This window comes from Schistocerca piceifrons, chromosome 7 (genome assembly GCF_021461385.2).
Source record: "Schistocerca piceifrons isolate TAMUIC-IGC-003096 chromosome 7, iqSchPice1.1, whole genome shotgun sequence".
NCBI lineage: Eukaryota > Metazoa > Arthropoda > Insecta > Orthoptera > Acrididae > Schistocerca > Schistocerca piceifrons.
Genome location: NC_060144.1, coordinates 68,740,986 through 68,813,074, shown reverse-complemented (window position 1 = coordinate 68,813,074; position 72,089 = coordinate 68,740,986).

The following is a 72,089-nucleotide window of genomic DNA, read 5'->3' as shown; positions in this document are numbered from 1 at the left end:
GTAGCACATCAAATAAAAGTTACTGGACTCCCAGGGTAGTATCGATTCATTGACCATAGACCCGTTACCCTCTAGGAAAGAATTCGGCATGCCGAATACACTTTTTAATCGCTATGCACTTTCGGTGTCGTATCGCCAATGTGAGGTTGCGATGGTTACAGTATGTTGGTTGTCTTGCGTCGGATACAAGGTCCTGAACGTATAGGAGATGTTCGATGCGGTGACCGTGGCCACAGTAGCCACTTGCAGAGAAATCGCCATGGAGGCAACAGTTTTTAATCGCGATGCAATTTCTGCGTAGCACTGAGGTATGAGAGTGGGAAGGTTACTACAAACGGGATGTGGTGCAACAGAATCAAACTACTGGACTCCAATTGAAGTTCCATGAGATGACGGGAACCACATTCGTCTTTTGTTGATAAGTCGGCCAGGAGCTTATAGCTTTCAACGGTGATACAATTTTTTGTCGCTTCGTCAGTTTTAAGCTCCTAGTGGTTCATCAAACGGTCAGTCGTGCATAGCATAAAAGCTGCTGACTCCTAGGGGGGGATCGACTCTCTGACTGTAGACAAGTTACTCTGTAGGAGAGAAGTCGGCGTCCAGCTAGTAGGCTCTCAGAGACCAGTGTGACCTGAGCTCCCAGTTGGTGCACATCGATAGCCCAGAAAGATACGTATATAGCTTCTTTTCTGTGTTTACGTCGTAGATTCTTACTTAAATTGCGTGTGGGTTTCGTATAGGAGGTGTAATTTCGAGTTTTAGTTACTGTAATCGTAAATTCAGGCAGATTGTAGCACAGTCGTTAGGTATTTGTACAGGTTAGTTAATACATTCTTTGCGTGTTTCCCTTGCGTTATCTAGGCATGGACTCGTGTTTCAGTAACTGTTGTTCAACATCGATTAGAATGGATGTTCGGATGAGGGCTGGGTTGGCATCCCTTCGCTCACAGCTGCAGGCGGCGCTGACTTCAGTCACGCAGCTTGAGGCTCTTGCCAATGGGCACCACTGTGGGGAGCCGGACTTGGGTATCATGGGGATGTCAACCTCGTCCCGTCTGTCCCCAGATCGGTCTTCTGCTGTGGTTGACCGGGTTGCTGCCCGCAGTGGGGCTGAGCCCTCGACTGTGGTTGATTGGGAGGTCGTTCCACGGCTTGGCAGGCAGCGAAAGACGTCCCCAGAGGCTGATCAGAAGGCCTCCCTGGTGTGTCTTACAAACAGGTTTCAGGTACTGTCTCTGGCTGAGCCAGATGCAGCTGTCTGCCCTGTTTCAGAGGATGATTCTCAGCCTTCAAGGTCCGGGCAATCGCATAGGGTGGGCTTATTGCTAGTTGGGAGCTCCAATGTTAGGCGCGTAATGGGGCCCCTTAGGGATATGGCGGCTAAGGAGGGGAAGAAATCCAGTGCACTCCGTGTGCACTCCGGGTGGAGTCATTCCTCATATGGAAAGGGTCCTTCCGGATGCCATGAAGAGCCAGCTGCAGGTGGTGGCACATGTCGGCGCTAATGACGTGTGTCGCTTTGGATCTGAGGAAATTCTCTCTGGATTCCAGCGGCTATATGATTTGGTGAAGGCTGCCGGTCTTGTTTACGAGATGAAGGCAGAGCTCACCATCTGCAGCATCGTTGACAGAACCGACTGCGGACCTTTGGTGCAGAGCCGTTGATTCCGTATTTCTAGATTTCCGGAATGCTTTTGACACCGTTCCTCACAATCGACTTCTAATCAAGCTGCGGGCCTATGGGGTATCGTCTCAGTTGTGCGACTGGATTCGTGATTTCCTGTCAGGAAGGTCGCAGTTCGTAGTAATAGACGGCAAATCATCGAGTAAAATTGAAGTGATATCAGGTGTTCCCCAGGGAAGCGTGCTGGGACCTCTGCTGTTCCTGATCTATATAAATGACCGGGGTGACAATCTGAGCAGTTCTCTTGGGTTGTTCGCAGATGATGCTGTAATTTACCGTCTAGTAAGGTCATCCGAAGACCAGTATCAGGTGCAAAGCGATTTAGAAAAGATTGCTGTATGGTGTGGTAGGTGGCAGTTGACGCTAAATAACGAAAAGTGTGAGGTGGTCCACATGAGTTCCAAAAGAAATCCGTTGGAATTCGATTACTCGATAAATAGTACAATTCTCAAGGCTGTCAATTCAATTAAGTACCTGGGTGTTAAAACTACGAACAGCTTCAGTTGGAAAGACCACATAGATAATATTGTGGGGAAGGCGAGCCAAAGGTTGCGTTTCATTGGCAGGACACTTAGAAGATGCAACAAGTCCACTACAGAGACAGCTTACACTACACTCGTTCGTCCTGTGTTAGAATATTGCTGCGCGGTGTGGGATCCTTACCAGGTGGGATTGGCGGAGGACATCGAAAGGGTGCAAAAAAAAAGGGCAGCTCGTTTTGTATTATCACGTAATAGGGGAGAGAGTGTGGCAGATATGATACGCGAGTTGGGATGGAAGTCATTAAAACAAAGAAGTTTTTCGTCGCGGCGAGATCTATTTACGAAATTTCAGTCACCAACTTTCTCTTCCGAATGCAAATATATTTTGTTGAGCCCAACCTACATAGGTAGGAATGATCATCAAAATAAAATGCGATGCGATGCGATGCGATGCAATTTCGGTTTCGTATCGACAGTGGGGGGGGGGGGGGGGGGGCGTGCTTTGGTTACAGTAATTTGGTTGTCTTGCATCCGATACAAGTTCCTTGGCATCCAGTAGTCGTTCGATTTGTTGACCGTTGCCGCAGTAGCCACTTGGAGAGAAGTCGACATGGAGAGCATAGTTTTCAGTCGCGATGCAATTTATGTGTAGAATCGAGAATATGAGAGTGTGAGGGCTGCCGTAAATAGGATGTGGTGCATCAGAATCAAAGTATTGGACTCCAAGAGCGGTTCCATACGATGACGGGAAGCACATTTATCTCTTGGAGATAAGTCGTCAAGGAGGCTATAGCATTCGACGGTGCTACAATTTTGTGTCGCATCGTCAATTTGAAGCTCCTAGTGATTCAGTAACCGGTCGGTCGTGCATCGCTTAAAGCTACTGGACTCCCAGGGGAGGATTGACTCTCTGACTGTAGACACATTACTCCCTAGGAAAGAAGTCGGCGTGCATAACACAGTTTATTATCGCGATGCAATTTCGGTGTCGTATCTGCATTGTGAGGGTGCGATGGTTGCAGTAAATTGGTTGTCTTGCATCGGATACAATTTCCTAGACATCCAGGAGCCGTTCGATGTGGTGGCCGTTGCCGCAGTAGCCACCTGCAGCTAAGTCGGCATGGAGGGGTATAGTTTTTAATCGCGATGCAATTTCTGTGTATAATCGAGAATATAAGAGGGCGAGGGTTACGGTAAATGGGATGTAGTGCATCGGAATCAAACTACTGGATTCCAGGAGAGGTTCCATGCGATGACGGGAACCACTTTTATCTCTTGGAGATAAGTCGGCAAGGCGCCTATAGCTTTCAACGGCGATACAATTTTGTGCCGCATCGTCAATTTAAGCTTCTAGTGTTTCGGCAAACGGGCAGTCGTTGATCGGATAAAAGCTACTGGACTCCCCGGTAAGGATCGACCAACTGACTGTAGACACATTACTCTCTAGAAAAGAGATCGGCGTGCAGATTACAGTTTTTTAATGTGGATGAAATTGCGGTGTCATATCGACAATGAGAGGCTACGATGCTTACAGTAAATTGATTGTCTTGCATCGGATATAAGTTCCTGGACTTTCAGGCGACGTTCGATGTGGTGACCGTTGCCGCAGTAGCGACTTGGATAGAAGTTGGAATGGGGACTATAGTTTTTAATCGCGATGCAATTTCTGTGTAGCATTGAGAATATGAGGGTGTGAGGATTACAGTAAATGTTCAGTGGTGCATCGGAATCAAACTATTTGAATCCAGGAGAAGTTTCATGCGGTGACTGTAATCACAATTGTGTCTTGGAGCTAAGTCGACAATGAGGCTTTAAATGTTAACCGCGATGCATTTTCGTTTTGCATCGTCAATGTAAGGCTCCTAGAGTTTCAGTAAACGGATAGTCTTGCATCGGATAAAAGCTCCTGGACGCCCATGGGTGGATCAATACTGTGACCATAGCCACATTACTCGCTAAGAAAGAAGTCGACATGCAGAATAAATTTTCTAATCACGATGTAATTTCGGTGTTATATCGACAATGTGAGAGTGCAATAGTTACAGTAAAAGAGTTGTCTTGCATGGGATACAAGTTCCTGAACTCCCACGAGGGGTTCCATCAAGTGGCTGTAGCCACATTTTTCTCTTGGAGAGAAGTACGCATGGAGGCTATAGTTATGAATCACGATGAAATTTCTTGGTCGCATCGAGAATATGAGAGTGTGCGGGATACAGAAAATGGGCAGTTTTGCATCGGAGTCAAACTATTTGAATCGAGGAGAGGTTTCATGCGGGACTGTAGCCACACTTGCCTCATGGGGATAAGTCGCAAGGAGCCTATACCCCTCAACCGCGATGCAGTTTTGTGTCGCATCCCCAATGTAACGCTCCTAGTGTTTCAGTAAACGGGTAGTCGCGCATCGGATAATAGCTGCTGGACTCCCAGGGGTGGATCGATACTGTTACCATAGACACATTACTCTCTAGCAAAGAAGTCGGAAAGCAGACGACCGTTTTTTAACGTGATGCAATTTCGGTGTCGTAACGAGAATGTGAGGGTGCGATGGTTACAGTAAATCGTTCGTCTTCCATTGGATACAGTTTCCTGGACTCCCATGAGGGATTCCAAGAGGGGACTGTAGCAGCATTAGTCTCTTTAAGAGAAGTCGGAGTGGAGGCTATAGTTATCAATCGCGATGCAATTTCTTTGTTGCATCGAGAATGTGAGAGAGCGAGGGTTACAGTAAATAGGCAGTTGTGCACCGGAATATAACTATTGGATTCCAGGATAGGTTCCATGCAGTGACCGTAACCACATTTGTCCCTTGGAGGTAAGTTTGCATAGGGCCTATAGCTTTCAACCGCGGTGCAATTTTGTGTTGCATCGTCAATGTTAGGATAGTAGTATTTCAGTAAACTGGTAGTCGTGCATCGGATAAAAGCAACAGGACTCCCAAGGGATAGTCATTACTGTGACCATAGACACATTACACTATATGAAAGAAGTCGGCATGCAGACTACAGTTTTTAATCACGATGCAATTTCGGTTTCGTCTCGACTATGTGAGGGTGTGATATTTACATCAAACCGGTTGTCTTGTATGGGATACAAGTTCTTGGACTCCAACGTAGTGTTCCATGACATGACCGCAGCTGCTTTACTCTCTTTGGGTGAAGTCGGCGTTGAAGTTACAGTTGTCAATCACGATGCAGTTTCTCTTTCGCATCGAGAATATGAAATGAGTTACAGTAAATGGGCAATGGTGCATCAGAATCAATCAATTTGACTCCAGGAGAGGTTCAATGCTGTGACCGTAACCACTTTTGACTCTTGGAGATAAGTCGGCAAGGATCCTATAGCCTTCAACCGCAATGAAATTTTATGTCGCATCGTCAATGTGAGGCTTCTAGTGGTTCAGTAAACTGGCAGTCTTGCATTGGATAATAGTTACTGGACTCCCAGGGGATAATCGACACTGTGACCATAGACACATTACTCTGTAGTTAAGAAGTCAGCATGCAAACTATAGTTTTTAATCGCGATGGGAATTTGCTGTTGTATCAACAATGTGAGCGTGCGATGGCTACAGTAAATCGGTTGTCTTGCATCAGATTCAAGTCCCTGGATTCCCAGAAATGGTTCCAGCAGGTGACCGTAGCGCATTAGTCTCTTGGAGAAAAGTCATCATGGAGGCTATAGTTTTCAGTCGCGATGCCATTTCTGTGTAGCATCGACAATATGACAGTGCGAGGGTTAGAGTAAATTGTCAGTGGTGCATCGGAATCAAACTACAGGACTCCATGAGAGGTTCCATGCGGTGACCGTAACTACATTTGTCTCTTCGATATAAGTCAGCAATGGGACTATAGCTATGAACCGCGATGCAATTTTGTGTCGCATCGTCAGTGTGAGGCTCCTTGTGGTACAGTAAACGGGCAGTCGTGCATAAAAAAAAAGCTTCCCTACCAGGGGATAACCGATACTGTGTCCATAGACAAATTACTCTCTAGGTAGGAAGTCGGCATGCAGAATACAGTTTTTAATCGCGATGAAATTTAGGTTTCGTATCGACATTTTGAGGGTGCAATGGTTACATAAATGGGTGGCCGTGCAACGGATACGTGTTCCTGGACTCCCAGGAGGGGTTTCATGCTGTGACCGTAGCCGCGTTAGTCTCCTGGAGAGGAGTCGGCAAGGAGACTAGGATTGTTCAATAACGATATAATTTCTGTGTCTCATCGAGTATATAAATGTGCGAGGGTTACAGTAAACGGTGAGTGGTGCATCGAAATCAAAGAACTGGACTCCAGGAGAGATTAAATGCGGTGACGTGAACCCCATTTGACTCTTGGAGATAAGTCGTCAAGGTTCCTATAGTTTTCAATCGCGATGTAATTTCGTGTCGCATCGTCGATGTGAGGTTGCTAGTGGTACAGTAAACGGGCCGTCGTGCATCAGATAAAAGTGTCTTTACTCGATGCACTGACCGTAGTTACATTACAAGTTGGCATGCAGATTACAGTGTTTAATCGCGATACGATTTCGGTGTCGTATCGACAGTGTGACTGTGCTCTATTTACAGTTAATGGGTAGTCTAGCATTGGATTCAAGTTCCTGGACTCCCAGGAGGGGTTTCATGCAGTGACCGTAGCCGCATTAGTCTCTTGGAGCGAAGTCTGCAAGGAGCATATTGCTTTCAATAGCGATGCAATTTTAGTGTCTCATCGATAATATGAGAGTGCGTGGGTTACAGTTAACGGGTATCTGTTTTGTCAATCTATTTCTAATTATTATTGGTTTGTATACTTCATTATACATATTTAGTTTTTTTGCTGTAACTTTTCCAGACGCATAACAGCAGCTGTGGTCCACAGAAAGTCTACCGTTGTTAGACTGTCCTATAGCTTGGAATATATAGACAGGAAGATGGAGGTCGGGTCTGATGCATCTCACACCCCTAATGACATTCACATGTTTCATTCACAGTACCTATAGTAGATATGTATGTTGAAGCAATACTAGAACTACTCTCAAAGTCGTTGGCATCAATATTTGTTGAGCATTTTCGCAATAAAAGTGTCACAACTGATCAAGTGGAACAATGCATCGATGCCTGTATTCCTCCTGTACCAAAAGCTGTACGAATCGAGCCTGTAACCACAAAATCAGTGGAAGCTGAATTTGCTGAAGGTGTATATCATTGCACCTATAGACTTCACGACAATTCGGGTTGAATTCAAAGCACATACAAAAAATTATTTGAATTCTGTAAAGATACATGATTGTGTGGAAAGAAAGTGTTCTATAAACTTGTTTTGATTTACTTCCAAATTACAGTAACTTTAATCGTCAAGGATCAGACAATAATAATAGTAACAGATGTAGCAAATTCATGTAATAATAATAATAACAGGTATAGTAAATGAGCTCGTGGTTTATTACAATGGGCACAACATTTTTTCAATAAAGTGATAGTGTAAATGTATAATGATTTTATGTTTATCTAACAGCTGCTGATTAGCTATACAATATTTACAGCAGCAGAGATAAATAATAACAGTAACAATTTTAAAAAAATTGAGAGATTGGGTAAATGCAGAATAATTTAATTTCCATAGCAGCAACTGATCGACCGTACAATATTTACAGCAAGGGAAACACACTATACCAAGATAATTTTAATTATTTAAAATATTTGCAGTGTGTAGAGATTAGTAGCAGCAGGCGAAGAACCACAGACACACACACACACACATACACACACACACACACACACACACACGCACGCAGTGTGGAGTTATATACAGGATACACATAATAATATATACAGTTCACATGCAAACAGACATATACACAAATGTTTCACTCTCACGAATGCAGAGCGATTGGGCTTGGGGCTTTGGTTACGGGTATCAGTCATTTACACAAAATTTACAGAATTTAAGGGGACGTGGGGTCCCCCTCCCGTCCTTCACATTGGCATGTGGCAGGAAGTCATGGTTCCTGGAATTTTTTTTTAGACGGAGAAGTGCTGATGTTGCTATCTGAAAAATATGACATGGGAAATTATATGAGATTTCCCAGAGTTATCTCTTGGCTGGGGTCAAGGTTATCTCAGATATACACCGCCATACTATTATTAGGTGTGCTTGTACCGTGCGCGTGGGGCACACAATACTCGTCAAAGCCTGTGCTATGGTAATTGAGCGGGTTTCACCTTATGAGAAAGGATTTTCGTATAGATATCGACCGCGTGTACCTGAATGGTGGCAAATCAGACTTACACCCACTCTGTAATATCAATGACCCGTCAAGTAAGTTCGAAATGCAATTACACGTCAGTATGGACCAAAAGCAACACTGAAGATGCTACCAATTTAATAATAATACGGTCGCCAGACTAATTAGGCATTAACTGAGTTTCTTCCCTGTACAGGTTGGTGTATATTCATGCAAAACTACACGTAGTAACACTGCATAATATAGTAGAATTTTAGAACCAGAAAATCTATTGAACTTATAGTTTCACGTTCTGTACTGATACGGAAAACCCATGAATACATAACACTACACTACAATGTATACTACAAAACTTTATATTGTCTATTAATCTGATTAAAATTGGGCATAGGTTACCCTAGAAATAGCACTTTCGAGCCACACACAAAATGTCAATTTTGATAAAGATAAAACATTGATAAATTTTGACTTTTATATTGACTTTAACTTTTGCTGGTCAAACCAATTAGAACACTTCAGAATTCAAATGAATAAAAAGGGAGGGGGGGGGGCCCTGAGACTGTTATGATCACTATATTAAAAAAATTGATTACTGAAATTATTATGCGTTCAAGATTTCCAGTATATGAGTTACTACTCTTTTTATCTCATTTACTGCTCATTTAAATACCTTTATATCTGTCTCAAATTAATTAAACTTCATTACTATGTCAGTATTAAAGTTATCTTTCAACTTCGTTAGACCTTCGTTATTCATTTACTGGTTCATTAACAAAACAGTTCTTTAAACACCATTCTAACATAGCTAGGTCTGCAAGTAATTATTATTAACACAAAATTTAATTTTTCATTTCGGGACACTCGGATTGCACAACATTTGGAAAGGACCCTGTCTGGGTTAGTTGTGAGGATAATTAAATGATGGGAATGTTCTGGTAAAATTTAGGTTATCATTGAACAGTTCACTCTACGGTCCATACGAATACAGTACTAAAAGTTTCAACCTGCTTGTATCGATGCGGCGGTTGGCGGGCGGCGAGATGGCGAGGTACAGAGCACACATTCAACCACAGCTATGGCTCTTGACGTATCGGCACTTTAGTTCTTCTTAGCGCCGCAATACTTTTCCATTTAGTGCCTATGGAATTTTGCCATGCTGTGTGGGCGTTGGAACGGCATACCCGAGGCTCAGTGAATCTACGTCTTCCAAGAGAGCCTCCTCGCTCCAGAAGGTGTTGCTCAAATCAGTGCCAAACTCCAACTATTACTACTGAGCCCGTTGTGCCGTGCAGTGCCCGCGTGCATTTTCCTGCGCTCACCTGCCATCCACCTTTTACCGCTCCCTTACAGACAGGGTATTCACCCGAGGTTTTGCATTCTACATATCCTAACACATTGCCTACGTATGGACCAGACGCACAGTTACAATTTTAAACATCTTACAACAGTTTCAACATTTGTTACATTTCAATTCTATTACAATATTGCTTGACATTTGACATAAACATTAATATTCACATTGAAACGTGTGTACAGTTTTCTTAACACAATGACATGAAACAAAAAAAGAAATGAAATCAGAACATTAATTACACAAGTTTAACGAAAAATCAGATGGAAAAAATATTATTTATATGTACAATAGTACAACGTCGTTGTTGTTACATGCTACATTCTAATATTTTTTAAATCTAGTTGTGTTTTCACTTCCCTTGCAATATCAGCATCAAGTGCATCCAGAAAAAAAGAAAATGAAACACTATATGCAAACATAAGAATTATTATTGTTGATACAAGAAGCAGTAATACTACTACTCTCAACGGCTGCTGTCATCCCCCACGAGCTCCGGCTAGAAACAAATGATGTCGTTGCTTGCGATAGCGCTTCCACAACTTGATCGAAACCCCACGAGCTCACAGTAGAAAATGGCTTTACTTCACTGTCGATGGCATGTATCTGACCATCAACAGTCAGATCAAACCACACGAGCTGTGGGTCGAGAGTTGTGTCATAGGAGCTTGCTGTATCACATGCAAACGTGGTTAGACTTACAAAGCTTATCGCTATTGTGCTCCAGCGCTTATTCCCTCGAGAAACCTTGTTGCGATCCTACTGAACATTTGCAACTATCGTCCTCTGTTTCAAACGTATTAACATTTGCGTGTCACTCAAATCCTTTTACGAATCATTTTACATACGAATTTAAACCGTCAATATCATAGGAGCCAGGAGGTACAACCACAACTTTCCCCATTCCCTAGTTGCAGTTTGTTATCTACCTCAGTGACATTAGCTATACTCTTGTGTATCTACAGACAGATCTCCTATTCCCCATGTTCAAATCTGTTGGAGAGTAGTAGTTGGTTTTCAATTTAGAGGGATGTTCTTTTAGAGTTAATGACATCGCATGCCAACGTCAAATGACGCATTGAAATGCATAATGTTTGTTTTTATGCAATTGTAAAGAGAAACAGTAGGCAGGAGCGTCCACAGAGGTATCAATTGAAGTCTTGGTTGCATCGAAAATTGTACAACGGTTGGTTGCTGTCGGTGAAGCAACGACGCAATTCTTCGGGCGGCCTTAAATCGCCGAAAGAGTCAAAGTAGTATATGGTATTCCTTTTTTTTAACGTACGCAACCCATTGAGTTCCACATCCCCCACAACATCTAAATTGACAATCTCACTTCATTTGTATTGCAGCATTGCCTTGGGCAATGTATCCCGCATAAACATCTCGCAATTTTCGGTTGTCTGGCGAGTTTAGGAAGATATAAGTTTGTTATTAGCCTTTCCAGTAGTGTCGGTACAGTATTTCTGTTCTTGTTTTGTTTTTGATTAAGTACAACCCAAGCCCTTTCGTGCATGGTTTTAAATACAGACCTTTGCTGATAGCGATCTCCTCCATGGTCATATTATGCCTCTGGGGTTCTTGTAATTCTTCTCATCGTTTCGAGCACTCTCCACTGCTTGATTTATGGCAGCGGCTATCCAGCTAATACACAAATGGATGAGACAGACCAGCAAATGCAGAAATCAGTAACGGATCATTCCGCCAAATATCTTTGGTATTGACAAGACCCTAGACGTTTTAACATGCCTTTCCTTTCCTCCTTTCTCCATCACTGCACCTGTCACCACTGATTCGAGGAAATTTAATAAATATTTCATAAATTTTTTTCCTCTTCTTTAGTGTGCGATGAGCTGCGTTCATTATTTTCTTGACGGTTATTTCATCGTCTCGCATTGCCTTATCGACCACAAATTCAGCAATACGTTGTCCTATACTAATGTACTTTCTTCAACATATTTGACTAGCCTTACCTTCTAATATTTGGTCTGCAATGCGACTATCACTTAACGTAAGCCAATGTGGTGTTCCTTGCAAGCATTGTCTAGGATATTAATTCCCTGGACAATTTTTCAATTTCGTTCCAGGTTCACAAAAAATTTATCTAGGGATATCAAGTTCGAATGGTAGATTCTCGAGAATAACGCCTCCATCTCTGTTGATACAGGACGGCGATTATTGAACAACACGAAAAAAAGTAAGTTAGGTACAACCTATGGCGTACACGTGCTTTATTCGACATGTTAAGCGTCACTACAGATATTCGGATTTAGGTTATGACATTTTCGATTTGTGTGCCATCATTGGCGATTACGTGACGCAGACTAATAGCGAAATTCTTAATGACCGTCTGAAGTGTCGGGATATCAATGCCGTGGATTACCTCCTGAACGGCTAACTTCAACTCAGCAATCGTTTTGGGGCTCTTGCTGCACACCTTGCCTTCAACATAGCCCCACAAAAAACAGTTGCATTTGTTCTGATACGGAGGATATGGCGGCCAATCGAGGTCAATGCCAAGGGCCTCTGGGTACCCCAGGGCCAGAATACGATCCCCAAAGTGCTCCTCCAGGACATCAAACACTCTCCTGCTTCGATAGGGCCGAGCTTCGTCTTACATGAACTACATCTTGTCGAAATCAGGGTCTCTTCGGATAATGGGGATGAAATCATCTTCCAAAAATTTCACGTACCGTTCGGTAGTCGCCGTGTCATCAAGGAATATCGCACCAATTATTCCGTGACTGGACATTGCTCACCATGCAGTCACCCGTTGAGGGTCAAGAGACTTTTCGATGGCGAAATGTGGATTCTCAGTCCCCCAAATGCGCCAATTTTGATTAATGGCGAACCGATCCAAATGAAAGTGGCCTTCGTCCATTATCCAAACCATGCATGCACTTTGAACGTCCTAAAGCAAATCGTTCAGAAGTGATGACAATTTTATTTCATATAGCTCAATGAATGTCACCCTACATGTGCCCTAACACTCATTCACATTACTGTATCGTTTGAGACTTGCCTTTTCATTTATACAGCCAATTGCAAGCGTTCATCCAACTGTTGTGCTCTGATGATAAGCCGAGCTAATCCACCAGTCCTGTTCGCTCAATGTCTTATGGTCCGCTCTACGTGGAACACTTTCGGTTCACAGCTATTCTGTAATTCCTCTGTTTTAAAAATCCGTACAATTTCTTCGCCATCTTTGTCTTTTAAGATGCATGTTCTCGGGTTGTGTGCTGCACCATGGAAACCGTAAACCTCACTGCTGAGTGGCTTCGTAGGTATGACTTCTCAAACGCTGTTTTGTATTTTAAAAATATGTATCAAGTCACCTATGTTGAACTTCAACTTGCTTGTATCCATCATCTTAATACGATTATATACCGTGTTTAGAAGCCCATAATCAAAAGCTTCAACATGTCTCTTTTTAATTGCTAGGGAGAAGTCCGATTATACTCGTCAGTGATTTGTGGTAGGATGCTTAGACATTTGTACGTCCCTTGAAGATTAAAGTGCTTCCACATCCGGTTTCTGATTGTCCTGTTTCAGCCGTTCGACAACGCTGGCTTTCAAATGGAAGAATGTACACACAGCAGTGATTTATCTCGTGTAGTTCCATTCTGCTTTGAAATGGCTATTGTAAAATACACATCCATTGTCAGTCTGAAGGTTTTTCGTTCCAAGCTGCAACACCTGTTCAGAAACCACCGAAAATTACTTCCTCGTCTGTATCTTCTCTAGGTGGGTCCAAGTTAATTTGAAATATGTATCTATCAGCACTGGAATGTACTTGAAACTGTTGTTGGATCATGGGTGGGCTCGAATATCTACGAGATTAGCTTTCTATAAATCATCCAGTCCTCGTATTCTCAGATGTCTGTGCAGAAATTTCCTGCATACAGTTCTGTGAAGCTCATGGACAACAGTCTCCATATTTACTATACGATGCGAGTAGTAAGGCAAAGTCAGTTCTCTGCCATATTTTAAGTTGCCTACATCAGGGGCAAGCATACATTCGGGGGCAATAATTATGGCATGTTCTGCTTGTGACCCCCTTGACCTATTTGTCATCTACGCCACTTTATATCAAATTGACACCAAGTTAATTATGCAAATTAATTAATATGATCGATTAATTACCCCTACCCCTGATGACATCAAGGGGTTTCCCCAGACAGCATGTGCCCCCGCTCCCACCTCCACCGCTGGTTGTACACCACTCCTTTAATTTTTCATGCCATCAAAGGCGAGTTCTGAGCCTATTTTCTGTGTCACCATCCCATCTGGGAAATCCACACATCCTCACCTGTCCCTTGATCGCCCCTCCCCTTAACCTATCATTCAGTTTTGCACCACTTTCCTCTCCCAGTATTCTGTCGTTGAAATCGAGCTGCTTCAGATTATGCCTGAGTTATTTGAAACGGTCATCCCACCCTATCAATTTGACTGACTAATTAATTGTATCGATAATCTTTTTTTGTGGGACAGTTTTTCTTGAGTAGATGGTGCCCATTCTGGAAATATTGACTGACAGACTATTTGGCAGGATAACGATCGTAATGTACGGAATATTGCATAAACAATTTCTGGCAGATAAGGCAACATGTTGAATATTGTTTATTTAAACAATTTATGGGATCCAAGACAGTGAAGAGAATATATTTATTTATCTTAAGAATTTGATGGGAAATCGATTGCAGAGTACGGAATATTGTTTAAGCTATTTCTGGTAGACAAGCAATGCGTAGAATATTGTTTATTTAAACAGTTTATGGGATACAAAGCAGTGTGTGGAATACAGTTAACTTATTTGTTTATTTAAAGAAATTGATGCTGAATAATAATTCATACCTCATCATTATTATCACACGTTGCTGAGGGAAACTGTTTGTGGGGATAATATCCCTGGCCAATGATACGCTCGTGATATTGAACTGAAGTCGTTACTTCGAATGACATCATGATGAGGTTTCAATCCTATGGATTTACGTCACTCGAAATTATCGCGTGTTATCGCATTCTGTTCCTGCTGCAAAGTGGTCTTCTGATGGTTAGGTAAGCCATATTTATACATAATACCCATAATTTTGCTTCAGATGAAGATGTATTGTATTTTCCTCATAATGAAAATCGACTAGATTCGGCTTCTGATCTACGATATTCAGATGATCTAATGTCTGGTCAGTCACAGGGAGATATATTGCTGGGAAACTCTGTACTGTAGGAAAGTTTGCTTGTATAGTATGGACTAATCTGTGGTTAACGTACGAATTTGTCGCTATATTATACTCAACACGAATCATGCTGACTGGCAGTCTGTCCACTGGCTGACTGGACTTACAAAGCTTATCGCTGTTGTGCTCCAGCGCTTATCCCCTCGAGAAACCTTGTTGCGATCCTTCTGAACATTTGTTACTATTGTCCACTGTTTGAAACGTATTAAAATTTGCATGTAATTCAAATACTTTCACGAATCATTTTACATACTAATTTAAACCGTCAATGTCATAGGAGCCAGGAGGTACTACCACAACTTTCCCCATTCCCTAGCTGCAGTTTGTTATCTATCTCAGTGACATTAGCTGTGTTGTTGTGTATTTGCAGACGGATCAGTGCTATACTCCTATTCCCCATGTTCAGATCTACTGCAGAGTAGTAGTTGGTTTTCAATTTAGACGGATGTTCTTTTAGAGTTAATGACATCGCATTTCAAAGTCACATGACGCGGTAACATGCATAATGCTTGCTTTTATGCAATTGTAAGGAGAAACATTAGGCCACAGAGGTCCACAGAGGTATGAATTGAAGTCTTGGTTGCATCTAAAATTGTACAACTGCTGGTTGCTGTCGGTGAAGCGACGACACAATTCTTCAGGCGGCCTTAAATAGCCGAATGAGTCAAAGTGGTATATGGTATTCCATTTTTTTAACGTACGCAACCCAGTGAGTTCCACATCCCCCACAACGTCTAAATTGACAGTCTCACTTTATTTGGATTTCAACATTGCCTTGGACAATGTATCCCGAATAAACACTCTGCGAAATCTAGTGATTTTCAGTTATCTGGCGCGTTTAAGAAGTCTAAGTTTGTTATTAGTCTGTCCAGTAGCATCGCTACAACATTTCTTTTCTTGTTTTGTTTTTTATTGAGTACAATCCAAGCCATTTTGTGCATGGTTTTAAATACAGGCCTTTGCTGTAGCGATCTCCTTCATGGTCATATTATGCCTCTGGGGCTCTTGAAATTCTTCTCATCGTTTCAAGCATTCTTCACTGCTTCATTGATGGCAGCAGATACCCAACTAACACACTTCTCTAGTGTGCGATGAGCTACGTTCATTATTTTTCTTGAAGGTTATTCCATTGCTTCCCATTGCCTTATCGACCACAAATTCAGTAATACGTTGTCCTATACTAACATACTTTCTTCAAAATATTTGACTAGCCTAACCACCCAATATTTGGTCTGCAATGCGCCAATCATTTATTTGTAAAATGGGAGAATGTACATATAGCAGTGATTTGTCCCATATTGTTCCATTCTGCTTTGAAATGGCTATTGTAAAATACACTTCCATCGTCAGTCTGAAAGTTGTTCGTTCCAAGCTGCAACAACTGTTCAGAAATCTCCGAAAATTACCTCCTCGTCTGTACCTTCGCTAAGTGGGTCCAAGTCAATGTGGAGTATGGATCTATGGGCACTGGAATGTACTTGAAACCGTTATTATATCATGTGTGTACGAAATTAGCTTGCCATAAATCATCCAGTCCTCGTATTCTCAGATGTCTGTGCAGAAATTTCCTGCATACAGTTCTGTGAAGCTCATGGACAACAGTCTCCATATTTACAATGTGAGTAATAAGGTAAAGCCAGTTCTCTGCCATTTTTAGGTTGCCTACATCAGGGGCAACGATACGTTCAGGGGCAATGATTATTGCATGCCTTAATCTATTGTTCTGACTCTCTTGACCTATTGGTCATCTACGCCACTTTATATCAAATTGACACCAAGTTAATTATGCAAATTAATTAATATGATCGATTAATTACCCCTACCCCCGATGACATCAAGGGGTTTCCCCAGACAGCATGTGCCCCCGCTCCCACCTCCACCGCTGGTTGTACACCACTCCTTTAATTTTTCATGCCATCAAAGGCGAGTTCTGAGCCTATTTTCTGTGTCACCATCCCATCTGGGAAATCCACACACCCTCCCCTGTCGCTTAATCGCCTCTCCCCTTAACCTATCATTCAGTTTTACACCACTTCCCCCCCCCCTGCCCCCCCCCCCCCCCAGTATTCTGTCATTGAGATCGAGCTGCTTCAGATCATGCCCGAGTTATTTGAAACAGTCATCCCACCCTATCAATTTCACTGGCTAATTAATTGTATCCATAATCTTTGTTGTGGGACAGTTTTTCGTGAGTACATGGTGACCATTCTGGAATTATTGACTGACTAGCTATTTGGCAGGAAAACGATAGTAATGTATGGTATATTGCATACACAATTTCTGGCAGATAAGGCAACATGTGGAATATTGTTTATTCAAACAATTTAGGGATCTAAGGCAGTGTACAGAATATAGTTTATTTATTTATTTTAAGAACTTGATGGGAAATCAATTGCAGAGTACGGAATATTGTTGAAGCTATTTCTGGTAGACAAGGCAATGTGTGGAATATTGTTTATTTAAACAATTTATGGGAGACAAGGCAGTGTGTGGAATATAGTTAACTTATTTATTTATTTAAAGAATTTGTCAGGAAATTACTGAAGCGTGTGGGATACTGTTTATTTAAACCTTTTGTGGGTGAGAGGGTTGTATGGAACACATGAACAACTGTGGCACATTTTAATTCCGATCACTCAAGGAATACCACCATGAAACACTCACCACACGCACTTACACTGTCACAGGTTGCAGCATAAACACTGGTGCCCAAAACTAAAGAAACAAACTAAAGTTTTAGACGAAAATGTTCTTCGTTTTTTCCAACTTAACAGTTCTGCGCACACATTCCGACAACTGGTTAAAGTGCTCACTTTGAGTGTGACTACCTCTGGCAGCAATACAGATATGATAACTATGGTGCATACTGTGAATAACGCCATCATTATCACGTTGAGGCAATACTGCCCATTCTTCGTACAGGGCTGCTCACAAGTCTTGGAGAGCGACTGGTGGATGTTGATGCGATGTAACCCACCTCCCTAGTGCATTCCAGACATGCTCTATGGGACTTTAATCAGGAGAACGAGCAGGCTGGGCCATGCGTGCATTATCTTCCATTTCCAAGAAAACGCCAACCACTCGTGCTCTGTGAGGCCGAACATTATCGTTCATCAATACGAAATCTCGGCATACAGCACTCTGCAACAACTGTACGCGAGGTCCCAAGACCTCATCACTATACCTAACAGGAGGTAAACCTTTCTGATCACCTGCGCAATTTCACGAAGAGGTGTTCGAGTGGTTAACATAATCATTGCCCACACCATTAACGCTCCTCCTCGATATCAGTCTCTTTCCACAATGCTGGGGTCTCGATATCACTTTCCACATTCCTTCAGATGCGGGTCCATGGAAAATCACTCTCCATATCAAATCTGGACTCTTCTACTGTCCAGGTGGCAGGTTGTCGACTGCAGCCTAGACGTTCCCTTGTGTATAGAAGGGTCAAAGGCAGACATACATCAGGTCCCCGACAGTGAAGGCTACTCTGTCTAAGCCTTCTCGACACCGTTTGCCTCGATACCACATGTCTACTGGATGCTGCGAGGTCAGTTGCCAGTTGCTTCATTGTACTAAGGTGGTACCGTAGTCCCCTTATAGCCAAATAACGGTCACGTAGTCTGTCCTGCCCTGGGCTTCAGGATACAGTTATGGTCCTTATAAACTGTCGTCACATCCGAGAAACAATAGAACAATTCACATTGAGTCATTGGGCCGCCTGAGTTTTCGACTGGCCTGATTCCATTCTCGCTATGGCCCTTCACTGCACAGAGTCTGGTAGAAGTTTTCTCTGTGCCATATTCCACAGTCCGTGACTGTATACACAGCAGTTGTGAACGTGGAACTACCCAGCAAACATCACTCTATTTTATAGGTACCCTGACATCATCTTCTTTGGCTTGGTTCTCCGTTGATCGAAATGCTATCTACCATGCAGAACAAGATTTTCTTTTACAGTTTGTATGATTATATCGTGCATTAGACACAAGGTGGGGAAATAGGGGTTCGTTCTTTATTTTTGGACACCAGTGTATATCTGGCGATCGCCAGGCTGTATCATGGGTTGGTGTCTGACCCAGCCAAGAGCCTGCATTATGCAGCAGCTGCTGGCAGCCACTGCACACTCTGGCCCATGAAACCGCACTGCACCACAAGGGACACCGGCTATCTACCACTAAGGACACATCTCCTGGTGTTAGTACATTGTCCACACAGAGGCTATTGATAAATATTGAAATTATTCGATGCATACTCAGCACCCAGAGAGCTCCGCAGTCCATGGCATCAGATGCAAGTACTTTTTTTTGTGACCATGCAGCAGCCCGGTCACCCCCACAGCCACAGTCCCCTTCGTTCACATTAGCGTCCTTTGCTGCGGAATTCCCACACAAGTTCCTACTTCCAGTTGCAGCACCTGCACAGTCTGCTTCCAGACATACACCTTCCACACGAGGTCCACAGATGCAGCTGCTCTATGAGCTCGCCCTATTGTGCATATACTGTATACTGATTGAGTTAGTTCGCAATACCCCCAGCAGTGAATGCTGGGAGAAGCTACCTCGCCACCACTCCTCTTTCCAATCCCCTCTTCCCTCTTTCAGCCCCCTCCAGTTACTTCCCGTCGAACAAAGCATTAGGTGGCGGCAACACTTTACCACTGATACCTAGTAAATTCCCATCCAAAGCTCTTTCTTTCTCTCTCTCTCTCTCTCTCTCTCTCTCTATCTCTCTCTCTCTGTCTCTTTACCGAGCGAGGTGGCGCAGTGGTTAGCACACTGGACTCGCATTCGGGAGGACGACGGTTCAGTCCCGTCTCCGGCCATCCTGATTTAGGTTTTCCGTGATTTCCCTAAATCGTTTCAGGCAAATGCCGGGATGGTTCCTTTGAAAGGGCACGGCCGATTTCCTTCCCACTCCTTCCCTAACCCGAGCTTGCGCTCCGTCTCTAATGACCTCGTTGTCGACGGGACGTTAAACACTAGCCACCACCACCACCACCACCATCTCTCTGTCTCTCTCTGAAACCAAATGTGTTACCGCTAATTGTACCTCTAGTTGTCATTTCGCAACAATAGACATTATGCGCAGGACATTCATCATTCTGATACCGCATTATTTGACACGTTATAAGAGGTGGACCGGTTCAAGTAAGGTACAGCTCAAAAAGGGGCTAAACTATCCCCTTTTAAGAGTGCCATCTTTTGTGTCAGCAGAAGAGCCAATACCGTGTTACGAGTGGAGGCCGAAAAGCACGCGTTTTAGCTCAAGCAGGCTAGCGCGAGGAGGGAAGAACTACACTGACGTGAGGTCTGGAACGTGACAAGGAATGAGAATTCAGATATCAGACGTAATTAGTTTGCTACTTAACTTTTATCCATTAATGATGAACGTCGCTTCTGACGGTACATGAGTCACAATATTATCTGTTCAGAATGCATTCTTGAAGATATTACTTATAGTAACTGAATATGGCGCCTTGCTAGTTCGTAGCAAATGACATACCTGAAGGCTATGCTAAACTGTCGTCTCTGCAAATGAGAGCGTATGTAGACAGTGAACCATCGCTAGCAAAGTCGGCTGTACAACTGGGGCGAGTGCTAGGGAGTCTCTCTAGACTAGACCTGCCGTGTGGCAGCGCTCGGTCTGCAATCACTGATAGTGGCGACACGGGGGTCCGACATATACTAACGGACCGCGCCCGATTTAAAGGCTACCACCTAGCAAGTGTGGTGTCTGGCGGTGACACCACACCATCAATGAAATACGAGCCAATGATGCGTTGTCATACAATATCACACCATAAATTAACACTCCATTGACGTAGTACGTCAATCATATCATGTTTACCGGCAGCGTGAGGTGCACGCTTGAGTCTCAGGACGTGCCCTAGCTGTGCGCTTCATTTATTTCAAGCGTCAACTTCGCTTCGTAATTTCTCAGGATGTAGTTGACGTATTGCGATGCAACCAACGCCATTATTTTTGTGATTTTTCATGCTATTAATTGCATACGAAATAATAGGGGGTGTCCATTTAAAAATACATAAGTTTGTGTTGAAAATTTCGCATAGTATTTGGTTTCCTAAGGCCCTGCCGTTAGTTCATGCTGGTGAAATCCGTTTTTGAATATCTATTGTTGTTCCAGAGATATTTGAGGTGGCAGAGTTAGGCGAGACACCCTGTATATGTTATATCACAAGCCCAGGTGTGATCACCAGGTAACTGCCAACCAGCTTGTAGATTTTTATAAAGCGTCCTTAGCGTAAGAGTGTTGTATTACCATCCTGGCCGATCCAATTTACAGCTATAGAATGGATCGCATGTTTGACCCTGTGCATGGCAGTTTACGTGTTTTTAAGTCTAACAAACAATATTTTTGTTCTCCTCTGTACTCTCTACCAATCACAAGCATGTTGTCTCAGCTAACAAATATCTTATGGAACAGTTGCTGCATGGTTTTTAACAACGTTCTGCTGTATGTCTTTTAAAGCAATAGGGATATATACAAGTTGACTGGTGACTTTGATACTTTCCTGGAAAAGAGAAACATCTACTTCTTAACTGATTTGGATCTCTGTTAAAGGATGATAGAAAGTAGACGGACTAATCAGCTGAGAGAAGTTGTAATGAGGTATCATACATTGGTAGGCTGATAATGCGTTCTAGAGAGAGAAGGAGATCATGTGGCAGGTCATTTATCACACGTTTAACCATTTTTCTCTGTTGTTCTCTCGAGGTGTATCAGTTGTGTGTTACAACCAGCGTATGAGTTGTATGCAATTGCGTGTTTTGTGTGTGACTTAGAGCACCATCTACCTGCGATTGTTAATAGCAAACTTCAACATATTGCAGTCGGCAGAGGACTTCCAATACTTATTTGACGAATAATGCCTACCAAACCGATGGATAACTTGTTTCGACCCCCATCTATAGATGAACGAAGATGTATATGAGATACTCCATTTCCCCTGCCACATCTTGGGCATACGTCGAGTCTTCATTTTCATAACAGCAGTGATTCTCAGTTAGTGACAGGCGTTTGTGAGGTACTGCAACCCCTGTGGATACATTCGCTTGACAGATGGCGTGTGTGGAAGAGAGAGCATTTTTGTGTTCACCCGGTATACATTTTGACATTCCTACCCTTTGATGTTTCCCCTACAAGTGGATGAACTATTTATTAATCGCTGCAACTATATTTTCGCAACGTTTTACTACCATCATTATTATTATTATTATTATCATCTTGCATATTTCTGGACTTCTATTGTTAGAACATTTAGGTGACATGGCTGATAAGCGCGTCAGAGCCAGACAGGTCACGCTGATTGCTGTTCACGTAATTGCTGACCATATTCTTATTACAATTTCTAGAGCACCACAGCAACAACAATGTCAGTAAATTCGTCATCAGCGTTCCCATCACGGTTGACGCCTTCATCATTCGTTGTCATTGTCGAGACGCAAATGCAGCGAGACAGTGCTGTGAATGAATTTAAAAAAAATAATAATAAGTACCTACAACTAGCTGCTGCTATAATAGTAGCGCAACATAATGATGATTATAGGTAAATCTATACTTAGATACTTCTTGGTGGACAAGAATTTTAAACAGTTCTAACATAAGCAATGCTTCTTACATCAATTATAGTATCATGACTTCTTGGGCGCGGACGCATGAGGCGCGTTGGATTGCAGGAATACGGATCACGCAGGGTGCAGACGGAGCTTCATGCAACTTCCTGAAGTGCAACGTGGAGGGGATTGGGAATTGGGGTACGTGTTGCTGAATTCTGATGCTGATGTCAGCAAAATATGACATGCGGGCTAATTGCAGTCGAGTCTCAATCCCACAAGTGGAGATTAGAGGGGCTTGTGTGTGTGTGTGTGTGTGTGTGTGTGTGTGTGTGTGTGTGTATGTAGGGGGAGGGGGTCTTCACGCAAAATTTGTAGAAGCACAGGGGAACGGGTGCTCTCGCCTCCCCTACCCTTCCTCCTTGACCTTGGCTCATGTGAAGATGTCATGAATCCTTGGAGCAAAGGAAGAGCTGATGCTGCTGTCAGCGGAATATTACATGCGCTGTTGAATGAGATTTCCCAGAATGATATCTCAGTTGGGGTCAAGATTATCTCAAACATACGTGCCGTCCTACTGCTGTATAGATACTGCATTTATTGGTCGGATGGAAATGAGGTGTGCTCCCTCTCACTGTTTCTTATCTGCAGATAAAAGTCTCACACCTTTAAACATACAAGAGTAGAGGTAGCACCTGGAAACTGTGTGTTTCAAAACTTCGCGCTAGCGATGTGAAAACATGTGTTCTAAAACTCTGACTGCAGTGTCGCCCTCGTATCCTGGTTTAGAATAGCCTTCGCTACCCTACTTTTGAACAGGAACATATCTGATCAAATCCCTTCAGTGTGTATGAGACCACTCAATCTAAACTGCCTCTCACTATATGTAAATGAGGTGGAGGGTAGAAAATGGCTATCAACTATATTCAGTATAGCTTTGTCATGAAACAATCACAAACAACGGCTAACTATTATGTACTGAAACTGTACCATGCTATAAGATTCATGTGACAAGTTTGCTAATGAAAACTGTATATAATTTTCTCTCGAAAAGTTCGTTTATAGCTTTAGGTCCTACAATTGATCTTCACTTGCAGCGAATAACTCGGCTCGAATCAGTCTGCACACCGCAAGAATGTTAATTTCCCAACTGCATAATGAAACACTGTGTGGTAAATTACCTTATCTTGGCTTGTATTATTATCCTTTAAATGTTTCTACAGTAATTAGGGAATTTATTAAAAATGCGGTTATTGTGTGATTGGGCTGAATAGAAAATTCGGAGACATGTGTTTGAGTACTATCCACAACATGATGGGAATTTGTCAGTTTATCAGTGGTGTTTAATTCTGTTAGTGTTGTTCGTATGGTGCAGTGTATTTCAGAATGTAGGTTTATTAAAGAAAGATTTTTACACAAAAATATTTCGACTATGAGACTTCACTTTGTTACTGAGTGGTTTTGTTCCCGCATCTGTGCCACACAAGAGCAGGACGGAGTTTGTCAATAGCACGATCACACAACTAATTTTCTTCTATTGCGCACTACTAATTTTGTTTCAGTCTGCTCTTCCGCCAATAGACAGTCAACTAATAAGACGGCAGATAGGTGGAAAAAATGTTATCTTACCTTTCTTATGACGTTGGCAGGTAACTATGTCGTCAGTGGTTATGATTGTGTATTCTGTTGCACTCCGTTGGGTAACGTTTAAAACTAAGAGTTAAAACTTGATGACTAACTATTTATTATACAGTAAGCACTGTGTATTCTATTACTATTAACCGTTTGAAGCATATTTCAATTCCTTTGACAGCTAACTTTCAATTTTCCTGTTTGATGCTATGTAAAAATTCAATTATATTTATCCTCACTTTTTTGTAGTTTATGCATACTACCTTGTTCCATATCTTTCCCGTCTACTGTAAACATTACTAAGTAATGCATATTATCAAAATAGGAAATAAGTAGGTGGAATAGTGTAGTTAATTTTGTAAAGGTACTCATAATACCTTATCTGTTTATCTGTCTTACAGGAACATGAGTAAATTAAAATTTGTTGTAGCTATAAGTACTTGGTTTACAATTGCAAACTATCCATTTTGGCATTACATTTCCTTTTTAACGGAAACTGTAAAAGCTATTTTCTTCCATGCTGTAATATCTGGAAACGTGCCCTGTAAATTTGTTCAGTTTTTGTTACCGTATTTAAAAACAGCGTAGCAATTTTCTTTTGTATTTGTTATGTGACGTCCACAACAACTCCTTCATGAAACTCTACTACGTATTTACTTTTTCATGGTTCTTTCTGTACTGATAGTCAAAGGCAGTATGTGAAACACGACTACAATGCAAATGAACTGGTAGTATGGCAATGTGATTACATAATTAATTTAAGTTTAGAAATTTCCACCTGGTTCAAAGTGACTACCACGTACCTACAGTATCGCTTTCAAACGTAAAAAGAAAGGAGTTCATTCTCAATAATTACCGCCGCACCTTTTAACACCGTCATCAGAAACATAATACGAAATAATCTTGTGAAGTTTAATATGAGTCGTAGTGTTTAGCATTCAGTCCAACGTTTCTTTTCTTATAGTACTGTATTAACATGCATAGGGGTCAGAGTTCTGTGGAACAAAGTACATCATCAAATCACATTAATGTGACCACCACCTATGTTCGACTCAGCGTGCAATAAACCATTCATACGCGGCAGGTGGGAGCGCTAGCAGAGTTGGTCGTATAAATCGAGTCGGTGGGGGAGGGGGGGCTGGAAACAGTGCAGTCGTTGTCGTAATGAGGAAACTAAGCAATTTATCTGACATCCAAGGGCATGATCATTGGCTGTAGGGTCAAAGGTGGAAACATTTCAGAACAGGCTAGGTTTGTTCTTTGGAAGATCCCGTAATTCTGGCAGGCACAATGGATCAATACAAGGATGCATCTTTCCTTGTGGCCATGTCGACCCCTACATGCATTTTGCTTTTCCTCGGCGTGTTGGTATCTATCAAAAGGACTATGAAATGTGTCACCCTGCTCGCAGTGTACGTGCGTAATTCGAAGAGCACCAGGTTGAGTTTACCATACACCCCTGAACACCAGACTCTCCGGATTTAAACGTAATCGAGAATCTGTGGGCCCACCTCGGTCGGGCTGTTCAGACCATGTATCCTCAACCGGGAATCCTAGCGCAGCTGGCAGCGGCTCTGCAGGCATCACGGCTCCAAGTCCCTGTCAGAACTTCACTGACTCTCTTCCAGCACGTATTGGGTGAAAATGTGGTTATTCAGGTTTTTGACAGGTGGTCACATTACAGTGGCTAGAGAGCATATAGGCACCAAAGGGAGATATATATATATATATATATATATATATATATATATATATATATATACCATGTGAAGAGTAAAAAAGGTCAGTTCAAGCGAAATGAATATAAATTCACGTAGATCATACAAGAATATATCCAAAGTATGATCAGCTCTTCATAACAGCTTAACGAGAGCGGCAGTAAGATATATATATATATATATATATATATATATATATATATATATATATATATATATATATATATATATATGTATAAGAAAGACTACAACAACTTTCTGAGTAAATCTCTAATCTGTCAATAATTGCTTTAAGCAAAATATGTAGCTCGACGCACTTGAATCCTAAAGTTATGTGTTCAAAAAGCATTTGCAGTCCTCCATTTGTATTTCCTGAACGAAGTACTACTTGTCACCGGTTGGTTCTCACAGCTTCTGCTTTCTGTCCAGAGCTTCACATGAAGGGTTTGTCTGCAACCAGGGGTTTCAACAGCGAGAACGGACATGCATCTGACCAGCAGGAGTTCTCCGGGAAAGACTCATACTCCCGCATGTCCGGCGTCTGCCCCGACGGAATCCTGCACAGAACCAAACGGAGACATTACTGGAATGAGAAGAAGGAATTGGACAATGTGTAAACTTATTTTTCTGGAACTAAGTAATGTTACAGTGAGAGGAGCAACCTATATCAAGCTCAGTGGGGGTCCTTCTTTTCCAACAACGAATCTTGATGGACCAGAAACTGTTCAATCTCTCATTTAAAAACAAATAAATTGGCACCGCACTACACACCAAGCAATGTATGCTGTAATTCCACTGCACAGAATACTGTTACATCGCCTAGGTCAACAAAACTAGATACCAGTCGTTAGTGATGCGAGTCCTTCAAATTCTGCTTGTTCAGAATTAAAGACCAGAGTTCTGTAGAAGAACCTCACGGAGCTCACAAGTATGAGTTGTGTCTAAAAGACTTAGTCGCAAAAAGTAAAATATAAGTTACATAAAACACAAAAGGGACAGGAAATGAATAGGGCTGACAGAGAAAAAAAAATCACCCAAAATATCGCGCATTTGTACGCATCCCTAGAGAATCTTTCAGCGAAAAAACTAGCTGCACCACTCGTGACTAGTCTTTGCTGAGCAGGAACAGAAAACTGCTGTTCTCCGTATAGTGCTGAAATCAGAAAATGTGCCTGTGTTACGTGGTGGTGTGTTATTCAAAATTCTTTTTGGTGTATGTCAAATCTACTTATCCTTCCAGAAGTATTACACATTACCATGTACAAGCCACCTACACCTTTTTGAACTGAACTGAGAACAAAAATGTATGCCATAAAAATGTGCCCCCCCTCCCCTTTTATACAAAATTTTGACCCAAGAAATATGTGTCAATACTGTCTTACCAAGGTTCTGCAACAGCGTTCAAGGGTAGGAGATGCTTTCGTTGTACAACAGGAAGAAACGAAGAAGTGAATGAATATTTGGGTGAATTCAGGATAATGATTACCTCTTGTGGTTTCTTAACACAGTTCGTAAGTGTATTTGTGATTTTTGTTATAGACATGTCATGTACAATGATGATATATACACGACACTAAAAGCTTAACGTCTATCCACACTAGAATATGAAATGTAACAGTCACTTCGAACACTGTCTGCGAACATCGTTCACTCTCGAAGTCTTTCCAGCTCCTCTTACCTTGTGAGCCATGAAGGCACGCAAATGATTCAAAATATTCCTGATAATGGCAGTTTGGTTTGTCATTGTCTAATATTTCCGCTGTAGGTAGAATTCAGAGTAAAATTCGTGTTCAGGTTAAATACAGTCTCACAAATGAATGTATAAGTGATAGTGATATATAGGATGGATTTTATAAGTGATAGGGAAGGAAAATAGCTCATACATGAAATATAATTCCTGATTATCAATACTCCATTCAAAAGTAGGAAAAATAACAGATCATACTTAGGCAACAATCATAGGTTGTATTACGGAGTGAAACAAGGAAAAAATGTCCAGGGAGTCGTGTTTACTGGACATTTTTTCCTTGTTTTGGTCCATACCACCACATCTGACAGTTTCCTACCCTACAACCTTAGCAAAAACAGTATCAGTATATGTATGCCACTGTCAACGGTATTAGAATGGTTTTCACTTATAACTTTAGACTCGTTCGTTTCGGGTACAGGGACCCCCTCACCTCTGATACATTTAACCCTCTTCATCATCCAAAACAAGTGTTGCCTAACTTAATGTTCTGAAACATGGTTGTTTCTGCCACAGCAGAAGTCTCGCCAGCCAACAATAGCAGAAATGACGAGTTTCTCCAGTAATATTTTTGTAATAAGGCTGAACAAATATCTGTTCCTGCGGATGTTGTGATTATTAACCACTTGTGCAGAGGCATGGGGAGGAGGCCATAAAATTTCTCCCACTCCTCAATATGTTCTGAGGTTGACAAATAGAACGGCTTACATGTACATAATCAAGAAAACGTACGTGCTCTACAGAAAATAACTTTATGAACGAATGAGGAATGTCGTTTCTTAAAGGCAAATGTAGGAAAAACTTGCGAAAAAATTCGACTTTTTATGGCATAATTTATTAGATTCATTTCACAGGCCAACGATGGAAAAACGATTTTGCTGCAAATACCTTATTCTTATGTTTTTTAGAGTGAGAAACACAAATATGATACTTAAAAAACTGAATCACCCACCATTTCTTCACATTTTACGGTTAAATTTATTAAATTAAGCGATTTTTTAAAGAATTTAACAGATTTTATATAGTAAAAATAATTTAAAAAGGAAGTGTAATGAATGTAGATGAAGTTGGTAGCACTGCCGAAAAACATTTGCTAGCAAAAAATGGTCGATTCTCTTTTTGTGTTCACAGGTGGTGTTTTGTTTACTGTCAATCTAACCTCACTTTCCCGTCCTTAATACAATGCCTAATCGTGGTTGTAAAACACTGACGACAGTTTTTGTTATATTTGTGGTGATTTTGTGATTAAAAAACACCAAAAAATCCTTACAGACTTTGTGAAAAAGGTTTATCTATAATACTTTGGATCTAAACTTGATGATAAAGATAAATCTTTGGCGCGTGTAAGGTAGGTTATGTGTATGTTGAAGATCTGAGAAAATGGTCCAAAAAGTAGAAAAAGCATTCATATTTGCTGTTCCTATGATATGTAGGGAGCCTAGAACCCATTCCGATGATTGCTACTTTTGCAGTGTTGATATTACTGCTCATAATTCGAAAAACAAGGAGGTAATAACCTTCTGTCCATCATTCGACCAGTACGGCATGTTGTAGATTTCCGGTTCCTGAACCACCAGACGGTTTAAATTCTATTCCAACAGAAGTATTTTCTGATTTAGATGAACCAGATGATGAATTCCATTGTAATACGGGAAGTCTACAGCCCAAATTGTTTACTCAGACCGAACTTAGGGATCTGGGCTTAACGAAAGAAAAAGCTGAATTGCTGGCTCTAAACTTATTGGCAGTTGGACCCAGCATATACACGTATAGAAAGAGAGAGCAGCAATTTTCCAAGTTTTTTCAACAAGAAGTTGATTTAGTGTACTGCTCAGACATTCCAGGTGTGCTGAATGGTATTGAATACAAGGAGAAGAAGACTGGAGGCTGTTAATTGAGTCATCCAAAACTAGTGATGGAAAAACGCTACCAAGGCTGGCAAGTTTCGCAGGAGAGCTTCTGTGAAGTTTCGAAAGTAGGAGACGAGGTACTGACGGAAGTAAAGCTGTGAGGACGGGGCGTGAGTCGTGCTTGGGTAGCTCAGATGGTAGAGCACTTGCCCGCGAAAGGCAAAGGTCCCGAGTTCGAGTCAGGATCCGGCACACAGTTTTAATCTGCCAGGAAGTTTCATATCAGCGCACACTCCGCTGTAGAGTGAAAATCTCGTTCTGGAGTAATGTAACTGTTTAGCCAGGGACATGGGCAAGGTTAATAACAATGGAAAGTTACACTTTCTGCCAGTAACATGTAACTGCATTTCAAATCAGATTTTAGAGCCAACATTTTGCATACGTGCTGTCAAAGTGGAAGTTGGCCTAACGGAAGTCCAACATGAAACCCTTCAACGTCCTCTAGCAGGAAATGGTGCATTTCTGACATTTGTGTAGAATAACAGAACTATTTATTTTCGTTCTCCTCAATGATTCCACAAATTTGTAATTTTTTCAGTAGGTATAAATTTTATGGGAATTTCCTTTTGCCGACAGAATCGATACAATGCAAACGTGAAAGATACACAGGAATATTGATGTCTTTCCTCGTAACAGTAAATAGTTCCGTGCACTTTTTAACACATGCAGCTGGTGCATCAGGACACCGATTATCCTTTCCCGGTAAACACGCGCCAGAAACAAGACAGGAGGTGGCTGTACCAGCTGATGGGAGAAGATGGCGTACAGGAGGAAACAACTAAGAGTTCAAGGTGCCAGCAGAACGTGAACGGTGCGTCCACCTGCGTTGTACGCCGCAATCACGTGAACGGGCTGCTGGGGTCGATAGAAACAAGGAACAATATACTCACGTTTCACATGGTTGTCAGAGGAGCGTAATATGCTGTTGAACTTTTATTTCTCTTTACAATACTTTTATAATCAAACAGTTAGACCAAAGGGGCGCTGATGTCAGTGGCACATTCAGATGTTCATTTACATAGAAAAAGTTCTGAATATCTAGGCATTAATAAAAAATATAAAGTGATATTGAGGTCTCTGACGATATTCTCATCTTACAATATTATCTCTATATCATTTTGTGTTCCATAAAATACGTTCTAGTCATTCCATTAGAGCATTAATGTTAATGCTATATTATAGGAAAGTGAACATCTGGAAAAAGAAATACATGTCATCGATAAGAGCTGTAATCTCAACAATTCTTTCCTCCACCTAAACCTTCTCCCCAGTTGTCTTGGCCTGGTTAAGAAACATGTTGCTAGACGTGACATGGTACATTTGTCAATTGGATATGGCCAATTTCCCAAGTTAGGAGACTGCATGCATATGTGGGAAAAACAGGGTCGTCTGAACACACACACGTACTTCAGGCAGTACAGATATCTACGATACAACTACGTGATGATGCAAGATCTTCTTCATGAGAGTATGAAGACAAAAACAAACGAACTTACTTCAGTACAGTTGCTGACAAATTGTCGAAGCATTACACGAAGAGTACTGACTAACACAATCCTGCAGAACAATACCGATGAGAATTTAAAGCGACGACAACAACGTAGACAATGACGCCACTGTAGTCAGTTCAAAATGTTCAAAATTACTATTGGATGACAACTACGGCAGGAGTACTGGGTTTTGGCACATGCGGGCGGCACAGCACGCATTCCGCTAGTCTCACGGGACCAGCCGTGTAGCCACAACGTTCAGTCGCGGTTACCAGACCTTCACCTCAACCACTACTACGTTGCAGTTTCAGGCTGCTTGCTGTACTGTGTGATCGTTGCACTGTGGGATTTCAGTTGCTTTCGTTTTTACCGTTACAGGAGTTATCATTTCATTTGTTGTTGTTGGAGTTACGTGATATATATGCAGTGATTGCAAGACATGAGGATGACAGCAAATGAAGACAACCGTTTTAAAATGGCAGAGCGACTGATAACGGGTTCGCTGCTTGCATACAAGTTGACAACTTATCACTTCCGTCCGACCGTACTATACTCGTGCTGCAGTATATTGTTACCGTAAGCAGCCTGGTCGACATCGAACCCTGCTGGTGTAACTTGAGGGAGCCATCTGTCTCCGCCTTTCGGACGTGTACTGCTCTGAGTCCAACCGCCTCCGAATCTGAGGGTCCAAAGCTCCAACCCCGAATGTGCCTTGTTCCAGACCCCGACACCGTATGTATGTGAATGTCATATTCTGCACTCTACGCCCAAAAGTTCCCGAATCCCGTTAAACTCATTTTTCCCATAACTAAAATTACTGGGAAGTCACCTAATTTTTCGCTAACATTGAGCAATGGTATAATATTGTAATATCCTTTATCCTCCTTCCAATGGGTCTGTAAAAACTCCTCGCCCAGTCAACCTCTTTACTGCCTTTCTCAGTCTAAAAAGTGGAACTCAAGACCTACGTCACAGGACGACTATCAATGAGAGATCGTGGTTTTCCAATCAGAGCAATTTCGCCGGCGTATGGAATAGAAAGGAAAAAGGAAAAACGTCCCTCTCTCTCAGCGTTGGTTTTGCTGTACCACCAGCCACGCAGAACTGTCATTGTTCGTGGTGTCTTTGGTAAACTTTTTAAAGATGTTATCTGCAACCGCCACCCATGCTTTCGCACATGCGGAGTAGTGTTTCCCTGAAATCCCTCACACGACTGGGCAAGTCTTTTCCTTAACTTGACAGCAGATTTTACGGCCTATAGGTTAGCCTGGATGAATAGTGGCGGTTGCGTTTTTAGCAGAGCTACATAGCCCTGGCGGCCAGCAGCATGGCGACTGCACAAAGCCCTGTCCTGCTTCTCTGGGCCAGCTTCTCTGCTTCTCTGTCCAGCTTACAAAAGACACAGGCATCTTCCATCTTCCATTGCAAAGAAACAAACACAGTGGCAGCCTTGGCTCTCCCTAGCACCGGATCTCCCCTCCCCTTCCTCTAATACGCCAGTGGCTTCCTCAACATAAATTCACATGGTATGCATTATATCCCAACAGAGAGTTAATACTACCTCTACATTCGCTGTCATATCACTCCCTCAGGTTCTAAATGCAATTGGTACGTTTAGTTGTCATTACCATACTAGTCTGTTCCATCACAGGTGACAAAGATAAGCTGTGGCTAGGCAATCATCTCTTATTGTTGCTGTTATTTGTTGTGTAGTACGAAACAATGCCAGAAACAAGACCTTCGAAAGTTGTGAGTGAAGTGGCTCGACGTCGTTCTCTTGGCCACTAGATTATCAACGAGATCAGTCAAGAGAAATAATTTGCGCGTTACAAGCCTACACTGAATCTGCGAAACTTAATGGTGGCCCTCTGCTCTCCGTTAACACGGCAGTCGATGGAACTGATGCAGCCTTTAATCAAATCAAAAACAATGTTGGAAAGATTTGCATGGAAATGTTCGAGAAAGAGAAAGAAGTTGAAAACATCGAAGCTTGGAACTCCAAAGGAAATATTGGATGTATTAGCGAATTACCAACGTCGTTTCATTAGGTGAGGATGCGATTCATCATAATGTTTTTGATTATTATCGCAGGAAGGAGCATCCGATGCTACGACTTCACATTTCTGGGGCTGTAAGCTGTTGATGAAGAGAGAAGATATAAATGCACGTCCATGCCGATTTTTAAGACAAATTCGTGGCATAGATATCGGTGAAGTGGTGTAGCTCCAATAAATATGAGTCAATTCTTGTCACATTGCAAAGCATCAGACAGAACTGGAAGGACATCTTCCAGTCTTCCGGCATTTGGGGGTGGGGGGAGGGGCTGGGGACCTTTGTATTTTCTACTTTATGCAGGTATCTTCCAAGGCTATCTCCAAAACACTCTAAAACACGAATTCCAAATCCGAGAAAACCAACATTTGTTCGTGATAATACTCCATATTTTTCGGTTGTTGATGGCATGGCACCTACTGTTGCAACGCAAAAGGAACGAACGATTGTTCGGTTTCGGCATCGTAATCTTAGAAAGGTGGAGGTTATGAAACGAACATGTCTCTGTTAATCACAGTTCCCCATGTACGAAATCGACGAGTTTTAAAAACATACGAGCATGCAGTTATTAGGCTACCACCTTGCAAGCAGTCGCTTGCTTAAATCATAAATATATGTCTGAGTCATGCTAAATGTTTTTATTTTTACACAAAGAAAAATGTTATCTTTTCAATAACCTTCAAATCGTGAACTCCACCTTTAATTTTTATACAAGAGTTAGCGAATTTATTCATGGCACTTTTGTTACCTATGCCTGTGATCGCTTTCAGAGGTGAAATTAATAATCAAAGTATTTAACTTAATAAGACTGAACCTTAAATTACTGGTGTACCCATGTATCACCACGAATTATGAATGAGAACAGTGGCGTATTTAAGTTTGCAAACTAAGGACAAGTTTTATTAATCCTTTTGTAACCACAAGTATCAGATAGTTGTGGTTACAAAAACTTACACAAAAATGACAAACACAATTCAGAAAAGGAATAGTGTTTGATTGGCGAAGTATTCATTGGGGTGGAAGCTATACCAATTCTCCCCTGAATTAATCTTATTTACAACACAACCGAGCTTTGTTTACATGAATCCACTGTGAGGCCAGACTCTGTTCAAATGGAATCAACTATGAACAAGTATATAACAAACTATGGTTCACCAGAGAACAGGGAGCTGTGAATATCTTTTAACAACCCTAAACCAGTGCAGCAGTATTTTAGCCTTTCATCTTGATTCAGGCGGCAGCATAAAACTGTGTGCGAGGAGTGGTGCACTCACACATCCACGAAAATTTGTAAACTACGCACTGGCTCTTACTCCACCTCAAGACAGACCACAAGTCTCACCAACTAGGGAAAGACCTGAATTTCTCCACGAGAGAAAGACCAGAAGACGAAGAAAACAAAGAAATACAGCCACTTTCCACCAAGACTTGGTACGAGAGCCGAATTAGCAAACATAAAACCGACCCCAAATTTAAAAAACTAATCGAACCATCTCCTATTGGTTATATCTCTATTCTGTTGGCCTGGTAGCCAATCCAGGCACAGCACCGTGGTTCCCACGTTGGGAGGAGCAAGCATCCATTTGCATGTCCTAAGACGAGCCGATCAGCGACTCCAGATCTCTTTTGTCTCACGGTAAGCATGGCAGCAAAAAACATATAGATAGAGAGGACCACAGTCCCTCATTTATGGAGAGATTTAGTCTTTCTTGGCTGACCATTTCCAGTTTCTGAAAGAAGGTTGTTAAGGATCCCAGACAGTCATGCCATGACTACAGAAACCTAGCGACTTCCTGGCATCAGGGAGCGGGGGGGGGATTACCATCTTGCCTCCGCTAAACACGTACATCAGCCTCTCTGCCCTTATTGTCTCAGCTTCTGACATGAGAATGAGAATGCACAGAGTTTTATGAACTTCCCACCGTTTGCACGAAAGCTCAGTTTTCAGCGGTGTCTCTTAAACAGCTTCCTCCAGCCACTCTCCGCTAACAGGGTGCCTTCACAATGGATTGCTGCCTGGCCCAGGTAAAATGTTTTGCGAACTGGCGCCCTTCTGTCTGACCCCAAGTGGAAGGAGGAGAGGGCTTCCACCGGAAGTCACTCTGTAGGCACGATCGACTGAGTGCTGCTTCCCAGAATCACTCACACAGCCAGGTCACTGCACTGAGCATTTATTGCCCCCTACTCATCTCTCTCCCTGTTCTCCATCATCTCCACTACAGCCCCTTTGGTACAATTTTTTTACGGGTTACACATGCAGTTATAAGGATATTCTGCCCAAAAGTCATAAACCATACATATGAAACAAAGTACTGGGGCCCACCGAGATCATGACCTAAAATACGAACGATAATCTGACAATGTTGTTAACATGAGAGACTGGCATGCCACCTCTCGCGCCATATCATTATCATTTCAAACCTATGTAGTTGATATGGGCCCAAATTAAAGTCTGAATTGAGTCGGAACACTGAAGACTGGAAAAAACTGTCCATCATGCACAGAGCATACAGTAAAGAGTTTGGGAGAGGGAAGTAGTGGAGATGATTATTTCGTTAAATGAGAACAGTAACACTGACAGCGATACTTCAAGCATCTGTCAAGCAATGAGAATGATACCAGTGGAGTTTTCCCAATATCACCACAGACATAATGGACACGAGAAGCAGCTGGATGTTTGGAGTGTGGAATTTACAATAGAAAGCAGAGGCATAACATAAATATAATTCATAAGTGATGAAATTTTTATTAGTAGGCTGTTACGAGCCAATAATTCCTGAGCCGTGGCAAAAAACTGCTGTTTTGAAGAGCGCGCCTCAGCCTGTTGTGTGAAGCAGTCGCCCTCCGTTTCTGGCGGTGGCGCCGCTGTGGCAATCGCAGCTTTGGTGTCTCCTTCTGGTGGCAAAGGGGAAGGTTGCCTGTTCACGTGCATTTAAGGCGCGCTATCAGCTCGGCAGGGGGTCAGTCGGAGTGAGGCTAGGTCAGTCTCGCGTCACCAGTTGCTGGTCTGTCTCTCGTTTGCATTTGTGCGGCAGTTAGGGTCTGTCTGTCGTTGGAGTGCTAGTATGTCTGTCGTTTGTATCGGACCTTAAAGCCAGGAAATAAGAGTCGTGCCACTCCGCCAGTAACAGAACTCAGCTAGTGGTCGCCCGGTCGGAGATGAGTTCCTGCATCTGAGTCTGCGCGTTAGGCCGCCAGTCTGCTCGAGTTGCTCGGGCAATGGTCATTGGCGTTTGGACTGGTCGGTTGGTTGGGCGCGCACTGAGACACGAGATGACTTGTCCGCCTTGAGCGTCGGCGCATATGAGGTCCCCACGTGAGTCCAGTGGTTGGTTGGTTGGTTGGTTTTGGGGAAGGAGACCAGACAGCGTGGTCATCGGTCTCATCGGATTATGGAAGGATGGGGAAGGAAGTCGGCCGTGCCCTTTCAGATGAACCATCCCGGCATTTGCCTGGACTGATTTAGGGAAATCACGGAAAACCTAAATCAGGATGGCCGGACGCGGGATTGAACCGTCGTTCGAATGCGAGAGTCCAGTGGGCAGCGCCGTATAGAAAGGGGTAGTGGCTTCACGGTTCACAAGAGAGCAACAGGAGCGAAACCACTACATCGGGCTGGCCAGGACGAGCTGCGACGCCGTGCGACGGGAGATCGGCTCGCCTTCCTGCGTCCATTGAAGCGGCTGGTAGCGGACGGTTTGGGAGAGCGTTGGGGGTGCTGCGCAAGGTCTTGGCCAGAAATCGCAGTTTATTAGAAGTTAGATAATTGGAGATATGTTGTTTCATTTACTTGTTAAATTCTACTTGTTTTCTTGGTGAGGTCACCAGCCGCTTTGTTTTGGGGTCGTCCCACCATTCTTCTCCGTTTGCCCACCCGCGGGCAGGTGGTTATTGTGAAATGGGCGGTCTGTTTTTCCCTTGTAGAATTGGGGAGGTTTAAAGCAATCTGCGGTTCGGGTTGTTCAGTAAACCCCCTGTCAATTTGCCATACGTTAATAGCTGCCTCTGTCATGGTCGTCGGATTCGGTGTTGACGAATTTATTGCTTAAAGGCCGAGTTCTTGAAATATGTCTCTATCTTGCTTATCATCTTGCGAGGTGGTATATGTGTAATGTACATTTTATGTAAGTCTGCATTTTATAGGTTTTATTTAATTTTTTTTAATTAGCTTGACACCCTTCCACGGTAAGAGCCCTTAAAAAAATTGTACTTTCGGTGGCAAATAATTTGAGGGTTGTGGGTTGTACTTACATGTTTGTGTGAGTTGTCAAAAATTTTTTGTTTAAAGTAATCTTGTGTGTTGCAGATTTGCACCAGTGTACTCTTCCAGAGGTTGTTGTGAGCGGTCATGACTACGGCCGTGTTGAAAGGGAGCAGGCAAGCTTCTCAGCCCGAAGGCTCCTACTGTTAAAATCGTTCTTTGCCTCTAAATAAAACTGTAACTTGATATTTCGAGGGTGCTTTTCTGCTTATAATTTTAAATCTGTTTTGAAAAGCTTTTAGGAATAAATTCACATTTGTTAAAAGTAATTTTCCATCAGTTACTTCCTGGCAACTACTTCCACGCTCACCTAGTATGATGAAATGTGCCAATGTTCTTGATGGATCACCAGTAAATAAAGCAAATTCTTTAAGAAAAGATTTTGAAATTAAAATCACGGTTCAACTCCAAATGAAGTTCATACAGTTTGTAACACAGAAAGTAAGTACCATTGCTTACAATATACACTCTAAGACAAAAGGAAAGGACGCGCCCCAAAGGAATTATCTGAATGGGACGGAAATCTGTAGATGTGATGTAAGTGTACAGTCAAACAAATGATTAGTTTCAGAAAAAGTAGCATTAGCTATTCAAGAGAAAGGGGTTCAAGAATTGAGCAAGTTAGTAACGCATTGGTCCAACTCTGGCCCTTATGCAACCAGTTGTTCGGCTTGCTATTGGTTGATAGAATTGTTGGAAGTCCTCCTAAGGGATATAGTGCCAAATTTTGTCCAATCGGAGCGTTAGATCGCAAAAATTCCGAGATGGTTGGAGAGCCCTGCCCAGAATGCTCCAAACGTTCTCAGTTGGGGAGAGCTGTGACGATAATTCTGGCCAAGGTAGGGTTTGACAAGCACGAAAGAAGCAGTAAAAGCTCTCCCCTTGTGTGGAAGGTGGCTTATCTTGCTGAAGTGTAAGCCCAGAGTGACTTTCCACGAAGGGCAACAAAAAGGGGCATTAAGTATCATCGATGTACCTCTGTGCTGGGAGTGCCACGGATGACAGCTGAAGGGATCCAACTACGAAATGAAATGGCACTCCAGACCATCTTCCTGGTTCCAGGCCATACTACAGGTGACATTCAGGTTGGTATCCTATCACTTTGGGGTCCGTCTCCAGACACTCCTTCGCTTGTCATCGGGACTCAGTTCGAAGCTGGACTGAAGACAATTCTACCAGAATTAATGAGATTCCAGGCCGAACGTCCCTGACACTACTGCAGACGGGCTTATTCGTGCGCTGAGGTCAATGGTAGTCGGTACAAAAGGAGCCATGAGCTCTGTCTCCATCCTGTGGTCACTGAAGCGGTAGTTGCACGTCGGATAAATAATAATGAATAATCTGTGGCTCTGAGTACCTCTCTGACAATTACCTGGTCCTCTCCATCTGTCATCTCTATAATATGTCAATCACATGGTACTTTGACGCTGTGACTGCCCATGGTTCGCCAGAGCGCAATTAAACGTCCTGTCTCAAACTTTTATTTCATTTTTTTAAGCCTGCAATTGCCATAATACTGGGGTATTGTTACTGAATCCTTTGGACAGTTTAGGTTACATTTCCTCAGCGCTATTAACAACTGTAGACCTTATTTTCGTTACAACAGAAATTACTTAAGCGGATCAGGAAATAAAGGTTAATAACGACCTACCGATCTTCTTCTATGACGAAACTATACTATCGACCGACCAGTACTCGATGCGAGAGCAGGTCACCGTGTCATATTTAACTGAAATTATCTCGTGTTGGAGATCTCTGACAGAGATATGGTTTATACCAAATGAAACTGCGATGTATTTTTAAGATTTAGTTCGACTACTACGTTCACCTAACTTCAATAACAAAGGAGTTAGCAGCATGTCGAAAATTCGACAACGATTTCAGGAAATGAAATTTTGCAAACTGTTTGTACATCGTCTTAATAATTCGTTACTCCAAATACACTGGTACGCCAAATCATTACGTCCACTGCCCACCGCGACGTTGGATGTCGCCTCGTGGCGTTGCAGGCACGTGATGCGGTAAGGAAAGCATGTAAGCGGAACAGGCACGGACGGGGGATCACCATAGCGAAGTTATGGGCTGCAAATGGGGAAATCCATTGAGATAAGTGACTTTGATAAATGGCAGGTCATTTTTACGCAGAGCCTTTGAAAGAGCATCTCGAAAGCGGAGAAGCTGGTCGAAATGTTTACATGTCACTGTTGAGAGCACCTACGGAAAGAGGTAGAAGGACAGTGAAACTACCACCAGGCGCCAAACGGTTGGAAGTCGACTCTTCGAAGAACGTGGAATGCAGAGTCTTGTCTGCTCTGTACAGTATGATAGGTGATGCTCTGAGGCATCTGTGTCGAAACAACGCAACGCTGGTGCACGCACGCCGTTCATCCTCATTGTTGAACATGGATCTCCGCAGTAGATCACTCCTACGTGTTCACATGCTGACCCAACGACAGCCACGCCAGACATCTAATACCACATGCCTGCACAATCCTAACAACAAACTGTCGGATCCCTGATACCCGATCCTGACTCCTGATCCCGGATACACCGATACTGTCGCCTAACAACTGTTCCTGTGACTACAATTCTTCAAATATATCATTTTTCTTTACAAATATTAACACATCCAATAACATCGTCAAAACAATAGCCGTCCTACACATGCTCCAAAATGACACCTGTAATCAGAAGTTCACGTCGCTTTGATCTTATTGCAGGCCGAAGCAGATCTTTTAACATCTTGGAGTGTGACGCGCTGTTGATGATGTTTCCCCTGGTTGTGTAGTGTTACAAGACAACGCCTTGTTCATCCCAAAAGAGAGTGTCGGCAAAACCTTCCCTACAGATGACTGCGTCTGGAACTCCTTGAGGTTTCGTGATGAGGACGGGACCCATTCTTTCTTGCTCTCTTTGCTTTGGGTTGACGCTAGTGTACTCGATTTTTGTCTCTTGTAACTGTCCTCATGAAGAAGCCATTACTTTCTGCATCAAAGCGCCGCGAAAGTTCTCCACAGAGGTCAAGGCATCTTTCAGATCTGGAGTGAGCTGCCGTAGCAACCATTTTGCAGAAACTTTGTGAAACTTCAGCACTTCATGAACGAACTTTCTACTTCACTCATACACTTGGTGCACTGACAAACACTGGACCTCTACTCACCGATTTCAATAGATTTCTTATCTTCATTCCCCAGGAAACGTGTAAGAGAAAGCTGCTTCTCCTTGGTGAATGTCGCTAGTGGGACAGAGATTTTGAACTGGTATTGCGGCCGTGTTTCGCTTGTCGGTAGCATGCTGCTGCTAGAGCATTGGTAACTGTACTGCCAACTTACGGAGTGATGGTGGGAATTGTCGATTTTTAATTACACTTTTAAGATGTTCATTTGACTCCTCCCTCGTACAACCATGAAGCAGTCCATAGAAATCAAGAGATATGTCTATATATTTTTCATAAAGTTTCATAATAGCGAAAACTTCGAGGGCGTAGCTTGTGTGTACTTTCTGACAAAGGGTGGCAGTCAGGTTAAGGTTTCTGGCCTCTGAGTAAAGATTCTAGTTGTTGGCCTATGCAACAAGAATTTCAGCAAAAACATTATTTGCCATGAAGAACACAGGCAATCCAGAAAACTCTTCTGTTAAATTAATTAGAAACTTACAGAATCTTTTAGAAAACGAAATGTGAAAATATATTTCGTACTTAGATGCAAATCTGCTACCTATCACATTATAGTTCACAGCGCTATCAACCACATTGTGTCTTTGACATGGTAGCAGTGCCTTGGTTATATGGTACACATTGTGTAACGACTATATCAACAAATCTCATTATCTGATATTTAACTACGACTAATTGTACCAGGAACGATGTGCTTTTGACAGATCATCATTGTGCCATAGCAGTGAAACGTTATACTTCCATAGCACACAAGTTGTTCGAAGCACGTGGTCTGGTAGCTAGCTAGCGTTGCTGCCTCTGCATCATGCAGTCCAGATTCGATTCCCTGGCGGGTTGGGGATTTTCTCTGCCTGGGGACTGGGTGTTTGTGTTGTCCTCATCATTTTATCATCATCATCATCATTCGTGACAGTAGGTAGATTGGACTGTGTAAAAATTGGACTGCGTAAAAAATTGGGACTTTTTACAGGCGCTGATGACCGAGCAGTTGAGGGCCCCACAAACCAACTATCATCATCATCATCATAGCACACCAGTTACGACACTGAGAGCATCAAATATGGGAAGCCTTTGACTACTGACATGTGGTGTCCCATCATTGTACTGAATCATATCCGAAATTATGCATATTCGGGAAATCTTCAATGTGTTGATAGTTTGAAACAGTTCATCTTTACTCCACTTACACATAATAGAGGAAACACGAAGTACAGTTAACTCGATAAAATATGGCGTCTCCTAAGTTCTGTTTGTGAAGTATAACTGATAAAACATCTCGTTTGCCACTTTCCTCTCCACGACGGTAAAATATGATGTGTCAGATTCTCCATTCGTCACTTCACACTGTAGCGCAACGTGGCGTTCCACACTGTGACATCATAGACTCCTCGTCCGTGTACAGTGGTTAGCCCAATGGACTCGCATTCGGGAGGATGACGCTTGAATCCCGCTTCCAGCCATTCAGATTTAGGTTTTCTGTGATTTCCCTAAATAGTACTAGGCAAATGCTGCCATGATTTCTTTGAAAGGACAGCGTCGGAATTCACACTGCTGCTAGACAGGCGAGGTCCCACGTAGCAGATGTGTCCCAGCCCATTTCCCGGCACGGTGTTCAGCTGCCTGAGTGTGTGGCCGCGCGAGCAGTTTTCCATGCGGCGTTGAGTCCGTTATGGGCTGCCAACCATGACACTGGTTGTATTGACAGCTGTTGCTTCTTTATATGCAACAATATACTGTACTAGATGGCTGGATGCCAGGATGCGCCGTATTAAAAACACGGCGAGAACTTTCCAAATGATTTATTTGTTTCAACTACAGCGCTCCATTCACCTCGATCCTTGTCACAGGGCCCCGCATGCTGAGGAAGTACCACAGCAGCCTGTGCAACGCAACGCTGTGTCGTGCAGACCTTGGCCGGCCCGCTGAGTTCCGACGATGTCAGGATGGCTGTGCCAGCAGCCTACTCAGCGTCCACCATCCCCGTTGACTCTGCGCTGCTCCGCCATTAGTAAGCACTTCTTCCAAGTATACCCATTATCTGGTCGTAGTGCACAGGACACTATGGAGTCGCCAATCAATAATATTTTTGGATGTTTACGTCGCTTCATGGGTCAAATGTTATTAATTCTGGGTTCAAAACAAAAGTGACAGAGAAAAAATTTAGCTCTACTTCCCGTGATCCACAATGGGTAGAAATATTTTATTTTAGCGGATTAAGAGAAAAAGACACTTTTAATGAAATATGTCAACTACATTCGGAGTCCAATCGATTTTTTTAATGAGCATTACATTCCAAGAGTTCTAAATTGATGGAAGAACTCGGAACAGGTGGTTGGGTCTGAAGAGAATCATTTGGTGGCTTCGGGAGCTCCCTGTCTTTTGGATTTCCTCTTGTGAGTGAGTAATCTACAAGCATTGCTTCATACCAAAGGCCCTGACATTTCTGTTCCATTACAGTAATTTCCTGATGGAACCTTTCCCCATGCTTATCACTGACAGCTACACAACAAGCAGGGAAGAGACTACTTGGGAGTGGAGACAATGCACCTTAAAGGACATGCTGCATCCGAGTTGATGGTGTTTCTGCAGACATACTGCCACCATCTGAGAATACTTGGCGAAGTAATACAGCTTTCAAACGTAGCTTTGAAAAGTCTACGAATAGCCTCCGTTCCGTAGGATCGTTATTCAGATTGAAAGATATCATCAAACCATTATTATCGCATCAAATAACAAGATTGTTCTTCTTCTCAAAACGAAAAAGAAGGTTCCTCTTGACTGTCTATAATATGGGACCCTGACATGACATTGGAGAAGATTCCATAGCTGTAATTTGACCCTAAAAGTTCTGCTGGCTCTTTTGACAAACAAAGGTCTCGAATGAGATGACTCAATTCCGATAGACTCAGTCGGTGTGGTTTATTATCTGTGGATGTAAGATTCGGATGCTGAACTGTTCTAGTCTGCTTTCATTGACAATCCTCTTTATAGGCTGAATCAAGGTGAAATAGTAGTCATCAACTACCATAGTTACATCAAAAGAAAAGAAAACTTGTTTTATTTTTGAGCCATTCCCGTAGTATGATAGAACAAGAGTTGCAACATGTATGTGTAGCTCAACACTTATACTGGCCCGCTAACTCCATACCAAAATAATGCCAATAGGTAAAGTGGCAGTATGCTTTCCTGTGTTGAAAATGTTACTTCACAACAAATTTAACAAAAGTTACTCGCCGAATTTACACATTTTCGCGGTTAATAACGTTTATATCTTAAAAGATTCAAAATACCAGAAATCCTGCGCTAATTAGAACAGAAACTATATTAAACTTACACTCACACCAACAATATGTATGTTTATAACCTACAAACAGAACACCGTGACTTGTCAGTTGACAAGTGTGCTAATTTCAAAAATAAAATTCTCATCAAACAGATGATGTAGAATCTTAAAAAGTTGCATATTACTTCATTACCAAAGTAAGAGCTAATTTCTTATTTTTGCCGTTATATCTGCATTTATCAGGTGAAAATAAGACTCAGCTGTTATTGAGCCCTAAACATTTTCATTGTTGGTCAGTGTCGTTGTAGCTATATAGCCATGTAGAATCAGCAAGCAATGTAGACTAATACTAACAAAGAATATGGACACATACACGATTAATCTACTGACAACTATCAGTTGACTGTAACACGGAGCAGCACACAAGCCACTGTCACTCCAGACACTTTGTGTGATGGAATGAAATCCTGGCCATCCGGACAATCATCACCATTCTAGAGGACCTCTGAATTACAGACTACCAGAGGAACGTACTAGAGGTCCATGTTACATTCCAAGGTCTCCATCTTTGTTTGGCACTGGTGGTGAAACTATCCAGCTTCCTTTCATACCACTCTGTCCCCTTTCTTTATCCCTCCTGAAATTTGTCTAGTTAAAACCCGCCGTCTTCTTTCATTAATTTACAATTTAAACTTTTCCCGTCTGTTCCATCATCTACCTCTATCCGTACAGAAATGTTCTCAATTGAAACGCACCATCTCCTTCAGCTAGTTTACAATTTATAATTTTGTAAATTTTCTTTGTAATTTATTATTGTTACTTTAATGTGTTAAAAGCAATGGTAAAAAGCATTTACATTATTATTATTATTATGTGCGATTGGACTCATACGGATCACGCAAAGCTTTTCCGATTCAATTTTTTAATTCTCCAAACTTCTCTCATTCTTTCCCCATGAATTCTCTTTCTTTCCTCTGTCCATTTTGTCCCCTGTCTCTTGCAAACTTCATTCTCGGGTTGTACTTTCCAACTATTGATTTTTTGCCTGTATACATTTCTGTTTATAACTTCTGAAGAATTTATTTGTGCATTTGCTAGATCTGTTTTGGTTTCTTTTATCCAGGGCATGGTTTTCAATTTTTCAATGTATATTAAAATTTTGTGGGAGAGTCTGGGTGTTGGGAGTCTGTGGATATGACCGTAAAATTTTAGTCTTCTTTTCCGGATGTCTGCGGCGAGGTTAGATAATTTTTCTGTAGTTTTCCGAGACTGTAGCCTGTATGCATCTTCAGTTCTTTTTGGGCCAAGAATCTTTCTGATAATTTTGCGTTCCTCTTTCAGGATGCCTTCCAGGTCGCCTTTTCTATGGAGTGTGAGTGTTTCGCTGGCATATAGTGCTTCGGGCTTGATTACTGTATTGTAGTGTCGTATTTTTGAGTGAATGGAGAGACACTTTTTATTGTAGATGTTGTGGGTTTTCCAGTATGCTCTTTTCAGTTTTTGCAGTCGAACTTTTTGTCCAGTTTTCTCTCCCCCTGTGGGTTCTAGGACCTCGCCTAAGTATTTAAAGAATGGAACTCTCTCAATTTGTCCATATTTTGTAGTCAGTTTTTGAGTTTCAAATTTTGAGCAGATGAATTTGGTTTTTTGGAAGGAAATTTGTAGCCCAACTTTTTCGGCGCATTCTTTGAGAATGTCTATCTGTTTAATTGCTGTGGTCTCGTTTTCTGCTAGAATGGCGACGTCATCTGCAAATGCCAAGAAAGCATTTACATTTATATATGGAACAATTTATGTTCTCATTAGTTGAAATTTGTGAAATGTTCGACCAGTTTTTAAGAAAATAGGAAACAGTTCTTTACTTACGCAGCAGACAAAATGAATTTATAAAACTTAAAATAAATATTTGTTTATAGCTGAACCAAAATGCGACCAGTGAGAAGTCATTGTGCCCTGGTCTTTGACGGCATGATGCGACGTCAGGCGCCAGTAATGATGGTGCAGGGATTAAAGGGGCGAGTGATAGGAGGGGGGGGGGGGGCATGACAGCGTAACGGTGACGAAAGAAGCGCCAGTCCGTAACCGGAAACCAGGGCAAGAGTATATTGTCCTCTCCAGAACCTCTTGCGTGGCGTCTGTCCGCCGCTGTGTGCAGTTTTATTCTCAGCAACTTACAGCCACCAGTCGTTAAAACTTCCTGACGAGGATTTGAAACTCTGACTCGACTGCAGCAGACAAGAAATAAACCGCCAAGAAAGAAAAAAGCTTTTCCACTTCAACCTTCAACCTGAAACCTATCGCAGGGTTATTCAGTTTAATGCAAGACTACGGCAGTTTTGAGATAAATGTCCTAAGAGGACTTTGATCTCAGTGATAGACATACAAAAATAATTCGTGTTGGAAACGGTAAAATTATGCCCTTACTATCGCGATATTATAATTATCAAAGATGGACAGTGGATTCAAGACTGAAATCATTGGGTCTCGCCCATTCGTCTCGTATGGGGTGCCTAAGGGATGCTGCGTTCTCGGAATGCATACAACAGTTCAAGCAAATAATATTAGTATTTTTATTTCTATAAAGTAGATTGACAATACTTAACTTGTATTTACAAAGGTGTCGCAAATAACGTGCAAACAGTAATGTCACTCGCTACTGACAAAGTCCAGACAAGCAGCTGATAAGGAACACAACTAGCTGTTCTTGTAGCACTCTCGGCTGGGCCGTGCTATGCTCCGTGAATACGTTCCACTAATGTCCGTATACTGAGCCTATCTGAGCGGCCGAGCCTGGCAGGAGCGGCCCTTGTATTCACTTCGGCTTGAGGGCACTGCTGTCGCGGTGAGGTCCTCTTCCGCGTACCATTGACCGATATTGTTTCACCGCCTTCTCTGGTCTTGCATTCTTCGTCTTCGTTCCGGCGCTTGTGGATACGCCACAACAGAATTCTTCTTCATTTTTGTTCTTTTTCCCATAAATTTGCAACGATAGTACGTGCGACACAGAAATGAGTGCTTACCTGTAACAGATACGCTGCATCCCTACCGATAATAACATACTCCCACACAAGAAAGTGAAGCACCATAAAGGGAGGAAGAAATGAAATTAAACTTCCCAGATTGAGAGTTATTTCTGTGAGAGAAAAACGGAGTCGGATTCGCAAAGAACTTGGCAGTATGAGCCACTTACCGGAAAGACGCTGCATCCTCTGTGGTCCGGCTGCATGCACTGATTCAGTTAGGAAGGCTGTAAGAAGGCCGCTGTAGTTTGCCTTAAGGTAAGCTGGCCCACAACTGTTGCAGCTGAGCCTTGATATCCTGGATACTGCCGATAAAATGGAGTTGACATCCGAGCTGGTCACATATATGTCTTATCAGGGGCAAATTTAGGCGTCGTATTGGCCACAGGAGTACCTCAATGACACTTAGATGGTTCACTGAGCCACGTAACGTTTGTAGACGCGCATTGTCCTGCTGAAAATTGGTGCCACAACACTGTCACATGAGAAGTAACATGTGAGGACCCAGCATGTCCGTGACATACCATTAAGCCATCATACTCCTCTGAGTAGCCACCAGTTGTGACTTGAAGTCATACTTGATGGCTTGCAAGACCACGACGCAAGGTGTAACACTGTTGTGTCTCTCCAAAATATTGGAAAAAGGGGACGCCTCCTCAAGTCACCTCTATGTTCGCCAAGATGATCTTCTGGGGTAGTGTAGAACCGCTGTACATTGATTCAACAACAGCCCATGCCTCCCAATCAGCCACCAGTACAGATGTAGCCGTTGGTGTTGTTGTGTTAATGGTAGGCTGCATATTGGACGGCTCCTGCTAACCTCAGACCAGTGATGTGGAATGATAAGAATGTCCCAGGGGATCCATTGTTTCAGGTGTGAAGGAGCCAAGACGTGCTTGGTGCCCAATACAGCAATCGTCCCTTGCGATGGTCAGACATGCTCGACTCGATCCTTGACGATGAACATGGCTGCCCTCCCGTTCCCATGCTGTTCAAAATGGGCCACAGTCATATCCAAATGCTCCAGCAATCTAGATATTTCGTGATTCGACCATTCGACCAGCCGACGTACAGGAGACCCACAGTGAGGACACGCTGGAAGTCTGCCAGGTGGTGAAAGCGCTGTATTGAGTATGTGGGACCTTCGCGTCCTTTACAGTGAACACTGAACATCTCACGTTGTTCACGTCTCTTGTATAAGCCATCATGCCTGGTAACAACACTAAACACAGACGATACTAACGTACGCTGGTGGCAGTTCTACCTGTCACAGAAAATTGCAAACACCTCACCATCTTTATACTGTCTTTCCTCTCAGTGGTTTGTTAGGTCCCGAGTTGATGACATGCTCTCAGGTCATTTTTAGCAGGAGAATGGTGTTCCTCAGAGCAGCTGCTTTCGGAGGCGGAACACTTGGAGAATGTTGTATACATCGACGACAGCCTATTAGCCCAGACGTTTTAGCGACGCTAGTCTTTTAAGTGGTACCCTCTTTGCCATATCCATGAATAGTATCAAGTCTAGCATACGGAGTCCTGTAAAGTGTTCCTTTTTTAAGGACAATTCTGCTGTTTTCTGTTTCTCCTACAGCTTCCCAACAGCGACTCGTCAGTTGGAACTTACAGTGCACTCGTTAGAAGAGTGGACTGCAGAGACAGCTTTTCAATTTTCTGCATATAAGTGTATGTGTGTTTATTTCAATCATTCTTGTCATATTTGTAATTTCCCTGACTTCCATATAAGGGACACCATTCTACATTTTTAATACTCAGTGAGGTTTCCGAGCCTCATTTTTGACTCCAAACTATCGTGGTTACCACACCTGAGAGAGACCTGAAAGCCAGAACACAGAAGGCATTGAACATTACAAAACGCCTTAGTCACAGATCTTGGGGAGCAAGCAGGGCACGTCTGCTCCAGTTTTACAGGGCTTTTGTGCATTCACGGCTCGGCTACGATGCGCAGTGTACGGGTCACTGAGGCCTTCTTACTTGACGATTATTGACACTATCCATCAAGAGGGGCTTAGGCTGGCTACAGGTGCTTTCAGGACCATCTCCATACCCAGTCTCTGTGCTGAGGCTGGGGAACCACCACTCACTATCCTCACCATCCAGCGGCAGTTCCCCATGATACGTCAGGTAACTTCTACACAGCCCTGAATTCACCTGCATACCAGACTGTTGCTCATCCAACTCTGGAACGCCTTTTCCCCAATCGTTCACAAGCAACAAGGCAGCTTGGGATCGATGCAGCATATGCTGGAGTCACTTGGTGTGGAGTATATCTAACACCAAATCTATCGTTTTAACTGCCTGCGGCCATGGTTCCTACAAAGGCCCAGGGCAATTTTAGATTTGGTGCAGTACAGGGAAGATTTCACTCATGTGCATTTTTTATGACATTTTAATGGAGCACCACACCTGAAGTGGTCTTTAAGATTGGGCCAAAACAGGGAGATTGCTTTGGTTGCTCTATTGTTTTCCCTTATCGTTTCTTCAAGGTCCGAGTACTTAAAGACTTTACTTCAATCGTTCCTGATTTGTATGCGGTCTTGTGGGTACTGGAGCAGGTCACTGCTAAATTCCTTGCTCTTCCGATACTCTGAACGCCCTTCACTCCCGCTTGTACACGGCAGGTAGAGTAGTCCAGAATATCCAGGACACCCTCATCCAGCTACAACGGCTAGGAAAGGAGGAGTATTCGTGTTGGGTACCAGGGACCATGGGTATTGTGCGGAATGAAAAGGTAGATGTAGCAGCCCAGCATGATGTTCAGTTAGTTCAGTGTGCCATCCCCCTGCATGCTGTCTGCCCGCTGTTGAGGTACAGTCATGTGTCAATGGGAAGACGCGTGGGGGGGAAGTGACAGACAATAAGCTACGTCTAGTAAAGTCCACTGCTTCCCCATGGCATACATCCTTCCAGCGACGAAGATGGGATGAGGTCCTGCCTACTTGTCTTCGCGCATAGCAGAGTCCTCTGACATGCAGTTTCTTGCTTTGGCGCGACGACACTCAAGTATGTGGTTCTTGAGGTGTACAGACCACTGTGCGCCACATTTTACTGGACTGTATTTTATTTTCGGACCAGAAGGCTGTGGCAGACTTGTTGACAGATATGCTCTCTATTAAAAGTGACACTGAAATGAATGTCGTTAGAGTTTTAAGGTTTTCTGATCTGTACAGCTTGTTTCCAGAAATTCTTGAGAGATGTTCTTAATGTGTTAACATGGTGACTGGGCCACCCGTGTTTTTCGTAAGTGGTCAGCCACATTTCACTGTACCTTTCTGTGGTTATACTTTTGTTGTAATTCCATGACTGCCACCTTACTGGACGGTATTTTATTTTCGGACCAGAAGGCTGTGGCAGACTTGTTGACAGATATGCTCTCTATTAAAAGTGACACTGAAATGAATGTCGTTAGAGTTTTAAGGTTTTCTGATCTGTACAGCTTGTTTCCAGAAATTCTTGAGAGATGTTCTTAATGTGTTAACATGGTGACTGGGCCACCCGTGTTTTTCGTAAGTGGTCAGCCACATTTCACTGTACCTTTCTTTTAACTCATCTGTGGTTATACTTTTGTTGTAATTCCATGACTGCCACCTTTCGCCCATCTCTGTTGTATTGAGCCCTGCAACAGACTGATTTTTGGGGTCAACGCTTGTGAGGTGGAAGTGAGTGAATGAGTGTTATTTTACGTTTCCTTCCCACTCTGTGATAATTTTAGTTATTTTTTCCACATTCCTTTCTTTTGATATGTGTAAGGTCGCTGATAATCTCCAAATGCTCAAACTGTGGTGTCACCGCCAGACACCACACTTGCTAGGTGGTAGCCTTTAAATTGGCCGCGGTCCGTTAGTATACGTCGGACCCGCGTGTCGCCACTATCAGTGATTGCAGACCGAGCGCCGCCACACGGCAGGTCTAGAGAGACTTCCTAGCACTGGCCCCAGTTGTACAGCCGACTTTGCTAGCGATGGTTCACTGACAAATTACGCTCTCATTTGCCGAGACGATAGTTAGCATAGCCTTCAGCTACGTCATTTGCTACGACCTAGCAAAGCGCCATTACCAGTTACTATTGATGCTGTAAAACATGTACCGTCAAGAGCGATGTTCACCATTTACGGATTAAAGTTAAGTATTCCAACAGCTACGTCCTTTTTTGCTAAAGTCTAACTTCCTTGTCCTGTTCCAGACCTCACGTCAGCCTGCGTGAGCTAAAACGCGTGCCTTTCGGCTTCCTCTCATAGTGGGTTGGCTCTCTTGCCAATCCACAACACAAACACAGCGAATTGCTACTGTGAGCTTTACACACACACACACACACACACACACACACACACACCGATGATGTATCTTCGTACGAGGTTGCATTGACATCAGACCACGTCTTCTGGGTGCTTCACTTGTTGTTGGGACGTCTAATAATAATTATAATAATAATAAAAACAGTTATAACAGCGAGAACCAAAAAGTCTATGGAATGTATGAGAATCAGTCTCAAAATTAGTTTCTGAAATCCAATATAGCACTTTGTACATTATGTGAATCTCAGCATTAATTACAGAACAAGTTTAGGTTACGCTGATGTAAGTAGAAGGGTAACCTATGACCTATGGCCCTTTGTTAGTGTGGGTTGCATACATTAAGGTGCAAACATAATTGATTTATGACTACCTCCCCCACCTTTAACCTATTGTTCTGTTAATTGATCCCCTGGGGGTTGATTTATGATCCCATGGGGTTAATCTGTCCCTCTGAGATACACAGCAAACCCCTCCCTTGTTTCCATATGTTGTGCTGTCCTCCACATATTTGTCAATAAGAAACACCACCTGTGTCTTTTATTTGAACCATCCCGTGTGTTGTGGGAGCGGCATAGTATACATCATGTGATGTCCATATTTATGTCGGCCAGTAGATCAAAATGTGTTAATGTCAGTTTAGCACCTGACGCGTACCTCGAAGTCGTGGCGGAATGGCAAAATGTATGGCGATGTGCAAATCTGTAGTCTACACTGCTTTGGTGTATTATAGTAGAAAAACAATGCATCAAATGCTTATGAAAGAACAACACAGGAGCCATCTTTTACACTGGTCTGTGAAAGCGAGTTCGATCACTAGGAACATGCTCCAGTGAACCAATAGCTGCATATTTAATAGGAGCGACACATATGTTCGATGTCAGCATGGAGTCGGTAGTTGTTTTCGATGCATAGAAAAAGAGGGATGTGGTGATATCTTATTGAGTTCCCTACTGGGTGCCGACCGTTGTGGCGGAGCAGTTCTAGGCGCTTCAGTCTGGAACCGCCCTACCGCTATGGTCGCAGGTTCGAATCCTGCCTCGGGCATGGGTATATGTGATGTCCTTAGGTTGGTTAGGTTTAAGTAGTTCTAAGTTCCAGGGGACTGATGACCTCAGGTGTTAAGTCCCATAGTCCTCAGAGCCATTTGAACCATTTTCACTATTAGGTGACATTATTGAAGTCTTTGTAGTTCATAGTTTGTTGGATAATGAGGAAGGAGAGAATTTTTGGGTGACAGACGTGATTGCACGCTGAGAGATACAGATCTCCTTCAGGCTGTAGTACTTGTATGGAGTTTGGAAACACACCGCAGAGCGGTAGCAAAATCTTCATCCTTCATCCAGTTCCCAAATGATGTGAAGTCTCGATAACTTTCCCAGTAAGAAATGGATCTGTAACTGCTCATACTGTCTTTTCTAGTACCTCGTGTTGCAATAGAAAGCTTCGTTTGGCGCTGGCCTTTCACATTGTACATGGCTGGCAGACCTGTGACAACATGCTCTAATTTAACCAAGTTACCAAAACATGGTCCTGTCGCATTAACTCAGCTCACCATGTTTCTCCACTGGTTGCAGAAGGTCTTAGATATAGCGCTGTCCAACTTCTGCTCAGTTCTGACTTAAACTGGAACGATAACGTGGAGAAAGCTGCAGGAAGGACGGAACAGAGAATGAGGAACAGTGACAAGATGCAGACAGACTGTCTGAAACCACGCTGGAGTCTTGCTGTGTGAGGTCCTTAGCATACAGGTTTGAAAACGGTGACTCGTTTCGAGATATGAGAGTGCCACGAATATGATTCACCTGTGGCTGTAATTATTAAAAGACATCTCCATAGGACCTAACGCAAGTATATGGCTGAATGGAGAGACTTGGTTCCAAATCGCAGACAGAATTTCTACCAGAAAGGGTAACACTATAGATCTGAAAATCCAGTGTTATGGTCATAGGATTTTGTACATTACTTATTACTCTGATCTAGCATTGCATTTTGTAAGGGATTCGTCACATAACACACCACCTGCCGGATATGATCATTATCAACCAGCCATCCTCGCCTAAATCCCTGTGCTTATATCTCAGAACTTCTGTTAGACTGTCTACATGATATCGAGATAGAATGCATTATAATTACTGTTTGTTAGCGTGGGAAATATCTAGCAGTGGCGTGAGAGAGTTGCAAATGTCGGTTTAATACCACACTCCTTAGCCGAATTAATTTTTAGATTCGGTGAGAAGTATGATTTCATTACGAGCTTACATCTCTGGCGACGTGCACCCGCACTTCCGTTCTGTTAATACACATCCCTACAATCACCGTCTATACTCATTGTAACGGTATTTGTGTGGAAGACCACTTAATTAAGAAGCACTACCACACCTCGGATTACAAAGCATGTATAGCTTTTAAAATGGATATCGCTAGCGATACTTGTGTGTGTCTGTATAACCAAGACTGCTTTTTATTCAGGGTGACAGTAACATTGTCGTTGTGATCGTGTTTTTATTTTAGCTGGATGCTTATAAGATGGTTATGTAACTTTTCCTAAGGCACAGTGGTATCATTTGCAAGAAAAACAAATGAGGCATGTCCTCCACCCAGAACTTCCGAATATTGTTTGGTGACACCAGCATTCAGTTATTGGTGAAGTATTACCCTTAACCGAGCTGGGTGGTACAGTGGTTAGCCCATTGGGCTCAATCGGGAGGACGACGGTTCAAACCCGCATCTGGCTATCCAGATTTAGGTTTTCCATGATTCCCCTAAATTACTTCAGGTAAGTGTTGGGCTGATTCCTTTGAAAGGGGATGGCCGATTTCCTTCTCCATCCTTGACACAAACCGAGCTTGTGCTCTGTCTCGACGTTAAACACAATCTTTTTTCTTCTTCTATTGTAGTTAATGGTTCAAATGTCTCTGAGCACTATGGGACTTAACTTCTGAGGTCATCAGTCCCATAGAACTTAGAACTACTTAAACCTAACTAACCTAAGGACATGACACACATCCATGCCCAAGGCAGGATTCGAACCTGCGACCGTAGCGGTCGCGCGGCTCCAGACTGTAGCACCTAGAACCACTCGGCCATCCCGGCCGTCTCTTTTATACTTAGTAGGGGGTGTGTGATAGATCTGCTGTGATGAGGTATAAAGTTAGTGGTCAGTGTTACGACATGTGCACAGAAAATGACTATGTCTGGTCGTAAGGGAAGTATGGATTTGACGTGAAAAAATGCGATTTCAGCGCCGTGAGGGAGGGGAAAGATTTTACGTGGAAAGTTACGTCCAGCCGTAAGAAGGATATAGATATTGATATTTCCAGAACAGTCGTCTGGCAGAATTATTTACGATAGTCTGCTCATTGTTGTATGTCACCATAGTGGGGCTGCAATCGTAATGTTTAATTGTAATTAGAGTGATAAATATGCGGCTGGTTTCCCTGGGCGACCCTACCAGCTGTTCGGGTGTGTGGTGGATGTAGCCAGCGCCAGGAAGGTATTGTCATTTCCGGCTTAAAGGCGTCGTGAGCGGCGGGCACAAATAAAAGTTCCGGCCGGCCAGCTAGTTCGTTCTCGTCCACACCTGCAGGTACAAGTCCCCGCGACGGCCCACGCGACGCTCTCTGAATAGCTGAATAGTGAACTAATACTCAGTATGCATTAGCCTGTCCCTGCGGTCGCGTGTGTGGAAAATTGAGTGATTCAATATGAATCAATCACTGCCAAGTGTGGCACTGGACGTACTGATGACCTCCGAACTGCTGCAACTCCAGTCGTCCCCGAATGCCCTCCATGGCTGGGATGGTACACTCTGGCGTACACGCGTGTCCACGGCTGCGGCAGTTTTCCCTATTTCTGAGCATCGGTGCTGGCGATGTGTGAGGGGACGGGCAAGCTGAGTGTGGACAGGTGTGGGGGAGAGTGGGCTGTATGTACAAGTGTTTTTAGCGATCTCATGCATCTAGGCGTGAAAACTACTAAGATTGTCGTTTAGTGCTTCTCAATACACTGTAATGCACTCTTTCTCGCAGTGGTATTTATTGATATTAGTATTCTACCAAGCCGTAGACTCTTGCCTCCTTCTCCTTCATCCTGCTGTAGCTGATAGAACAGACGTAAGAATCCTATAGTGCTATATAAAATACACTTAGGAGACCTTCCAAAACCATGACGGTATAAATTCACGGCGAAATTTGGAATCCGAACTATCATTTTATATAGCACTCTTTCCAATCGAGACATCAAATCCCCGATTGGTCAATTTATTGTTTGCAATAGCGGCACTGGGAGCATACACATCAGTCCTAGCCCTCTGCAAGTTGCTTAAGAACATAGCACGCAACTGAGTTCACATTTGAAATTCTCAGCTACCTTCAGTCAAATGACGTAACTGTGTCAGTATCCACCAATAGCAGGCAAGGGAGAAAAAATTCAGAAGGGTTTGGAAACCAGGCAGCTGTGGGGTCGAATCCCACCAAATACATCAGTCCTACTATCCACCAATAGGATGCAAGGAAAAATTCCCCCACACAGAGGGTTTTGATCTAATTAATTAATCCATCTGATAGAGTGATGGAATATTTCCAAGGCATCTCCAGCTAGTGATTTACCAGGTATCCACTACTTTGTTAATGACAAAAGACGGGTGAGTGTGGCACACGACAGATGTTCGCTCGACAGAACGTAGGCACTTGAGAGAGAGAGAGAAAGAGAGAGAGAGAGAGAGAGAGAGAGAGAGAGAGAGAGAGGGACAGCATGTGTTTCCACAGTAATTTCTCAGGTATCAGTATCAAAGTGTTGCCGCTACCTGTATCGAGGAGTTGCCACCACCTGGTTCTTTGTCTGACTGGAAGTAACTGGAAGGGCAAGGAGGAGGAGAGGAGGGAATTGATGGGAGGAGGGGTGGGGGGACTGTTTCTCCCAGTATCCTCTGCCGGTGGCATTGTGAACTAACTCAGTCAGTGTCTGCGAAGCAGGGAGAGCACATGGAGCAGCTGCTTCCACTGTCCTGGTATGGAAGGTGTGTGTTTGGCAGCAGTCTGCGCACGTGCTGCAGCAGCAAGTAGCCACTTGAGGTGGAAAAAGACGCCACAGTGAACGAAGGGTACCGCGACTGTGGGGGCGATCGGGCTGCCGGACAGTCACAAAAAAGAGGGAATGCAGTGAACTGAGACACCATGATCTGCTGCTTCGGACGCATTGGTCGGACTTGGGGTGTGCTGATACTGTGTTGTTCGGGGACCGACAGTGGCTGCAGGGCCCAAGTGAGCGTAGTGTGGCCCCTCTGACACAGGCAGCTAGCACTTCCACCTTGTGGTCGACGTTAAGCTGCTTTAGAAAGATTTTTTTAGCAGTATAATTCCGCGCAGTGAGTTATGTTGACGTCGATTTTGTTACGATATTCCATGTACGACCGGAAAAAAAAATGCGATCTACTCAATTACTTCATTTTGACATATTTTACAAGACCTGCACCTTCCAAAGTAGCAGAGAATGATGAGCTTTTCCCACCTAATATAAGAGGGATCCAAACCATGCCAACTGAATTTTATAAATAAACAGTACATCATTTGCTGTGTTATTGAAACTGATTTCTATTTTCTGTCAGACATCCTTCTTCTACGGCTAAAACTAAGTCTTTTTCCCACCAGTTTCCAGATGGGATGGGGAAGGGGCTAGGGGTTTTACCACAGTGGGAGGGGTTAATTAATGTATTGGTTCAATTAATTAGTCAATTAATTTGATATCAAAAGTGTGCTTTTATCGATGAGGGGGGAGGGTAGAGGGGTGGGAGAGCATGAGAGGGAGGGGGAGGGGTTTCTCAGCAGGACGGATGAGCCCCGGGGTGTCATAAATCAGCTCCCAGGGGATCATAAATAAATTAGCAGAACTGTAGGTTAAGGGGAGAGGGAGGGACTCATGAATCAATCACCCCTGATTGTATATAACCCACACGAACAAAGTGTTATCAGTTTATGGTGTTTGGTAAATAAATACATCATAATGGAATCCCTTTCGATCGATATTCCGAATAAGATAGCCTCCCGCTTGATCGCTTAGCATCACAGGAAGTAGAACTGCGCATCACAGAGAATCCGATGGCGCAAATACTGATTCTGCGAGGGACACAAGCTTCCAAAGCTTCTCAACATAACAGGCAAAAGGAATCCTATACGACGACTCCGTAAGATAGTCCGAGGACGGATTGTCTCAATATCGGCAAAACTCGGGTGGGACAGTACGACCAGTAATACTATACATCTTTTACACCACGCTCTACGGACTCAATGGTTAAACTCATACATTTCTGGAGTTTTTTCATAATGTGGGCCACAGTCATAATATATTTCTTTTAAGTCAGTACCGCCATTAGACTGTTTTTTATTTGCAGTGTTACATTTACACGAGCATGATTTCGGCTTTAAAGTGCCATTATCGTGTGTTTTAATGTTGTACAGTGCCTAAGATGGCATACTGTAGTATTTAAAATACACTATTAGACACATTGTCTAAGGGTCAATATTTCTAGTAAAAGCCTACTGATTTGGTTTATCACTTTAAATCCTAAATCATGACCGTGTAAATGTAACATTGCATATAAAAAACAGTCTGATGGCGGTACTGACTTTAAAGAAGTATTGCTGGAGATATGGTACAAATGGCTGGTTCTTGCATGTTAAACAGCAATCTTGATAGGTGATAGCTCACAATACAGTCGGTCTCTAATTCCGAGTCGTGTGCATGACCTTCCTTCTTGCTACAAAAAAACAACTTTCAAAAGAGTTTCCTAAATGAGGAACCTGCTGTCCTTATATATTCGGTGTAAAAGGGCAATGTATAAAAAATTTTAGAGCCTTTAGAGGAAATTTATTTGTGCGACAAAATGTCAGAGGTGCACCTTTCGCCACTAGCGATCCATAAAGGGTTTGACGCTTGTGATGTTCATCAGAGACGATGTTGGACTGTCGTCTGATGAATATTGCTTTCGGAATGTCGCTGGAAATGTCTTGCGTCGACGTTAATGAACAACTGGCATCTGCATTCTAATGATTGTCTAACACGCTCAATACAACCTGATGTTCCACAAATAATGGCTGCAGCTTCAGCCAAGAGGGGCACCAATAGTTGTGGAGTGTTTGTCCGTGTTCCGCACACTAAAAGCATTATCTCTCCACGCCAAAAAAAAAGAGAAATCTATAGGACGTGAGCAACATCTGTAAAATAATGTGCATCACTCGGCAGTTTGAACACCGTATGTCAGCATCACTAGTGTCAAAAGACTCCAAAATGTTGTACACATAGTTTTTTACGTGCTGTGCAGAATACTGATTGTTTTATTTATACATATTTAGTGTAGTTGCACTAAGATACTAAGTATTTGTCTATTGAAGAATGCAGTACCCTCCATGCCGGCCTTTAGTGCATTGTATACTGCCCTCTTGTAGTTGTGACAAGGAGTATAAATCAAAAACTTCAAATAATAACTGCAGAAGTATTATTGGACGTACATACTGCAGCAATGGTAATGGAAAGACAGGAGTACTATCGAGAATACTCGTGTGAAGGCCAAAACTGTGGAGAATGTGGTTAAACACTACATCACTGGTAGGGTAACACATATGGGACACACAAAAAACCACAATCACACTGTGTTTTGGTGAAGTGAAAAGTGTTTTACGACCTTATTTGTGGAAAATACGTGCTATATGTACGTGTGCACCACGGCACCTCACCATGATCCGGAGCAGAAAAGGGCATGCCACACGAAAACGTAAGTAAAAACGAATATAGTCGCGAAATATCACGACAAACTAAATTACATTCTAGATGGTAGGTTAACTCCCAGCAAAATTTCTCATCAACATCGTTTGGTTGCAGATGACAAGCTACCCATGGTAAATAATATACAAGTGATCTGGAAAAATCATGCACACCAAGTGTAAAGGTATTAACAAAAAGAACCGAAATAGTTTTTGAACTGAAAATCCACATAATTTTGTAATAATTTAATAAAATGTTCATATTACAGCATAAATTAAACGAAAACCCACTGATGATCGCGCAGTGGTGCTGAAACATGTTTGAGTACTGAGAAAAAACGGCGTTTTGCATAACTGTCGGACCTCACATCCTACTATATGAAGAGAGATTATTGGGGGAAGTAAAGGCTCCTGATTGGCCAGTTTTCACCACTTCTCATGGGAAACAGAAAAGGACAATTTTGAGTGGCAGGAAGCTTGGTAGACGAGTTGTTCTGGAAGGAGAAGTGTGTGATCAAAATTGAGGATAAATGGGTAAGATATAGGCTGTGACTTTGTCGTTATGGTACTCATAGAGGAAGATTTTGCACGCTTGGGCAAGAAAGTGGAAACACCGCGAGATATTTGTGCTCGAACATAAATGCAGATGCTAGCCAAGGTTGCAGCTTGTGGTGCTGTATTCGACCACCAGGCGGCACCTGTGCAGTGTCTTCAGTAGAGAGCCTGTATAGGGAGAGAGTGGCCAACCGGACGATACGGCGACCATTTTTCTGCCAAACTGCGGGCGGGACTTTTGAATGGACAGTAGTGGAGTAGTGGAGTACACACTCACCAATCAAAAACACAAGACAATATGGGGAAATCATTCGTTAAATGCCTTTCTTTACAGCTATAATATACTCATAGCAGCCTACTACGTACAGCACAGGAAAATTTGATACAGTGGCTGTAAAAATTTTTCGTTACTTGCATTTATCTCCTTCAAAGTTCGTTTACTGGACATATTGCAATGAAAGTAACGTAAATAAAAAAATATAGTGTATAGCATTTGTTTTGTGTCGGAAGTACATAACGCTAAAGATTTAACGTACCTGTATTACGTCAGATGAATGAAAGTCGTAAGCAGTTGTAACAAACGAAAAAGATTACAAAAATCAGGTAATGTTAAATGTAGGCTATTGTAATAACGAACAAATATAAAAAGAAAACTACCGTATCCCTTCTAACCCACAGTAAGGAGGCCTATTAAAAACTGTCTTCAAGAGTACCTACAAGTATTTACTACGAATAATGTTTCAGCAACCACAACTGAGGAAAACATGCTTACAACTTGCCTGCGTCAACAGTCAACAGCCAATTTACAGGTCTGTTTTCAAATTTAACTTTGTATATTGCATATTGTTTTATATGTAGTAAAAAGCAAAATGAGCTTACTTCGCATAGGTAAGAGTACTTGGTTGGTTTCCACAAGGCTCCTGTTTGATTTATGTCAGCCCTGTTGACTGCGACTGCCCACTGCTTTCGTCTTTCTTCATTGCGTCGAAATGCTAACATGAGAAATCCACCTTCGCCTCTATTGGAACAACCAAATGTAGCACAACCTGGCATCGTTTACGAAAGTCTCCAGAACGAATTACAGATGTCAAAAACAATACTGTACAATTACTAACGTGTTTACTTCAAACATGTAGGCCTACCGACTTCATCACAGAACGCTTCATTATTTCAACTCGTATTTAAGATCGCAAACGCTAATTACGTACTAAAAACGATATACAACTAAATCGAACATGCATGCACAACGCATAACAAGTCTCTCAATAATTCAAATACCTTTTAATCGTTTCCAAAAGTCCTTTGAACTTCAATTCAACTCAAAAGCACGGCGAACATAGGAAGCGCGAGAGACGTTTGGCAGAAAAATGGCGCCAAAGCTAATTAACCAATCACAGGCAACTTCACGTATGGCCACTCTATCTGTATACAGGCTGTATTCAGTACGCTGCGAGTGCCTGTCGAGGTCTGAACAGCAGAACAGTGTTCTGTGTAGTTGTGAGTGCACTGTCTCGCAACTAATTGTAGTTGAACCTAGGTAGAGTGTTGGTATTGGCATGGTGGGTACTATTGTAACCACGGGAGGCGAATTGTTTTGTTTAAGAGACGCCATATCGAAGATATGTCGCATGCAGAGAGAGCGGGTAAACGTCATCCATTAAGTCACAACGCTGACGAAAATGTGTGTTGAGTGATCGTGACAGACGGTCGTTAAAGAGGATTGTGAGAAAAAATAAGACGACAGCATCTGCAAAAGTCTACATTTACATCTGCATATACATGGTTACTCAACAAATCACATTTAAGTGCCTGGCAGAGGGTTAACCGAACCACCTTCACATTAATTCTCTATTATTCCACTCTCGAACAGCGCGCGGAAAGAAAAAAAAAGAAAAAAAGAAGAAAAACAGCTATATCTCCTTCTGCGAGCTCTGATTTCCCCTCTTTTATTATGATAATCGTTTCTCCCTATGTAGGTCGGCGTCAACAAAATAATTTCGCATTCGAAGGGGAAAGATGTTGATCGAAATTTCGTGAGAAGATCCTGCTCTAACGAGAAACGCCTTTGTTTTAATGATGCCCACTCCAAACCGTGACACTCTCTCCTCCATTTCACGAGAGTACAAAACGTGCTACCCTCTTAGTATTTTCTCGATGTGCTCCTTCAATCCTGTCTGGTAAGGGCGCCACACCTTGCAGCAGTACTCCAAAGAGGACGGGCAAGCGTAATGTAGACAGCTCCTTAGATCCGTTGCATCTTCTGTTCTGCCAGTAAAATGCAGTCTTTGGTTCGCCTTCCCCACAATGTTCTCTACGTGTGCTTTCCAACTTATGTTGTTCGTATTTGTAATTCCTAGCAACATAGTTGAATTTAAGGCTTTCAGATTTGATTAATTTATCGTGTAACGGAAGTTTAACGGGTTCCTTTTAGCACTCATGATGGTGACCTCACACTTTTCATTATTTATGGTCAATTCCCAATTTGCACACCATACAGATACGTTATCTAAGTCGTTTTGCTATCAGTTTTGACCTTTTGATGACTTTTGTGGGCGATAAACCACAGCAAACAACCTAAAGGTTGCTCATATTGTCTTGTAAATCGTTTACGTAGATAATGAACAGCAGAGGGCCTTATAACACTACCTTGGGGAACGCCAGATGTCACTTCTGTTTTAGTCGATGATTTTCCTGCAGTTACTACAAACTGTGAATTGTCTGACAGAAAAACCTCTATTCACTTGCGTAACTGAGGCGATATTTCATAAGCCGCTTGGGAGTTACAGGTATCAAAAGCCTTCTGTAAAACTAGAAATCCGGAATCAATTTGAAATCCCTTATCGATAGGACTCAACACTTCGTCTGAGTAAAGATCTTATTGTGTTTCACAAGAACGATGTTTCCTAAATGCCTGTTTACTGAGTGTCCAAATGATTCAAATTGCTCTAAGCATTATGGAACCTTACGTCTGTCATCAGTCCCCTAGACTTAGAACTACTTAAACCTAACTAACCTAAGGATATCACACACATCCATGCCCGATGTAGGATTCGAACCTGCGACCGTAGCAGCAGCGCGGTTCCGGGCTGAAGCGCCTAGAACCGCTGTTTACATATGTCTGTCCTTGAATATGCATCCATATACCAGTTTCTTTGGCGCTTCAGCGTGTACCGCATTACTATCGGAAGTAGCATTATTAAGGTGGGTAATTAAGGAGAAAATGGCTCTGTAGTACATGTTACTGAGTTCGAGAGGTTTATCTTTGTCTAAGTCCACGAATGCTATAAACGTAGGTTTGCCTTTTGTTAACCTATCTTCTAAAAGAAATCGTAGGGCCAGTACTGCTCGCTCACTCCTACATTTCTCCAGAACCGAAACTGATTTCCCCGAGGTCAGCTTCTATGATTTTTTCCATTCTTTTGTAAAGAATTCGCGTTAGCATTTTGCAACTTTGACTTATTAAACTGATAGTTCGGTAATCTTTACAACTGTTAGCGCCTGATTTCTTTGGAACAGGAATTATTATTTCCTTCTTGAGGTTTGAGCGTATTTCGCCTGCGCCATGCATCTTGCGTACCAGGTGGAATAGTTTTGTCATGGCCCATTCTCCCAAGGCGATCAGTAGTTGTGACGTAATGTCGTCTACTCTTGGGGCCTTGATTCGACTTAGGTCTCTCAGTGCTCTGTCAAATTCTTCTCTCAGTATGATATCTCCCAGTTCTTCTTCATCTACGTCCTCTTCCACGTCTATAATATTAGCATCAATTTCATCTGCCTTATATAGACCCTCTGTATATTCCTTCCTTGTTTCAGCTCTCCCTTGTTTGCTTAGGACTGATTTACTGTCTGAGCTCTTGATGTTCGTACGACTGCTTCTCTTTTCTGGAAAGGTCTCTCTAATTTTCCGTAGGCGGTATCTGTTTTTCCCCTAGTGATACATTCTTCTAAATATTTAAATTATTTCTTAGCCACTCCTACTAAGCAATTTTTTTGTTTAGACGTTTGTATTATCTTTCGTCTGCTTTATGTACTGAATTTCTATATTTTCTTCTCCCAACCGTTAAATTCAATATCACCTGTGTTATCCAGGGATTTCTACTACGCCTTGTCGCTTTACCTGTTTGATCCTCTAGTGCCTTTACTATTTCACCTCTGAAAGCTACCCATTCTTCTTTTACTGTATACCTTTCCCCTGTTCTTGACAGTCTTTGCCTAATTCTTTCTGCAAATATCTTACAGTTTCAAATCTGTTTCCGAAATCTCTGTCTTACCTTTACATAATCAGTCTGAAATCTTCCTGGGTCTCCAGGTCTATTCCACCTGTAGATCCTTCTTTCACGATTCTAAAACTTCATTGCATGTGTGAATCACTATCTGCTGAGTTAGAAATTATTGTGTTAATGGAATGAGCGTGTGTATACATGTACTTCCAAAGTATCATAAATTTTTAAAAGGATTAGTAGAACTAACTTGTTTCTTACTGGCCATTCAATATTTTGCAAATCGTTTTAGAAACGAGTAATAGTTGGTTCAAATGGTTCAAATGGCTCTGAGCACTATGGGACTTAACAGCTGTGGTCATCAGTCCCCTAGAACTTAGAACTACTTAAACCTAACTAACCTAAGGACATCACACACAGCCATGCTCGAGGCAGGATTCGAACCTGCGACCGTAGCAGTCGCGCGGTTCCGGACTGCGCGCCTAGAACCGCGAGACCACCGGGGCCGGCCAGTAATAGTTGTAGGAGGAATAAAAACAAATGTTTCTGTACGGTAACATAAGAACAGGTACAATGTATCGAGTAACTCACTAAATATTATGTATTGCCGACTCCTAAAGAGGATGTAGATGAAGAAGAAATGGGAGATAAGATACTGCGTGAAGAGTTTGACAGAGCACTGAAAGACCAGAGTCGAAACAAGGCCCCGGGAGTAGACAACATTCCATTAGAACTACTGATGGCCTTGGGAGAGCCAGTCATGACAAAACTCTACCATCTGGTGAGCAAGATGTATGAGACAGGCGAAATACCCTCAGACTTCAAGAAGAATATAATAATTCCAATCCCAAAGAAAGCAGGTGTTGACACATGTGAAAATTACCGAACTATCAGTTTAATAAGTCACAGCTGCAAAATACTAACGCGAATTCTTTACAGACGGATGGAAAAACTGGTAGAAGCGGACCTCGGGGAAGATCAGTTTGGATTCCGTAGAAATGTTGGAACACGTGAGGCAATACTAACCTTACGACTTATCTTAGAAGAAAGATTAAGAAAAGGCAAACCTACGTTTCTAGCATTTGTAGACTTAGAGAAAGCTTTTGACAACGTTAACTGGAATACTCTCTTTCAAATTCTGAAGGTGGGAGGGGTAAAATACAGGGAGCGAAAGGCTATTTACAATTTGTACAGAAACCAGATGGCAGTTATAAGAGTCGAGGTGCATGAAAGGGAAGCAGTGGTTGGGAAAGGAGTGAGACAGGGTTGTAGCCTCTCCCCGATGTTATTCAATCTGTATATTGAGCAAGCAGTAAAGGAAACAAAAGAAAAATTCGGAGTAGGTATTAAAATTCATGGAGAAGAAGTAAAAACTTTGAGGTTCGCCGATGACATTGTAATTCTGTCAGAGACAGCAAAGGACTTGGAAGAGCAGTTGAACGAAATGGACAGTGTTTTGAAAGGAGGATATAAGATGAACATCAACAAAAGCAAAACGAGGATAATGGAATGTAGTCAAATTAAATCGGGTGATGCTGAGGGTATTAGATTAGGAAATGAGAGTTTTGCTATTTATGGAGTAAAATAACTGATGATGGTCGAAGTAGAGAGGATATAAAATGTAGATTGGCAATGGCAAGGAAAGCGTTTCTGAAGAAGAGAAATTTGTTAACATCGAGTATAGATTTAAGTGTCAGGAAGTCGTTTCTGAAAGTATTTGTATGGAGTGTAGCCATGTATGGAAGTGAAACATGGACGATAACAAGTTTGGGCAAGAAGAGAATAGAAGCTTTCGAAATGTGGTGCTACAGAAGAATGCTGAAGATAAGGTGGGTAGATCACGTAACTAATGAGGAGGTATTGAATAGGATTGGGGAGAAGAGAAGTTTGTGGTACAACTTGACTAGAAGAAGGGATCGGTTGGTAGGACATGTTCTGAGGCATCAAGGGATCACAAATTTAGCATTGGAGGGCAGCGTGGAGGGTAAAAATCGTAGAGGGAGACCAAGAGATGAATACACTAAGCAGATTCAGAAGGATGTAGGTTGCAGTAGGTACTGGGAGATGAAGAAGCTTGCACAGGATAGAGTAGCATGGAGAGCTGCATCAAACCAGTCTCAGGACTGAAGACCACAACAACAACAACAACAACAACTCCTAAACCAAATCTTAGGCTCTTACATGACAGTATATTCACCGTTTCCGAGTTGCTCGAACCCTGGCGCTGGGTCATAGCAATCAGTCCTTATCAATGTCGCTTATGACTGTTGGTTTCCCCATGTGCGTCCCGTGCTTTCCGTACTACGTCCCAGGTCCACAATGCGACGACACGGCAATGAATCTCGCGGTGGGCAATGTTTATAATGTTTTGGCCCATCACTGTATCCTACCATGGGAGCACTAACAAGCTAGTGCAAACAGTTACTACTTTACTCATAATTGGAATGGACTATCATGAAAGATACAGAACGGGAATAAGTGCTAGAGTTAAACAATTACAGAAAAACAAACACATCAGATTACATTACTACATTATTGTTTATTGATACTTTAACGAACTTAGCCACATCCGTTCACAAACTGCACTTAGAGCTCTCGACTAATGGCGCACTGCCACCAAAACAACCTATACTCACTGGCTGTAAACAATGAAATCGCTCCAGACTTGCCATTCATAATGCACCTACCTTAGTTATTCCAGTATTTTAAATGCTGAAATCATTTTTCATAGTAACATTGCTACATAAAGTTTACCATAATGTAAGCAATGATTTCCTTGGTTAAAGGTAGACCACATTACATACGAGGTATGGCATAAAACCAAGGGAGTGTTACTGTAAAGCATTTTGTTTCATAAACATACACGGTTAGTTACTGCTACCCTCAATGTACTCTTCATGCATTGATGTAAACAGTGCTGGAAGTCTTTCACTGCTTCAAAGGACTGAAATCTTGTTCCTTTTAATGCATATTTGACATTGACAAATAGGCAAAAATCGCATGGTGCTAGTTCAGGCGAAGAAGACGGATGCGGTAACACTGGGATGCTGAACATCGAAACATCTTAAAAGACAATGTAGCACGAGCCGGTGCGTTGTCTTGATGCAGAAATCATGACTTGTTCTTCCACAATTTGGGCCTTTTTTTCTTATTTTCTCACTCAGCAAGAATTTCAAGGTAGTAATCTTGATTAATATTGACCTTCTAACAACCCTATCACAACAAAGGTCAAAAATTAATTATGATTTGTAGTGTTGCTCACGATGCTAAATATTGCATTTTCGGGCAACACCAAAGTTATATTATGTGGCAGGTGTCATTAGAGCACAGTTAATAAAGCCATTTCATGTAATAATGGATAAACTAGGCACTCATCTTTTCGTGTTTCCCACGCTGGTCTCGTTGTGAACTCATGGCTCAATCGTCGAAAATCAAGGTGGTGATGATTCCAAGCTCGGATGCAAAGAGGCCTAGGTGTTATTCTGCGATATTCAAAAGTTTTATAGATGAGTTTCACAAACCATTCTTGAAGATCAAACCTTTGAAAGTTAGCACAATGGTGATGTAAAAAAGTAATCAGCACTCCGGGCTTAAGTTACACTTCTTTTTTATTACTTTTGTTGCAGTATCACGTTACACACAAAACATCACATTATAAAACATACTTGAAAATATCTTCCTCACTGTTAAAGTTCACATTTTATAAACTGACTACAATTTGCGTCTTTCCAACATGACGTCCAAGACTTGACTTTTCAATAACCGCTTACGCGCCCAAAAATCAGAGTTACAAGTACGGCAAAGATCATAGTGACAAAAGAAAGAACTCACATAAGAATAATATCATTGCAATATAAACATATCGATGTACCAAAGTACCTCTACAGTAATGAAATCAAATCTGAATGTTGTCTCAGAAATATGTTAACTACTTTACGGAAACACAAAAGAATATTGCTGGTATCGAGAGGTTGAGGTGAAGTGCCGTAATGGTTACGTAATTCAAGTACCATTACAACCTTCAGTAACACACTGAAGATGGGTCAATACAATTCCATAAATATTGCAAAACAAACAATCGTCATCACTATGAATCTTAATTTGCTTTTCCGAACTATTTTCGCTGTCGCTGTAGTTGGGTCCTGCCAGTACATGGATTGGCGTTGTTTCTGGATCATCAGTGAAAAACTAACATGCTATCACTCTTTACAAGAAATTAGGACAGTTTTCAATGATATTCGAAGTGTCAGTGCAAACGTTTTAAGGAGATTCTTTTTGGTCGATCGTCAGAATTTTCGTCACCAGTTTTGCACACGCTTTTCTCATATTAAATTGGTTATCCAAAATTTATCTCATGCATTCTCTGTCAATCCCTACAGTTTCAGCAATTGACCGAATACTCAATCGACGGACAGACCGTATCAGATTATCTACTATTTCAACATTTACATCTGTTTTTGATGCTCATGTGTGTCCCGGGTGTGACGCATCTTCAACGTCTTCTCGGCCAGCTTGGAAACGCTCCAACCACTCAAAACCTTGCTTACGTTATAAACAGTGTTCAACATACACTTCTTGTAGTAAAAGATAGGTTTCAGTAGCAGTTTTTGCACGCTTCATGTGAAACTTACGACAGTTAGTTGTTGCGCCAAAACAAAATAACAGCTATTATAGAAGCGGAGGCCACGGCCACATCACATTGATTTGTCTACATACAGAACAGACGCCGCATTTGACTGACAAGGCATCGCTCTGGGCACCTACTGGTCGTTCAACTTTGGCACACGCATACTTACTCTGTGACAGCGTCAATCCCGTTGTTTTATAACCACACCTCGTGTTAATTTAGAAATTGTACTTAGGTTTCCAAGATGGCTTCAGTGTCTAAGTAAATATTACGGCACAGTCCCCGGATCGACACCAGGGTTCTTTGCAATGACTAAGCTGAGAATTAAGCAACTTTAAGATAAAAATTGCTGTTTATTAATCTTTTCCTAAAACATTTCACACTTTTTCCAAAACATGACAGATAAAAAACCAAACATAACACTTCAAAAATGGTTCAAATGGCGCTGAGCACTATGGGACTTAACTTCTGAGGTCATCAGTCCCCTAGAACTTAGAACTACTTAAACCTCACTAACCTAAGGACATCAAATAGTTCAAATGGTTCTGAGCACTATGGGACTTAACATCTATGGTCATCAGTCCCCTAGATCTCAGAACTACTGAAACCTAATTAACCTAAGGACATCACACAACACCCAGTCATCACGAGGCAGAGAAAATCCCTGACCCCGCCTGGAATCGAACCCGGGAACCCGGGCGTGGGAAGCGAGAACGCTGCCGCACGACCACGAGCTGCGGACCTTAAGGACATCACACACATCAATGCCCGAGGCAGGATTCGAACCTGCGACTGTAGCGGGCGCGCGGTTTCACACTGTAGCGCCTAGAACCGCTCGGCCACCACGGCCGGCTTCAAAATTGAATGTTTATTCCAAAGACATTCTCGATTTCGGTCTGTACAAGTCTGACATAAATCAACTCTGAATACAACGTTAAAAATATCTTACGAACTACAGTGCAACTCTGATACAACTCTGAATAAGGCTAATCTAACTCGGAAGCTCTTGGCTCCAAAACAGTATAGTATACAGTGTATAGATGCTCCAGAACATTCAAGAACATGCCATAAATCAAAGCGAGATAAAGATACCGTCCAGTTTTGGAATTACGTATCAATTTAATTAATAAAGTATTTGCTGAAGGTACGAGGCGAATTCTTGAAAGTAAGGTCAGATTACGAACGAAGTGGTAACCGCTGTGAAAATCCGATGGAACTTTGCTCAGCTGTGCTAGTCAGTGTCTTTAGTGTGCTTGTCGATCGCTTCACGTCCCTCTTTTCAGTTCAGAGCGCAAAGTGATCACGTAGAAATGCCTAAAACAACACTGAGACATTTCACCTGAAGCTATGAAACCCATATGAAGAAATGTGATGCGTTTCATTCTTCAAGTGAATATTTTCAGCCGCATTCTGCAGGGGGAATGAAGATACTTCTGCAACGTTTTCGATGGGAAGTGTTTGATCACCCACAATACAGTCCTTAATTGGCTCCCTCCATTGTTCATCTCTGCTCACATGAACCTCTGGCTACGGAGACAAGTTTTGGCAGACCAGCGTAGAGAATTGGATGAAAGCACAGGCGGGCGCTTTCTGTGACGGTACTGAAAGATTGTACAACGCCACGACGTATGTCTAAGTCGGAACGGCGACTATTTAGAGAGGTAGCTGGAAGGTGTGGCTAATTGTCGAGAATATTTTTTTATTTTTATTTTCGCTGTGGTTTTCATTCCGTGACCGATCGGACTTTACTTTCCGAACAGCCCGAGTATTTATTTAGATGAATACTTTTAAACATAAATGATAATAACAAAGGTTTCAAAATTTGCAAATATAAAAGTTATAAACTTCCTGTTCTTTGACAATATCGATTTCATGTCGATAGTAAAATAATTAAAACAAAAATAGGAACACATGGTTGATCTGTATTGAAACTGAATAACAAAATGTCGTAAATGATGTAGGTTTGTTGTCAGGGCATTTGTTTCTAATAATGCCCCCGTTAATGTTCATGGTGTATAATCGATTTATGATAACGTATAGCTACATGAATAACAAAAATATATTCACGAAAAAATTGTATCTGACAATCAGAGAATTCTATGAAATCCACAGACGAGAAATATATAATTTACGTAAGAAAATCAGCTCACGTCTGGGTAAATTTAGGTCGTGTCGCACAGTTCGATAACTGAGCAGAAGTTCCACTACACGTGCCAGAACTGTCGCCATCGCAAAGCAAAGCGATGTGGTAGACGCGGCACACAGCCAGTGGAGAGGGAATATGCGTCTAAGCTCACTCGGAGGCACTTGACTGCTATGTAAGCGACTACCCAGTGCAGCTGCCGACGCTGCCGTGTTCGGCAAGCTACACCTCGGAGGCGGCCAGCCTCGCAGCAGCCATTCCACTCTAAACTTTTGCGTAGTCGCTTCCTCTCTTTACTATTGCATCACAATCCACTCCGCTACGGCTGTTAACGTAAATAATCAACGAGGTCGCAACTACTGGCGTTAACCGTTGTTTCTCCCACTCACAAGGGCAGGCCACGACGTTGGTATCACGGATTTACTTCAGACTTTGTACACCTTTAGTAGGCCATTAAAACAACGTAACGTGCAAGTAGTAAGCTTAACTACTCTGCCAATTCCGAGAAAATCTCAAGAGAAGTTTTACGCGTCTGTTATGTCGTGTATGTATCTGTGCGAAGACGTCAAAAGTAAAAAGTCATGGTGGTCAAACGGTTGGCGTTAACGCTTTGCTAAAAGGTCGTTGACCAGGCGATGGCTCTTATCCCTCCAACACTTACATTTTAAAACCTATTTCTTTCATCATTGATCACATTATTTAATTTATATGGCATTTGAGTGGTAATATAACGAAAAAAAAAACAGTTGCATATTCATGAAGTTGTAGTGAATTTCATACGTAAGTTCACTATTTATACCTTGTCATTAAATTTTCAAAGACAAAGGACAGGGTTGGAAAGCCCAAGTCAAACCTTGATAAATGAAGATGGGAATGACGTTATTCACACTCACAAGGGAACCTCCCCATCGCACCCCCCTCAGATTTAGTTATAAGTTGACACAGTGGATAGGCCTTGAAAAACTGAAAACAGATCAATTGAGAAAACAGGAAGAAGTTGTGTGGAACTGTGAAAAAATAACCAAAAATACAAACTGAGTAGTTCATGGGAAGATAGGCAACATCAAGGACACCGGAAGCGCATGAGCGCCGTGGTCTCATGGTAACGTGAGCAGCTGCGGAACGAAAGGTCCTTGGTTCAAAATCTTCCATCGAGTGAAAAGTTTAATTTTTTATTTTCAGTTTATGTGACAAACTCTTATGTTTTCATCACTTTTTGGGAGTGATTATCACATTCACAAGAAAACCTAAATCGGGCAAGGTAGAAGAATCTTTTTACCCATTCGCCAAGCGTACAAGTTAGGTGGGTCGACAACATATTCCTGTCATGTGACGCACATGCCGTCACCAGTGTCGTATAGAATATATCAGATGTGTTTTCCTGTGGAGGAATCGGTTGACCTATGACCTTGCTGTCAAATGTTTTCGGTTCCCATTGGAGAGGCACGTCCTTTCGTCTACTAATCGCACGGTTTTGCGATGCGGTCGTAAAACACAGACACTAAACTTATTACAGTGAACAGAGACGTCAATGAACGAATGGACAGATAATAACTATGCAAAAATAAAAAAAGTAAAATTTTCACTTGATGGAGAGACTTGAACCAAAGACATCTCCTTCTGCAGCTCCTCAC